A 72089-nucleotide genomic window follows, 5' to 3' on the forward strand; every position below is an offset into this window, starting at 1 on the left:
TGGTGGTTGGGGACTCTCTCCTCCGGGGGACTGAGTCATCTATCTGCCGCCCTGACAGGAAAACCGAGAAGTCTGCTGCTTGCCAGGGGCTAAGATTCGCGATGTCACGGAGAGACTGCCGAGACTCATCAAGCCCTCGGATCGCTACCCCTTCCTGCTTCTCCACGTGGGCACCAATGATACTGCCAAGAATGACCTTGAGCGGATCACTGCGGACTACGTGGCTCTGGGAAGAAGGATAAAGGAGTTTGAGGCGCAAGTGGTGTTCTCGTCCATCCTCCCCGTGGAAGGAAAAGGCCTAGATAGGGACCGTCGAATCGTGGAAGTCAACGAATGGCTACGCAGGTGGTGTCGGAGAGAAGGCTTTGGATTCTTTGACCATGGGATGGTGTTCCATGAAGGAGGAGTGCTGGGCAGAGACGGGCTCCATCTTACGAAGAGAGGGAAGAGCATCTTTGCCAGCAGGCTGGCTAACCTAGTGAGGAGGGCTTTAAACTAGGTTCACCGGGGGAAGGAGACCAAAGCCCTGAGGTAAGTGGGAAAGCGGGATACCGGGAGGAAGCACAGGCAGGAATGTCTGTGAGGGGAGGGCTCCTGCCTCATACTGGGAATGAGGGGCGATCAACAGGTTATCTCAAGTGCTTATATACAAATGCACAAAGCCTTGAAAACAAGCAGGGAGAACTGGAGGTCCTGGTGATGTCAAGGAACTATGACGTGATTGGAATAACAGAGACTTGGTGGGATAACTCACATGACTGGAGTACTGTCATGGATGGTTATAAACTGTTCAGGAAGGACAGGCACAATGAAAAGGTGGGGGAGAAAAGGTGGGGGAGTAGCACTGTATGTAAGGGAGCAGTATGACTGCTCAGAGCTCCAGTACGAAACTGTAGAAAAACCTGAGTGTCTCTGGATTAAGTTTAGAAGTGTGTGCAACAAGAGTGATGTAGTGGTGGGAGTCTGCTATAGACCACCGGACCAGGGGGATGAGGTAGATGAGGCTTTCTTCCGGCAGCTCACGGAAGCTACTAGATCGCATGCCCTGATTCTCATGGGTGACTTTAATTTTCCTGATATCTGCTGGGAGAGCAATACAGCGGTGCATAGACAATCCAGGAAGTTTTTGGAAAGCATAGGGGACAATTTCCTGGCGCAAGTGCTAGAGGAGCCAACTGGGGGGGGGGGCGCTTTTCTTGACCTGCTGCTCACAAACCGGGTAGAATTAGTGGGGGAAGCAAAAGTGGATGGGAATCTGGGAGGCAGTGACCATGAGTTGGTTGAGTTCAGGATCCTGACGCAGGGAAGAAAGGTAAGCAGCAGGATACGGACCCTGGACTTCAGGAAAGCAGACTTCGACTCCCTCAGGGAATGGATGTGTAGGATCCCCTGGGGGACTAATATGAAGGGGAAAGAAGTTCAGGAGAGCTGGCTGTATTTCAAGGAATCCCTGTTGAGGTTACAGGGACAAACTATCCCAATGAGTCGAAAGAATAGTAAATATGGCAGGTGACCAGCTTGGCTTAATGGTGAAATCCTAGCGGATCTTAAACATAAAAAAGAAGCTTACAAGAAGTGGAAGGTTGGACATATGACCAGGGAAGAGTATAAAAATATTGCTCGGGCATGTAGGAATGATATCAGGAGGGCCAAATCGCACCTGGAGCTGCAGCTAGCGAGAGATGTCAAGAGTAACAAGAAGGGTTTCTTCAGGTATGTTGGCAACAAGAAGAAAGCCAAGGAAAGTGTGGGCCCCTTACTGAATGAGGGAGGCAACCTAATGACAGAGGATGTGGAAAAAGCTAATGTACTCAATGCTTTTTTTGCCTCTGTTTTCACTAACAAGGTCAGCTCCCAGACTGCTGCGCTGGGCATCACAAAATGGGGAAGAGATGGCCAGCCCTCTGTGGAGATAGAGGTGGTTAGGGACTATTTCGAAAAGCTGGATGTGCACAAGTCCATGGGGCCGGACGAGTTGCATCCGAGAGTGCTGAAGGAATTGGCGGCTGTGATTGCAGAGCCATTGGCCATTATCTTTGAAAACTCGTGGCGAACCGGGGAAGTCCCGGATGACTGGAAAAAGGCTAATGTAGTGCCAATCTTTAAAAAAGGGAAGAAGGAGGATCCTGGGAACTACAGGCCAGTCAGCCTCACCTCAGTCCCTGGAAAAATCATGGAGCAGGTCCTCAAAGAATCAATCCTGAAGCACTTACATGAGAGGAAAGTGATCAGGAACAGCCAGCATGGATTCACCAAGGGAAGGTCATGCCTGACTAATTTAATCACCTTTTATGATGAGATTACTGGTTCTGTGGATGAAGGGAAAGCAGTGGATGTATTGTTTCTTGACTTTAGCAAAGCTTTTGACACGGTCTCCCACAGTATTCTTGTCAGCAAGTTAAGGAAGTATGGGCTGGATGAATGCACTATAAGGTGGGTAGAAAGCTGGCTAGATTGTCGGGCTCAACGGGTAGTGATCAATGGCTCCATGTCTAGTTGGCAGCCGGTATCAAGTGGAGTGCCCCAAGGATCGGTCCTGGGGCCGGTTTTGTTCAATATCTTCATAAATGATCTGGAGGATGGTGTGGATTGCACTCTCAGCAAATTTGCGGAAGATACTAAACTGGGAGGACTGGTAGATATGCTGGAGGGGAGGGATAGGATACAGAAGGACCTAGACAAATTGGAGGATTGGGCCAAAAGAAATCTGATGAGGTTCAATAAGGATAGGTGCAGGGTCCTGCACTTAGGATGGAAGAATCCAATGCACCGCTACAGACTAGGGACCGAATGGCTGGGCAGCAGTTCTGCGGAAAAGGACCTAGGGGTGACAGTGGACGAGAAGTTGGATATGAGTCAGCAGTGTGCCCTTGTTGCCAAGAAGGCCAATGGCATTTTGGGATGTATAAGTAGGGGCATAGCGAGCAGATCGAGGGACGTGATCGTTCCCCTCTATTCGACATTGGTGAGGCCTCATCTGGAGTACTGTGTCCAGTTTTGGGCCCCACACTTCAAGAAGGATGTGGATACATTGGAGAGAGTCCAGCGAAGGGCAACAAAAATGATTAGGGGACTGGAACACATGACTTATGAGGAGAGGCTGAGGGAGCTGGGATTGTTTAGCCTGCAGAAGAGAAGAATGAGGGGGGATTTGATAGCTGCTTTCAACTACCTGAAAGGGGGTTCCAAAGAGGATGGCTCTAGACTGTTCTCAATGGTAGCAGATGACAGAATGAGGAGTAATGGTCTCAAGTTGCAGTGGGGGAGGTTTAGATTGGATATTAGGAAAAACTTTTTCACTAAGAGGGTGGTGAAACACTGGAATGCGTTACCTAGGGAGGTGGTAGAATCTCCTTCCTTAGAGGTTTTTAAGGTCAGGCTTGACAAAGCCCTGGCTGGGATGATTTAACTGGGAATTGGTCCTGCTTTGAGCAGGGGGTTGGACTAGATGAGCTTCTGGGGTCCCTTCCAACCCTGATATTCTATGATTCTATGAAACTCTCCATTTACAGACAAAGAACTCTTCATTTCTGCAGGCATGTCACACTGCCCGCTTCCCAATGATGGGAACACTTTCTAGTGAAGTATGAAGTCCTCCATCCATGAGGACTTTTAACATTCAAATTTTCAGTTTCTTCTTCTCATATCATCTGTCCTGAGCCTGTAGGCATCAAGTCAATGGTAGCTGTGACAACAAAGACCTCCTGTGACTGCACAGCCCATTGCTCCTACAGAGTAGATGCCGGAGAACTCCCACACTCCCAAATTAAACTGCCAGGCCAAAATGCCTTCAGAATGTTTGCAATGGATTGCTTACTCTTTGAAGGGTAACAGCTCCTCCCCAGCACAAATGTTGGGCTCCAGACCTAGAAGGCGGCTTTGAAGCAGCTGGCCTTTATACTCTGGCCTACCATTTTTCATAAACAAACCTCAATCCATTTCTATCTTCCTCGTGGCATCACTTTCTCCCCACATATCTGCAAGTCTAGAATAACCAACACCTTCCTTTACTTCTGTCGCCTGGTGGGGAATACTATTCCTGACATCTTTGAGTATCTACCACCTGGACCCTCCCTCATCCTGGATTTTCATGTAGTGGCATACTTGGTAGCAACCATTTACTGCCTTTTTGGATGCCAGCAAACTAATGCTATTTTTCCCAATCACTAGACAGCATTCTCCAGAGCGTGGACTTCCTGCTTAAAATCATCTTGTTGCTGCTGAATGGTGGTTTAAGTCTGCCAGTCCCTACAGTTGCACTGGCATTTACCTTGTAGTGAGGCCAAAATAGGCACCAGAATGCTCTTCCAGGGATTGCCGAATACCTCAGGTGGAGAAAGTAGTAGAGAGATCACATTGTAGGGACCAAATTTTCACATGTTGACTAATTTTGGGTTATCAGTTTGAAACACAAAGAGGTTGATTTCTCTCAGGTTTTGAGCACCTGCATCCTCCACTGGAGTCAAGTGGGTTAATGGGTGCTCTTCATGTCTTAAAATGAGTCCCTTTTTACCTTGAGTGGACACTTCTGAAAATTTAGTCCTAAGCCAATGACAATATCATCAACAGAAGAATCCATGTTTCCTGATTTCTATTCTCCATCTCCAATGCCTAATCCCCCAAATTATTTTCTTAATTTCTGACATTTCTTTCAAAGTATCTTTACAGTGATTGACTTTTGGATATATGTAAGATCCTGAAATGCCTACAAATTGTGATTTGATTGGCTGAGTTTCAATAAACTAAAGAGCTTTAACTTTTAAGTGCATAAACACAAAAAGAAACAGAGCTATGATTTGTAGTTCAACCACTTTCGGCAGTTTAATTTCTCACATTTAATATTTCATTGAAATTATAGTATGAATACACTTCATTTATACGTTTAAACACATCTACTTTGTTTGCTCTATTAATTCATTTTTTAACATACTCATTCCACCATTTTTCCTACTTCTTCTTCAAATGTCTTATTTTATTTCTGAAAATTAAAAATCTAAAAAATAAAATATAAAAATTACTTATTTCAAGCCTGAAGAACATTTTAACATCAAGGCCTCACAAAGACGTCAAGGTTTGCAGAACTTGCTTTAGCAAGTTTAATATTAGTGCATATAAAATGTTTCAAATTATTTTATGTCAGGTAGAAAGAAAGGAGAACACTATTTAATTGTTAATCATAGCAAAATCAATGCCAACAAATTGAACACCACCATGTTTCACTCTGGTGAATTTAATGCCCTTCTTTGGTGTAGTAATGATAGCGCTGACATAGGTATCATACAGTCAACAATGAACACGGAACAAGCGCTAGACAATGAGTTTTGTGATTTGTAGATCAGTTTTCAATCATTTTAAAATCTGTTCAGTAATAAGGTTTGGGTTGGAGTAGAGGCATTTACCCTCTTACAGATTTGTGACTGCACTTCAGTAACACTAGGAAGCACTCTTGACTGACTGGATAGATATTGACAAATGAAGTTCAAAACAGACTCCACGTTACTGATGCCAGTTGCTCTAATGTTTCTATAGTTCACCATTATTCATTGTCTCTTGTGTACTTCATATTTTTTAATGCATACTTTTTCAATGAGACCAAAATGTACAGAATCATAGAATATCAGGGTTGGAAGGGACCTCAGGAGGTCATCTAGTCCAACCCCCTGCTCAAAGCAGGACCAATCCCCAAATAAATCCCAGCCAGGGCTTTGTCAAGCCTGACCTTAAAAACCTCTCAGGAAGGAGATTCCACCACCTCCCTTGGTAACCCATTCCAGTGTTTCACCACGCTCCTAGTGAAAAAGTTTTTCCTTATATCCAATCTAAACCTCCCCCACTGCAACTTGAGACCATTACTCCTTGTTCTGTCATCAGCTCCACTGAGAACAGTCTAGATCCATCCTCTTTGGAACCCCCTTTGAAACCCGAGTTGAAAGCAGCTATCAAATCCCCCCTCATTCTTCTCTTCTGCAGACTAAACAATCCCAGTTCCCTCAGCCTCTCCTCATAAGTCATGTGTTCCAGTCCCCTAATCATTTTTGTTGCCCTCCGCTGGACATTTTCCAATTTTTCCACATCCTTCTTGTAGTGTGGGGCCCAAAACTGTACACAGTACTCCAGATGAGGCCTCACCAATGTTGAATAGAGGGGAACGATCACATCCCTTGATCTGCTGGCAATGCCCCTACGTATACATCCCAAAATCCCATTGGCCTTCTTGGCAACAAGGGCACACTGTTGACTCTGATGTAGGGGTTTGTTTGCTTTTTATTTTGACATAGACCTTTATTTCTTTTGACAGTACAAAGGGAATCCACAGAGAGACTGGGGAAGAGTGGTGAAATGCTGCTTCCAGGTTATTTAGGGCAATGAATGATCAGTGCCAGCTTGAAATCGGCTTATTAGCAAAATGTTGCTCAACTGCCCCTCTCACACACCTAAGGGAAAACGCTTCCTTTGCCTGGTACACGGAGATATGAAACACACTGCTAATTCTTGTAGTTTTAGGTTCCTATGTGAGGGCTACAATCTCTTGAGACCAGTCGAAACCATAAGCTTCCCTCTTTCCTAACACCATATTCAGTTCCCAGCTCCAATTTCCACACAAATATAAATGGATTTGTTTTAAAAAAAGGAAACAGTGTGCCTATAAAACATTTCTAACACAGCAATTTAAGTCATCATTGTTTCAAACATTCTTTAGATAGCACAGCACATGAAGAATTTAAGAACAAAACTGACAAACTTTTTCTTTTATGTTAAACACACACACACCCCTTCATAAAAAAATATTGTCGGAAGAGAATTTTAGTGGAGTCCAGTCAAGACCAAAAGAAATGTAACACTTTACACTTTTTTAGCACCTTCCACCCACAGTCCAAAATTAACATGTTTTAAAATGAACAGTTAAAGCCAGGTGCTAACTGCCTTATAATCCACTAGCACCCTCCGTGATTTATACTGCCCACTCAACCCTAAATTTTCCTCTTAACATTTGTAAAATTATATGCTAAGAGAAAACAACAAATTACTAAAAGTCTATATCCCATTTCTCATGCAAGGGATCTAGTTTCAAAATGGGGGAGGGAGAGACGAGAGTGGCTGGAAAAAAAATCCACTTGGTTGAATTTTTTTCCAGGTGGAGAGGAAGGTTACTCATAACTTCCTGTAGCCTTTAGAAAGTCTATGAGGGGAGGGTGGAGAGGAGGAGGAGGAGAGGTCTTTATTCATTTTGGAAACTATAAGGGTTCACATTTTACTAGAAAAGAGTGAGTTGAAGGTTCAGTTTATATTTATAATCATTTATCAATAAATTTAATCCTTGCTCTAAGTACCTCTGAGTAAGCGTGTCCCGGGTTATAGGCAAGACAGAGAAAAGGAAAAAATAAATAAATAAATGGAGGTTGTTTACCTGTAACTGCAGGTTTGTCAAGATGTATGGGTGTCTATCTGTATTCCACATGTGTAATTTGTACTCAAAACATGCACCTTAGTCCATATATATATATATATATATATATATATTTACAAGCAGTGTCCTTTGGTCTGGCCATGTAACATAGTTCTCCTCATGCTCCTCACCAAGGGCGCAAGGCAGTCATCTCTCTAGTTCCTACTCTTACCACAGATCCAGATAATCTGCAGCAGAGGAGACAGAGGGCAGGTAGCGGAATACAGATAGGGACCGCACATCTTGAAGAACCTCCAATTACAGGTAAAGAAAACATTGGCGTTACTTAAATTATGGTCCCGGTGTGTATTTCACATGTGGGAGATTAACTATCAGTAGTCAAAGAGGAGATGGGTGTGAGGATGGAAAAGTAATAGCTGACTGTAATACTGCTGTCCCCACAGCTGTATCAGCTCTAGAAGATCGGACCAAAGCGTAATGTCTTGTGAAGGTATGCAAAGACTTCCAGATACATGCCAGACATATTTCTAGTATGTTATGTGTTTCAGAGATGCAGCAGAGGTTGCTTGCATTCTGGTGGAATAAGCCCTCACCCCTCCAGGGGTGGGCAATATGAGCTAGTTGGTAAAGGATAATACAACCAGAGATCCATTTTGAAAGTTTCTGGGCAGAGATAGCAAAGAGATCAAGCTACAGAAACAAACAGTTTAGGTGTCTTTCTAATGTCTTTGGTTCTCTGTAGATAAAAGGTCAGTGCTCTTCAGACATCCAGAGAATGCAGCCTCTGTTCTCCATCTGAGGCATGTGGTTTAGGAAAAAAATACTGATAAGTGGATGGTTTGACTCACATGACACTTAGAAACTACATAAGGGATACATTTTGGGTGGGGGCTGTAGATGGTGAAGGGAACACCAGAAGATCTTTGTCTTCAGCTTTGTCTTTTGTCCTTGTTGCAAATGGTACTAGAACTGGTGGATCCAAATCCTTGTGTGCCACTTTCTCTTGCTGAGAACATTTACTCAGGCTTAAGTCCTCAGTGCCCATGTGTGCAGGCTTTCCAGATTTTGCCAGGGTTGAGGAGGAATCCTCTCACTTCAGGGCAGTCTTTGACAAAGACCACTTGTCCCTGTGCCCCTTACTCTCATGGGGAGCTTTCTCTTCAGGCTTAGAAGACTTAGCCTCTATTCTTGAGATCATGCTTGGAGGGGCACTGGCTGCTTGATGAGAGCGATGTATGGGAGATGTCTCTGGTCCAGATCTGACAGGGTTCTCATTTCCTTCTCCATCAGGTATTTCTTAAGCCTCAGTACCTGACCCTGATAAGTTCTGGGGGGAGCAAGGGTCATGGTGGATTCACCATCACTGGCACTTTTTAAATCAAGATCTGATGTTTTTGACTCTAGGGGCTAGAGGAGCAGATCCCTTGAGCTCCAGAGCCAACTTCTAATATTCACTTCCATCCAGAGTCCAGGGCCTCGACCAATTTTTGCCCCTTCCCCCTGAATAAACAAACAGGATCCACAAAATCTCTGGAATGTCAGCAGCCAAAGATCTGTCTACTGAGCACTCTACAAGTAGCCAAAAAACAAGGAGAACTGAGAAGATGATGGTGCTAGTGAGGGCATTTTGTGCATGATGGCTCTGCTAGAGAAAGTTGCTGCAGAAACAGTAGATATTAAGGCCACAATGCAACTGTTACATTGATTAACTCCTCTCCACAAGTGCTGACAGGATGGGTGAATGTAGCAGAAGGGAGATTATCATGGTTGGAAGATCAAGTACAGGGGATCTTTTCTGTGATGCAGAGAAGACTCACAGACTTACCTTCTCTAAAAACTAAAGTGGCAGACCTGAAGGCATGGCCTTGCTATAATAATCTGAGAATTTTTGGAGTACCTGAGGGTGCAGAGAAAGGCAACCCCCTAGAAATAGTTAAGGACATTGAGGTCAATGGTAAATGGGACAAAATGCAACATGGTTTTACAAAAGGTGGATCGTGTCAAACCAACCTGATCTTATTTGAGAAGGTAACAGATTTTATACGCAAAGGAAATACAGTGGATCTAATTTATCTCAATTTCTGTTAGGCATCTGATACGGTTCCACATGGGGAATTATTAGCTAAATTGGAAAAGATGGGGATCAACATGAAAATTGAAAGGTGGATAAGGAACTGGTTAAAGGGGAGACTACAACAGGTCACAATGAAAGGTGAACTGTCAGGCTGGAAGGAGGTTATTAGTAGAGTTCCTCAGGGATCAGTTTTGGGACCAATCTTGTTTAATCTTTTTATTACTGACCATGGCACAAAAAGTGGGAATGTGCTAATAAAGTTTGCAGATGACACAAAGCTGGGAGGTATTGCCAATACAGAGAAGGACCGGAATAACACACAGGAAGATCTGGTTGACCTTGTAAACTGGAGTAATAGGATGAAATTTAATTGTGAAAAGTTCAAGGTCATGCATTCATGCAACAAGAATTTTTGTTATAAACTGGGGACACATTACTTGGAAGTAACAAAGGAGGAGAAGGACCTCAGAGCACTGGTTGATCACAGTATGACTATAAGCTGCCAATGTGATATGGCCGTGAAAAAAGCTAATGCGGTCAGGCGAGGTATTTCCAGTAGAGATAAGGAGGTGTTAGTACCGTTATACAAGGCACTGGTGAGACCTCACCTGGTATACTGTGTGCAGTTCTGGTCTCCCATGTTTAAGAAGGATGAATTCAAACTGGAACAGGTACAGAGAAGGGCTACTAGGATGATCCAAGGAATGGAAAACCTGTCTTATGAAAGAAAAGGAGTACTTGTGGCACCTTAGAGACTAACCAATTTATTTGAGCATAAGCTCAAATAAATTGGTTAGTCTCTAAGGTGCCACAAGTACTCCTTTTCTTTTTACGAATACAGACTAACACGGCTGCTACTCTGAAATCTGTCTTATGATAGGAGACTCAAAGAGCTTGGCTTGTTTAGCCTAACCAAAAGAAGGCTGAGGGGAGATACGGTTGCTCTCTATAAATATATTAGGGATAAATACCACGGAGGGAGAAGAATTATTTAAGCTCAGTACCAATGTGGACACAAGAACAAATGGATATAAACTGGCCATCAGGAAGTTTAGACTTGAAATTAGATAAAGGTTTCTAACCATCAGAGGAGTGAAGTTCTGGAACAGCCTTACAAGGGAAGGAGTGGGGCAAAAGACATATCTGGCTTCAAGACTAAACTTGATAAGTTTATGGAGGGGATAGTATGATAGGATAGCCTAATTTTGGCAATTAATTGATCTTTAACTTTTAGCGGTAAATATGTCCAATGGCCTGTGATGGGATGTTAGATGGGGTGGGATCTGAGTTTCTACAGAGAATTTTTTCCTGGGTGTCTGGCTGGTGAGCCTTACCCACATGCTCAGGATTTAGCTGATCGCCCTTTTTGGGGTCGGGAAGGAATTTTCTTCCAGGGCAGATTGGCAGAGGCCCTGGGGGGTTTTGCCTTCCTCCACAGCGTGGGGCACGGGTCACTTGCTGGAGGATTCTCTGCACCTTGAAGTCTTTAAACCATGATTTGAGGACTTCAATAGCTCGGACATAGGTTGGGGTTTGTTACAGGAGTGGGTGGGTGAGATTCTGTGGCCTGTGCTGTCCAGGAGGATAGACTAGACAATCATAATGGTCCCTTTTGACCTTAAAGTCTATGATTCTAACCCTACACTCAGATCCCGCAGTACACGAACATGAAGTATGAAGTTAATATGGAAGAGTCAGTTGTTCAATTGAATTGTTTGCTGTGTTCTTCAGTGCAGTAATTTACAATTTGGGGGAGCAGTTAAATCCCTCCCTTTTTAGCTATATGTTTATTTAATGTGCTGAATGAAACCCGAATGTTTGGTTGTAAACTAAAAGGATCCTGGAAAAGTAATCCCCACAACAAATGTCTTACTCCGTGACCAAGCTGTATTACCAACATTCTGGTGTTTAGTTTGGGAAACAATTACAAAGTAGGAGCTAATACACGGGTATATCCTTGACATATCAGGTTACAAAATACTTTTGTGGAGCGTGTGCTCCCTTTTTATCTCCTTACAATATAACTACTACTTTGAGGTATGGAAAAATAGAATGAATGTTAAAATAATGGATATGAGGGGAGCTCCCAGACTGGATAATATCTTTCCTTGGCACGACCCCTCTGCAACTTATGATTTAGTTTTGTTGCTATTGTAAAATGTTTTCATATAACTGTTGCCGTTTTATTGTGATCTACTATGCTTGGTTTTAAGTTAAGATGCTATATGTATGTTTTTATGTTTTAGCTTTAACTTGTCTTTTGTGCTCTTCTCTCACCCTCTCCAGAGCCCTCTCCTTCTTATTCCCTGGAAGTCTGGCATGTGGCAAGCACCTGGCAAGATAACTGAAAATCTTTGGAATAAGCGTCAGACATTTTGTTCATAGAGGAGTAGGAAGGGATGTAATAAGGCAAAATGGCACAAACAATCCATCAGCTTCATTTATAAGACTAAATATACAAAATATTTTTAATACAGCCAAATGGTTCTAAACTTTACTTCCTGAAACATAAAGGATCTTAATAATCCAATTAAAAGAAAAAAGGATACTCGTTATTAAAGAAAGGAAAGACAGCTGTAATACTTTTGCAAGAGAGACACTTGACTGCAGATGAGGCTGCAAATTAGAGTGTGACTGAGAAGAAAAGCAGTATCTTGCTGCTTCTCATACAGATCCAGAGGAAAAGCTGTTCTCTTCCACAAAGCATTGGTAGTTTACAGTCTCAAAGTCAATTTCAGACAATCAAGGCGGATTTTTAATCCTTAAAGTCAACATAAATGGACCTGAACTAATCATTACTAATATGTATGGGCCTACAGTTGATGATCCAGAAACCTTTCATAGCCCCCCCCCCACCCTTTTTTAAGAAATACACTAAATTATATGAAGAAACTCATATCTGTACTGTGATTGCTTGGGATTTTATTGAGGTGCTTAATGCTTTTGTGGACAAATCTCAGCCTCAGTGTCATAAACCAACCAAAACTAGAATGGCTCTGAAGTTGCACATTCAAGATCTGGGACTATGTGCTATCTGGCAGCTTATATATCCAGTGAGCAGGGATTATTCATACTTTTCTCCAGTACATGGGTCATATTTCCATAGAGATTTCTTTTTGGTCTCCAGGGACTTGGTTAATTCTGTAATTGACTCTTCCACTAATAAAACTGCTGTCTCTGAGCATGCTCCTATAACTCCTCAAATAGCAGCCATGTAGATGGAGATTTAATCCTTCACTTTTATTAGATCCCCATTTCAAAATCTTTATTGAAAATGAAATTGGCCTGTTCCTAGAAACAAACATACCCTAAACATCTTCTAACAGGCTATTGTGGGAGATATTCAAGGTTTATTTGAGGGGTAGAATTATAACCTGTGTGTATGCCAAAAAGAGGGAACATGTGGAAAATGATAGCCCTTAAGAAAAAAGTAGAAGTTTGATTTGTCTTATGCCGCAGTCCTATCTCCAGGTATGTTGTGATCCCTAATTAATTTTAGAGATGAACTCAATAACTTGACACAGACTGAGTTTGCCCTATTTTGACTCAAGCAGGACTGCCAGAATCTAGTGAAAAAGCTGGAAAGTTGATGGAATATTCAGTAAGACCAAAAGATCTCTGCATGTAGAATCACGGCCATAAACATGGTAAATTATCTATGTCATCTAAAGATATTAATAAAGAGTTATTTAATTTATATAAAGATCTGTACAAATTGGACCGAAACCCTTCAATTTTTAGATCAATTTTTCAAAAAAATATTACATCACTACAAATTACTACAGCTTAGCATAGAAACCCTGACATAAGCCTAATGAAGGATGAGTTAATAGAGGCAACTAAGAATATGAATGTGGAGAAAGCCCCTGAAGCCAGGTGATTTTCCAGGTAAATTCTATAGGCACTTCCTTGACCTTATGCCTGACAAGATGCTTAAATTGTTTAATGAGTCACTCCTAGAGGGAACCTTTCCTCTTATATTAAGGGAAGCCCTAATATCAGTTATTCCTAAACCAGAAAGAGATGCCACAGTACATTCCAATTATAGGCCAATTTAATTTATTGATAGTGATGTCAAAATATTAAAGTTCTGGCAATGAGGTTGGAGAAGGCTTTCGATTCTATCATGGACCCAAACCAAGCTGGTTTGTCAGATGCCATCACAATATTGATATTACAGAACTGAAATAAGATGACCCCAAACCACAAGGGATTTGGACCCATATTTATTTCCTGCATCCATCTGTTATATTCTATTTCAACCTCTCACATCAAAACCTACAATGTGACCTCAGATACCTTCAGTCTTTTCCAGGGTACTACACAAGGGTGCCCACAGCGTCCATTATCTTTGAACAATAGCTATAGGTGCATATCCAGGTATCCAAGCCGCACATCTTGGTTCCATGAAGTATTAATTGATGTTATATGCAGACGATGCCCTTTTGTATATCTCCAAACCAGAAAGCACTATTCTTGCCTTCCTACAGCTAATTCAAAAATGTGGTGCAATACCTGGTTACAAAATAAAATGGAAAATTCGGAAATCTCCTGGCTGTCATGCAGTGGGGATTTTTTCCTCAGTGCAATTTCCATAGGTTAATTAATGCAATCAAGTTCCTAGGTATAAAAGTATCAAGAAACATTAACAAATTAGTGGAGATAAATTTAGATCCTGTACTTTCTCAAATAACTAGGGATACAAAAAGGTGGCATCCTCTCTGGCTGAGCATGTGGGAATGGGTTAATCCAATAAAAATGAATATTCTGCCTAAGCCTCTCTATATTCTAAACACCCTACCTCCATCTTACTTTAAAAAAATTAACAAGATTATTAGAGCCTTTCTGAGGAGCCCTGGTCAACTCTAACAACTATCACTTAAAAACTCCAACTCCCCATGGCCAAGGGTGCGGGAGAGTCAGGCTCCCTACTTTACAAAATTGCTATTATGCTTTTAGTATGTCACAGATGTCAAATTGGTTCCAGCATGATAAACACACTTATACCCACATGGGTAGAAACTGAACAGGTATTAATGCATCCAATTGCTCCGTGGGTCTCCTCAGTTCCCTTTTTTTTTTTTGGTCCAGTGCTCCAATGAAGAAATACAAGTTGCCTACAGCAGTAGGAGTGTAAAGGGTCCGGGCTATCCTAGCTAAGAGATACAAATTTCACTCTCACTGTCATGTAAAAGCATCTACCTATCTATCTACCTACCTGTGATAATCAAATTGGGGGGAGGGAAAATCTATGAAATGGCTAAACAATGGTATCATGTGCTTTTCCCAAATGGTTAGGGATGAGGGCTGTGTCCCATTTCTAATACTAAAGCAACAATATTACCTACCACCCTCAGCGGAGTAGGAGTACTTACATCTCCTTCGCAAGCAGGCTGGTTAACCTAGTGAGGAGGGCTTTAAACTAGGTTCACTGGGGGAAGGAGACCAAAGCCCTGAGGTAAGTGGGGAAGTGGGATACCGGGAGGAGGCACGAGCAGGAGCACGTGAGACAGGAGAGCTCCTGCCTCATACTGAGAAAGAGGGAGATCAGCAGGTTACCTTAAGTGCCTATATACAAATGCACGAAGCCTGGGAAACAAGCAGGGAGAACTGGAAGTCCTGGCACAGTCAAGAAATTATGATGTGATTGGAATAACAGAGACTTGGTGGGATAACTCACATGACTGGAGTACTGTCATGGATGGATATAAGCTGTTCAGGAAGGACAGGAAGGGCAGAAAAGGTGGGGGAGTTGCACTGTATGTAAGAGAGCAGTATGACTGCTCAGAGCTCAAGTATGAAACTGCAGAAAAACCTGAGAGTCTCTGGATTAAGTTTAGAAGTGTGAGCAACAAGGGTGATGTCGTGGTGGGAGTCTACTATAGACCACCAGACCAGGGGGATGAGGTGGATGAGGCTTTCTTCTGGCAACTCGCAGAAGTTACTAGATCACAGGCCCTGGTTCTCATGGGGGACTTCAATCACCCTGATATCTGCTGGGAGAGCAATACAGCGGTGCACAGGCAATCCAGGAAGTTTTTGGAAAATGTAGGGGACAATTTCCTGGTGCAAGTGCTGGAGGAACCAACTAGGGGAAGAGCTCTTCTTGACCTGCTGCTCACAAACCGGGAAGAATTAGTAGGGGAAGCAAAAGTGGATGGGAACCTGGGAGTCAGTGACCATGAAATGGTCGAGTTCAGGATTCTGACATAGGGAAGAAAGGAGAGCAGCAGAATACAGACCCTGGACTTCAGAAAAGCAGACTTTGACAATCTCAGGGAACTGATGGGCAGGATCCCCTGGGAGAATAACATGAGGAGAAAAGGAGTCCAGGAGAGCTAGCTGTATTTTAAAGAATCCTTATTGAGGTTACAGGGACAAACCATCCCGATGTGTAGAAAGAATAGTAAATATGGCAGGCGACCAGCTTGGCTTAACAGTGAAATCCTTGCTGCTCTTAAATACAAAAAGGAAGCTTACAAGAAGTGGAAGATTGGACAAATGACCAGGGAAGAATATAAAAATATTGCTCGGGCTTGCAGGAGAGAAATCAGGAAGGCCAAATCACACCTGGAGTTGCAGCTAGCAAGAGATGTTAAGAGTAACAAGAAGGGTTTCTTCAGGTATGTTAGCAAGAAGAAGAAAGTCAAGGAAAGTGTGGGCCCCTTACTGAATGAGGGAGGCAACCTAGTGACAGAGGATGTGGAAAAAGCTAATGTACTCAATGCATTTTTTCCCTCTGTCTTCACGAACAAGGTCAGCTCCCAGACTACTGCACTGGGAAGCACAGCATGGGGAGAAGGTGACCAGCCCTCTGTGGAGAAAGAAGTGGTTCGGGACTATTTAGAAATGATGGACGAGCACAAGTCCATGGGGCCGGATGCGTTGAATCCGAGAGTGCTAAAGGATTGGCGGATGTGATTGCAGAGCCATTGGCCATTATCTTTGAAAACTCATGGCGACCAGGGGAGGTCCCAGAGGACTGGAAAAAGGCTAATGTAGTGCCCATCTTTAAAAAAAGAAAGAAGGAGGATCCTGGGAACTACAGGCCAGTCAGCCTCACCTCAGTCCCCAGAAAAATCATGGAGCAGGTCCTCAAGGAATCAATTCTGAAGCACTTAGAGGAGAGGTAAGTGATCAGGAACAGTGAGCATGGATTCAACAAGGGCAAGTCATGCCTGACTAATCTAATTGCCTTCTGTGACGAGATAACTGGCTCTGTGGATGAAGGGAAAGCAGTGGACGTCTTGTTCCTTGACTTTAGCAAAGCTTTTGACATGGTCTCCTACAGTATTCTTGCCAGCAAGTTAAAGAAGTATGGGCTGGATGAATGGATGATGAGGTGGACAGAAAGCTGGCTAGATTGTCGGGCTCAACGGGTAGTGATCAATGGCTCCATGTCTAGTTGGCAGCCGGTATCAAGTGGAGTGCCCCAGGAGTCGGTCCTGGGGCCGGTTTTGTTCAATATCTTCTTTAATGATCTGGAGGATGGTGTGGATTGCACCCTCAGCAAGTTTACAGGTGACACTAAACTGGGAGGAGTGGTAGATACGCTGGAGTGTAGGGATAGGTTACAGAGGGACCTAGACAAATTGGAGGATTGGGCCAAAAGAAATCTGATGAGGTTCAACAAGGACAAAGTGCAGAGTCCTGCACTTAGGACGGAAGAATCCCATGCACCGTTCCAGACTAGGGACCAAATGGCTCGGCAGCAGTTCTGCAGAAAAGGACCTAGGGGTTACAGTGCACGAGAAGTTGGATATGAGTCAACAGTGTGCCCTTGTTGCCAAGAAGGCCAATGGCATTTTGGGATGTATAAGTAGGGGCACTGCCAGCAGATCGAGAGACGTGATCGTTCCCTTCTATTCGACACTGGTGAGGCCTCATCTGGAGTACTGTGTCCAGTTTTGGGCCCCACACTACAAGGAGGATGTGGAAAAATTGGAAAGAGTCCAGCAGAGGGCAACAAAAATGATTAGGGGACTAGAACACATGACTTATGAGGAGAGGCTGAGGGAAATGGGTATGTTTAGTCTTCAGAAGAGAAGAGTGAGGGGGGATTTGATAGCTGCTTTCAACTACCTGAAAGGGGGTTCCAAAGAGGATGGCTCTAGACTGTTCTCAGTGGTAGCAGATGACAGAACAAGGAGTAATGGTCTCAAGTTGCAGTGGGAGAGATTTAGGTTGGATATTAGGAAAAAACTTTTTCACTAGGAGGGTGGTGAAACACTGGAATGCGTTACCTAGGGAGGTGGTGGAATCTCCTTCCTCAGAAGTTTTCAAGGTCAGGCTTGACAAAGCCCTGGCTGGGATGATTTAGTCGGGGATCAGTCCTGCTTTGAGCAGGGGGTTGAGGTCCCTTCCAATCCTAATATTCTATGATTCTAAAACACTTGCTAACATGCCAATTTGGTCTGGATTCCCTAGGCCTTCCACAGGACCCAGAGCTACTGAGAACCTTGGAAATGTTTCATACATTGCTCAAGCCCATGCCTACTATTTATGCTTTACTAATGAAGAGGAATTCCATTGGTCTACAGTTCTTTGTACAAACAATGGAGGGGAAGTTATCACAACCCTAAAAGAATCCCAGTGGCAAACCATATTACAGTATGATAAAAATGCTTCTGTGGATCTCAGGCTATGCCTGATATAGGAAAAGATTGTACTCAAAACGTATTGGATGTCACCTAGGTTGGGCAAAATGCGGGCCTTGTCCTCTGATATTTGTGTTAGCTCTGCAATAAAGAGAAAACCCATATACTATGGGACTCTGCCAATACTCAGGCAGGTGTCGACAGAGGTGGACAGAAGAGTGAAAATAGGGTTTGGCTTCAGCAACTAAACCTCAGCTGAAAATTATACCCTAGGTTATGTACCTTCTATGCTGGGTCCAACTCCACCACAAAGATTTTGATTCTTGAGGGCTGAAATGATTACCAAACAAATTATTTTACAAAAAATGGAGGAGTAGGCTTATGGATAGAATAGAGCAGTGGTATTCAGACCTGTCTGAGTTAGCAGTGAAAGAAAGAATAGCTTATCAACTGACAGAGCAATTATATGAATTTGAAGAAATTTGGGAATCCATTTCTTCATTTATCTGGCTAAAGGATGCTGTGATACCTCAAGTAATGTCAGACTTCCATTCTACCTGCCCTCTCTGCTTCCTCCTTCCCTCTTCCCACTCCCCTAGCACCTTCCTTCCTTCTTTTTTGTGTGCATTTGTATGTAGGCCCTCTCTTTTAGAGGAGCCTCTGAATTTAATTGGGCATGTTCTGTTTGGGAAGATCCTGAGTGTTGCAATTGAGCCTTAGAGACTACAATTCCCATAGTGCCTTGGAGAAGAGAGAGACTTCCACTTCCAGGAGTGAGGGAAGCCTCCTTTGAGATGCACAGGCAGCATGGGGTTGGCACTATTTTTTCTGGGCAGCTGAGATTCTGTTTTTGATACCCTGGTCAGGAGATAGGAGACTGCTATTATGGAGCTCTGTCCAAGCCTGGAACTTCTGCTATGCTGCTGCTAGAAAGCTAGACACAGCAGCTGATAAACTGCCGGGGCTTCAACCAAGCAGGGAGCCAAGGAGGCAATTGCTAAGGCTGTGACCAGAATTGACTGTGGTTGGTCTGCAGTAAAGGCAGTGAGAGTACCCACCACCCATCATTCTGCCCCTTGTTGCCTTGGTTGGACTACAGAGTGCTGTCCGTACCTTCAAGATCTTCAAGTATGCCCATGAAAGCATCTAGAATTCTGAAATTAGGAGGAGTGCATGCTCCGGGATGGGGTAAATGCTGCTAGTGTAAACATAGGTTGGTTAAGTTTTATTTACTACTGTAAACTGCATTTATTAATTTATTGAAGGGCCCCCTACTGATTTAAAGCAGTTGTAACATTTTAATCACATTTGTTTCATCATGCTTTTCTAAATTGCTAAGTAAAAATGTGCTAAATTTAATCTAAGCATATCTCATTTATGATTGGTACTTTTGGTACCTTTTCATAGATTAGCTCAGGTTTATTCCTGGAGGCTCCCAAGGCACACCAGTGAGTGTGTACAAGGCTTGGCCAGGTCACAGCACCACCAAGATTAATTTCCTTATAAGTAAAAAGACTTCAGCAGAGTGGTGTATAGAGGATTCCCACCTATCCAACAAGAAAAGGAGTACTTGTGGCACCTTAGAGACTAACCAATTTATTTGAGCATGAGCTTTCGTGAGCTACAGCTCACTTCATCGCTGTAGCTCACGAAAGCTCATGCTCAAATAAATTGGTTAGTCTCTAAGGTGCCACAAGTACTCCTTTTCTTTTTGCAAAGACAGACTAACATGGCTGTTACTCTGAAACCTATCCAACAGCAGCACTTGGGATACTCAGATCTCCTTTACTGTCATCATCATCAAGTGCATAGGAACACAGGTGAGCATTGCTTGCTATTGAGTAACCCAGGAAGGAACGGGGGCTTACCTGTGTATGTTTTTAATGTGTTTATTTTAATTGTTACCCACACCCTAACGTGTTACGACTGCATAATATTGTCCGGTTTTGTATTGTCTGGTCTTACAGCTTTGACAAGTTGTAAAGTTGTGTAATTGCATAATTTTATTGGATAGCCTGTGAAATGTACAGTATATACAAGCTGTAAGTCGTCTTATTGTATTTTTATTATTTTTTTCCTTATGAAAATTAACAAATAAAATTAATCACAAAAAGATAGGATTTTTTTTTCCCCTAAAAGCTATACTTCAGGAATAATTTTAGGGAAGTTTTATGGTCTGTGCTATATAGAAAGTCAGACTAGATGATCACAATGGTCCCTTCTGGCCTTGTAATCTATTAATCATTTTGACATTCTGTTTATAAATACACATTTAGAAAAGAAGATCTGGAATAGCCTCTTAGTGGACGTTCTCTCAACCCATATAAATTGTATGCTAAGCACTGCAGGAAAATTTCAACCCCTACAAGGACATACTGCAAGGAGGAGGAAAAATGTCTGTTCTCTTATATGATTAAATCCTCAAACCACTGCTCTGGATCTCAAAAGAGTACAGCTTTGCTGGTCAAGGGCAGTAAATCAAAGAGGAAAGTCAAAGAGCAACAATAGCTTTCACTGCATGAGTGCTGCCCAGTCACTAGAATACTAGAAGTGCTGCTTCACTAAGAACTGGAAAATGAAATGAGTAAAATGAACTTAACTGCATCCCTATGTGCCACTTACAAGAGACATATTCTTCTAAACGAAGGGGCCACAAAAAACTAGCTGTTCCCGGTCAAAGTCTATGAAGCACTTTCCATTACGCGGCTAGCAGCAAACAGTAGCAGGAATACTAGAAGAGCCTAGTAATTGCAACACAGGACTGAGAGGCACTTTCAAAAGTACCCACAATTAATGAGCACAGGTGCTTTTAATGCAAACTAGTGCTCCATTTAAAATGTTCAAAGTATAACTGATCTCCTCCAGAATCCTACTAACACCAACTGAAATGTGCAAATAGGCATTGTAAATTTACAATGCTCTTAGTTAAAACTTAGAACCCCAACTTTGTTGAAAACAGCATCATTTTAGAACTTTTAATTTCAGAAGCATTTAACGTGTCCCCCCTTTTTTTCTGCAAAGTGAGCCAATCTTGCAGGATCCTAATGTTCAGACACCATCTTTTTTTAAAATGTTGCTGTGATATATGAACATGAAAAAGTCTTGCCCTCAGTATTATATTTTAGAACAATGGCTATTCTCTCTTTTCAGCATCACACATGTACTGACAAGTCTCCAAGTCGTCCCGTCCCCCCCCACACAAATTATTCAAAATATCAATGAAATTCAGCATTAGGATTTTAATACATCAAATTAGAAAGCCAATTTTCAATCTTGAGAAGGTGCTTGACTACATTTAGGAAACGGCTACCTAGATTTATTTTAAGTTTTACCACCACAAAATAATCTGGACTTTGTCCTCATTTAACCTTTATTGTGTGATAAATTATGCATAATTTTATATAGTGTCACCCAACCCTGGGAATAGTCATTTCAAATTAACATTGAAATAGACTGGTTAAACTTCTAGTTTTGTGTAACTGTTATGATTAATTCATATAGCACTTTAAATAGATGTAACACAACTTGAGTGTACACCTTAGTTTGATAGAGGTGAACAACACTGGACAAATGAAGCAATCCAACAGCACACAGTCCTAATAATCAAATACAGGTGAATCAAAATCATTAGCCAAAAAGGGAAAAACAAACATGAGAAAAATTTGAGGCATGGACAATCTTTTTGTTGCGCACAGCACCTAGCACAATGGGGCCCTCGTCTATGCCTGGAACTCCTAGACAATATGGTAATACAAATAATAAGTAAATAATAATAGAACTCTGATTGGGGGCTGTCTCATGACCATCAATATAGATGGGTTTGAAGGTGATAGAGACAAGGGGCATCACTGCAAAGGAAGCAGACAACTCACTGGGGGAGGAAATGGTTCATACTTCTTCAGTTACCTCCTCTGGCAAAGGAGGCAAAGAGTCCTGTGGCACCTTATAGACTAACTTATAGTATTGGAGCGTAAGCTTGCGTGGGTGAATACCCACTTTGTCAGATGCATGTAGTGGAAATTTCCAGAGGCAAGTATAAATATGCAAGCCAGAATCAGGCTAGAGATAACGAGGTTAGTTCAATCAGGGAGGATGAGGCCCTCTTCTAGCAGTTGAGGTGTGAACACCAAGGGAGGAGAAATAGCTTTTGTAGTTGGCTAGCTGTTCACAGTCTTTCTTTAACCCTGAGCTGATGGTGTTAAATTTGCAAATGAACTGAAGCTCAGCAGTTTCTCTTTGAAGTCTGGTCCTGAAGTTTTTTTTGCTGCAGGATGGCTACCATTAAATCTGCTGTTGTGTGTCCAGCGAGACTGAAGTGTTCTCCTACAGGTTTTTGTATATTGCCATTCCTAATATTTGATTTGTGTCCATTGATCCTTTTATCTGTCCAGTTTGGCCGATATGTACGTAGCAGAGGGGCATTGCTGGCACATGATGGCGTATATTACATTGGTGGACGTGCAGGTGAATGAACCGGTGATGCTGTGGCTGATCTGGTTAGGTCCTGTGATGGTGTCGCTGGTGTAGATATGTGGGCAGAGTTAGCATCAAGGTTTGTTGCATGGATTGGTTCCTGAGTTAGAGTTACTATGGTGCGGTGTGTAGTTGCTGGTGAGAATATGCTTCAGATTGGCAGGCTGTCTGTGGGCAAGGACTGGCCTGCCTCCCAAGGCTTGTGAAAGTGAGGGATTGTTGTCCAGGATGGGTTGTAGATCACAGATGATGCATTGGAGAGGTTTTAGCTGAGGACTGTATGTGATGGCCAGTGGAGTTCTGTTGGTTTTTTTCTTGGGCTTGTCTGGCAGCAGGAGGCTTCTGGGTACACATCTGGCTGTATTGATCTGTTTCCTTATTTCCTTGTGTGGGTATTGTAGTTTTCAGAATGTTTGGTGAAGATCTTGTAGGTGTTGGTCTCTGCCTGAGGGGTTGGAGCAAATGCGGTTGTACCTCAGCGCTTGGCTGTAGACAATGGATGGTGTGGCGTGTCTGGGATGAAAGCTGGAGGCATGAAGGTAGACATAGCGGTCGGTGGATTTTCGGTATAGGGTGGTGTTAATGTGACCGTCACTTATTTGCACCGAGGTGTCTAGGAAGTGGACCTCCCGTGTAGATTCATCCGGGCTGAGGTTGATAGTGGGGTGGAAGCTATTGAAATCGTGGTGGAATTCTTCTAGGGTTTCCTTCCCATGGGTCCAGATGATGAAGAGGTTATCAGTGTAGCGTAGGTAGAGAAGGGGGGTGAGTGGACGAGAGCTGAGGAAGCGTTGTTCCAGGTGAGCCATAAAAATGTTGACATATTGAGGGGCCATGAGGGTGCCCATAGTGGTGCCACTGGTCTAGAGGTATATATTGTCACCAAATTTGAAATAATTGTGCATGAGGATAAAGTCATAGAGTTCAGCAACCAGTTGTGCTGTGGCATCATCAGGGGTACTGTTCCTGACAAGTTGTATTCCATCTGTGTGTGGGATGTTTGTGTAGAGAGCCTCTACATCCATGGTGGCTAGGATGGTGTTTTCTGGAAGATCACCAATGCATTGTAATTTTCTCGGGAAATCAGTTGTGCCACGGAGATAGCTGGGAGTGCTGGTGGCATAGGGTCTGAGTAGAGAGTCCACATATCTGGACAGTCCTTCAGTGAGAGTGCCATTGCCCAAGATGATGAGGCATCCAGGATTTCCGGGTTTGTAAATCTTGGGTAGTAGATAGAGCCCCGACTGGGATTATTCTAAGGGTATGTTGATTTGTTCCTGTGTTAGTGTAGGGAGTGCCCTGAGTCGATGGTGCAGTCTCTTAGTGTATTCCTCAGTGGGATCTGAGGAAAGTGGCCTGTAGAATTTGGTATTGGAGAGTTGTCTGGCAGCCTCCTTTTGGTAGTGAGACCTGTTCATGACACCACCACCTCCTTTATCAGCCTCTTTGATTATAATGTCTGGCAGATTCAGGAATGGCCTCATTAGGCTCTAACATCAAGTGTGTCCAGGAGTGATGGGCCAGCTTTCTGTAATATCTTTAGGTTGAGAAACAAGAATGTAACACAACCCTGTCTCCAAAACTGAAGAGTAATGGAAGTCCATACAAAAGTACTCACAATTCAGGGCCAGGGCAGGGGGAAAGAGTGCCAGCTAGGGCTGTCAGCTTAGAAGCTCCACAGGGGGGGAAAATCAGATTCTTATTGCAGGCCAAAGACAGGTAACAACATCGCCAATGGCTATAATAAAATGTGGCTGCAAGTCGTCCTTTGGCTCAACTACACATTAAAAAAGATTGGTCGGAAATACCAGAGTGATGGGAAATGGCCAGATAGTTTCTATCTGTAAAGGCCATTCAAATGTTGTTAGTTTGAAATTCACCCACATCTTTCCTTGCACTAGTACTCCAACATAGTGTCCATACCAACACCACCTTTCATCATCACGAGTGGATCCAAGAGTTCAGAACCACTCTGGATTTTCCTGTCATTCTGGATACTTTAAATAAAACAACAACAACAAAGCTATTGATTCTTCTGCCAAAGGCAGTATATATAGGCACTTATACTCACTTGCATAAGTAAGAAGATATGACACACTTTATGCCAAAGCCTTATCTCATTTAAATTATTAGGGATTTTTCCATTGACTTTAACAAGACCAGGATTAATCGGATTTTATCCTATTTTAAAACTGATGGGAGATTTGCCACTGGTCTGGACAGGATTGGGCTCTTAGCTCTTAAAGTAAAATTATTTGCTCAGCTGCACCCAAGTAAATTTATAGTAATAAAAAGAGGTTACTTATCTGTAACTTGAGATTATTTCAGATGCGTGGTCCCAATTTGGATTCCAAATATGGATGCAGATGCACGCCATTTGCTGGAGTAAGAACAATTCTTTAGCAGTGTCCGTTGACCTGCATATGTATCATCCTCATGTCTGCAGCTGAGGTATAAGAGACTGTGAGGCTTAAATGCTGCTTCAGTATCCCTCTTACTTCTAAAGCAACATAGTCCATAGCAGAGGGAATGGAGGATGGGTATTGGAATCCAAATAGGGACCACACATCTAGAAGACCCTCCAGTTACATGTAAACCTCCTCATCTTCTTTGAGTGATGGTCCCTATATGGATTCCGAATGTGGGTAAGTAGTGAGAAGTAATCAACATGGAGGTGGGTGTGATGACTCGTGAGAAGACAGTGCAGCCACTGATCGCATCGGCCACCAGTGCTGGGATGATGATGTAGTGAGAGGTAAAGATATGGACACAGCTCCATGTGGTTGTTTGGCAAATGTCCTGCCATAGCAAGTCCACAAGGTAGGCCAATGTGTCGGTGCGTGCCTGCATAGAACGAGCTGTGACTCCAGGAGGTGGAGGTACCTTGGAGAGATTGTAGTATTTGTAAAGAGATCCATTTTAGAGCTGTGCTGTAAGGAGAGGGCTTGTCCTTTGTAATGTTCATCAATGGCAATGAAGAGCCTGGGTGCATTGGAGGTAGGCCAGTGCATGGCAGATATAGAGAGAGTGCAATGTTTTGGTTGTGTGGGAGGCGTAGGGTTTGGAATAGAAGGCCAGGAGATGGATGCACTGGTTGAGGTGAAGCATGGACACCACCTTCAGGATGAATTCGAGGTGCAAGCATAAGGAGATCTGGTCCTTGTGGAAGATGGGGAGTCAGCCACTATGGCTGCCAATTTGCTAACATGTCACACCGATGTGATGGCCACCAAGAAAGGTTACCATAATTGAGAGGAGGGAGAGAGAGCATGTCATGAGGAGTTCATAGGGTGGCTTGGTGAGGAGAGAGAGAGAGCAATATTAAGGTCCCAGCAAGGGGTAGATTTGTGCACTGATGGAAAGGCATTGAGGAAATGAACGGTGGTCAGGTGAGTGAACACAGAGGAACCATCCACCAGAGGGAGGAATCCACCGCTACGTGGATCCATATGGAGTTGTGGGCAAGACCCGACAGTCTGAGTTGGAGAAAGTAGTCAAGGAGAATAGGAATGGATACAGAGCAGAGCAGGTAATGGTGGTGAATTGTTTCCATTTCACTTCATAGTAAGCTCTGGCAAATGGCCTTCTGCTATGCGTGATGACCTCATGCACCAGGATGGAGCATGCCTGGTCTACTCAAAGCTCCATCCAAACACCAAGTCGTGAGGTGGAGTGGGCTCGGGTTGGGGTGCCGGAGTCAACCCTGCACCTGAGTGAGGAGATCTGGGTGCGTGGGGAGGAGGATCAGGGGGTGAGTGGAGAGGCCGAGGAGTTCTGTGAACCAATATTGGTGAGCCAAAAAGTGGGCTACTCTTATGACCACCAGTTTGTCCCGGCGAATCTTGCTCAGGACTTGCAGGAATAGGGGAATGGGTGGAAAGGCATAGCGAAGGTCGCTGGTCCAGGGGAGGAGAAGCAGATTACCCCATCAATCCGCTCCCACAACCCCCCTGGAGCATTAAAGGGAGAGACTGTTTCTCTCACTGGTTGCGAAGAAGAGGTACCATCATGGGATGCCCCATCTCTGGGCAGAAGTCCCAGAAAATGGAGTGTAAGATAGGGTCATGCAGTTCCCACTCCTGGGTCACAGAGAAGGACTGGCTGAACGTGTCCACAAGGGAGTTGTGGCCACCCGGGAGGTATGGGCCTGGAGCATGACACAGTGCTTGACGCACCAGTTCCATAGGTGGACAGCCTCTGCACAGAGGGAGGGAGACTTGGTGCCACCTGCTTCTTGATATAGACTACTTCTGCCTTGTTGTTAGAGAGCAATAGAATGTGATGGGATCATATGAGGTGGAGGAATGCCTGACCCGCAAGATATGTGGCTCAGTTCCAGGATACTGATATGCATCCTGGCTTCTTGTGGTGTCCAGAGACCCTGGCTGTGTGACCACTCAGGTGTTCACCCCAACTGGTGAGGGAGGCATCCTTAGTGAAAGCAGCATAGGGGGTGTAAGGTGTAAAGGGGGTAATGATCAGTACCTTGAGTGGGTTGGTACACCATGTGAGGGAGGCCAGGATGATCCAGGGAAGGGTTTGTCCAAGCAGTCTGTCTGCGGTTTGTAGATAGACAGGAACAACATCTGAAGACAGTGCATGTGCAAGAGGGCATGGGTTGTTATGGAGATAAAGGTCACCATGTGGCCAAGGAGGGAAAGACGTGGGAGAATGGAGGTGCATGGGTAGTGGTGCAAGGTGGCAACAATAGACGTGAGGAGTACCCGCAGATCCAAAATAGGGCAGAGGCCCCCTCTCTTCTTCAGAATGAGGAAATATGGGGAACAACACTGCAACCCTTGTAATGGAGCAGGATTGGCTTTATGGTGCCCTTTCAGAGAAAGGTGTCTGCTTCCTGTCAGAAGAAATCTTGATGGGAGGGATCCCCAGGGCCACCGTGGGGTGGATGACGAGGAGAGAACAAGAGAAATTCTATGGAATACTCCTGATGGATAATGTCCAGTACCCAACAGTCCATGGTGATCTTGTCCCAGTTGTGGGCGAACAGGCAAGATGGCCAGCAAAGATGACATGGGGCACCAGGGAAGGGACAGGAGAAAGTTTGCAGACTTAGGAACTTACAGAGATGAAGTTCCCTGGTTTCCCACATTGGGGGCGGGGGGAGAGAAATGGCAAATGGTGCATCAAGTGACGACATGGGGTTTCACAGAGGCAGTAAAGGCATCATTGGTGCATGTCGCTCACAGAGAAGGAGCACAGGCACTAAGCACAGTTTTTCAAGCAGACTTACCAGGGCATAATTCCCAGAAGTCCAAAAAGCAAACTTCACTGACTACAAACTAATCATTACAACAATAAAAAAAATACAATCTACAACTTTATACAAGAACAAAGGACAGACAATCAACTCTCTTAGCTAGGCTAAGAGAACGGAAGAACTGGGGTTCCAGCTGTGGCAGTCAGGGGGAACTGAAGTGGCATCGATCCTCACATTCTCTTATAGCCTTGGCTGCGGACACAAAGATGTTGCACGACACACATGTGAGGGGTCAATGGATACTGCTACAGAATTGTTCTGGCTCTGGGGCATGGCACGCATGCGTGCCCACATGTGAAATCCATATAGGGACCATTACTTGAAGAAGAACACAGCTATTACAAATGACAAAAGTAGGCATGAAATGGTCATGCCACACATCTAAGGATAAAAATTAATTTAAATAATTCAGCACCATATGTAAATTACGTAAAAAATACTGGGGCCCTCATTCTCCACTGACTCGCACTTTGTTTACACATTTGCATTTATACATAGTGAGTGTGAGATGAATATAAACCACCACCAAATCGGAATGGAAAGCAAGATACAAGGAAGAGCAGAACTAGACTATAAGATGTTTAATTCACCACTCTTTGTCATCACACTGTGGCACTCCAGGGGTCTTCATCTCCAGCACCCCAACCTTGACCACTTCATTGTCCCTGTGATGGCCCATCTTTGCCTACATCTTCCATGGCCAGCTCATCTTTCAGTTCAATCCCCTTCCAAGGTAACAAAATCCAATTAAATTGCCCAAAAAATGAACAAACCTTGCTTCTTCCCCTCTTAGGCTATTCTTCAGCCTGCCTTCTGGGCTCAGCTCTTGCCCCCTTCTGCAATACCTTTAAGTCCTTCTGACTCTGTTGCAGAAAGCTAACTCTCAGACTGGCTTCCCCGGAGACCCTCTCATAGCCTATGATTCACTGAAGTTCCCTATTCTTTGCCCATATTCCAATGAAACTGCTGAATTCTTCTTTGCTCCTTTTAACTGAGCATTGAGTCCCCCAGTCTATGCTCTGGAGACTCTTTTCCTCCCGACAGGTTTCCCAGTGACTCCCCTCCCAAGACACTCCAGCAGCTTCTCACAGGACATATCTCAGGGCCTCCCACAGGACCCTAACTTGTTTTCTGTAGGGTCTCTCTTGTTTTCTGTAGGGTCCAACAGGAGCCTCCTACCTCTGATTGAGTTCTCACTGGCTATGAAGTTCTCAGACTCTTTCAGTGCTGGGATCACTAGTCGTAATTAGGTCACCAGATGAAGATCAGCTGAGGGATAACTTAGTTCACAGTCGGGGCTGGGTCTGATGCCTCTTAAAGCACCAGCCAGACAGCCTATGACACAGATCCAGCATGTCTCTGTTTTCAAGTGAACTTTCACATGGTATGTTAGATAGACTGGCTGGAAAATGCCTGACAGAAGGTGTCTGAGAATGCCAATTTGGCAAAATCAAAACCTTTCGCGGAGACCAGTTTTGACAAAGTTGCAACAGAACCCAGGCAGGGTTTTGACAGAAACCTGCCTGGTTTCCTGCCAGCTCACCCACCCAGCTTGCAGCTGGGGGGACTGGACTTCCCAGATCCTGTCTCTTAGCCCTGGTCTACAGTACAGGGTTAGGACAAATTTAGCCGCGTTAGGTCGATTTTAAAGTGAATGTGTCTACACAAACAATCCCATTCCGTCGACCTAAAGGGCTCTTAAAATCGACTTCTGTACTCCTGAGGGGAGTAGCGCTAAAATCGACCTTGTAGTACGGTCTCAAATTGACATTATTGGCTGTGCAATTCGATGGTATTGGCCTCCGGGATCTATACCAGAGTGCTCCAATGTGACTGCCGTGGAGAGCACTTTCAATTCTGATGCACTAGCCAGGTACACAAGAAAAGCCCCGGAACTTCTGAATTTTATTTCATGTTTGGTCAGCGTGTCGAGCTCAGCAGGACAGGTGAGCTCGCAGTCCCCCGAGAATTACAAATGAGCTCCAGCATGGAGCAAACGGGAGACCCTGGATCTGATTGCTGTATGGGGAGAAGAATCCGTGCAGGCAGAACTCTGATCAAAAAGAAGAAATGCTAATATATATACACACACACACACACACACATATACACACACACACACACCAAAAGCGCACAGGGCATGATGAACAGAAGCTACAACAGGGACACACAGCAGTGTCGAGTGAAAGTCAAGGAGCTCAGGCAAGCCTACCAAAAGACAAAGGAGGCAAACGGTCACTCTGGGTCAGAGCCCCAGACATGCTGCTTCTATGATCAGCTGCATGGCATTCTAGGGGGGGACCCTACCACTACCCCACCACTGTCCATGGACACCAGCAAGGGGGGAGTCTCACACAAAATGGAAGAGGATTTTGTGGATGAGGAGGAGGAGAAGAATGTGCAGCAGTCAAGCGGTGAATCTGTTCTCCCAGGCAGCCAGGACCTTTTCATCACCCTGGAGCCAATACCCTCCCAAGACGGGATCCCCGACCCTGAAGGCAGAGAAGGCACCTCTGGTGAGTGCACATTTGTAACTACAGTACGGGGTTTAAAAGCAATAGTGTTTAATGTTTGATTTGCCCTGAAGACTTGGGATGCATCTGTGGCCAGTACAGCTACTGAAAAAGTCTGTTTATGTGTCTGGGGATGGAGCAGGAATCCTCCAGGGACATCTCCATGAAGCTCTCCTGAAGGTACTCTGAAAGCCTTTGCAGAAGGTTTCTGGGAAGGGCTGCCTTATTTCGTCCTCCACGGTAGGACATTTTACCATGCCAAGTCAGTAGCACATAGTCTGGAATCATTGCAGCACAAAGCATGGCAGCGAATGGTCCTGGGTTTTGGTTGCATTCAAGCAACATTCAGTCTTTATCTTTCTGTGTTAGCCTCAGGAGAGTGATACCATTAATGGTCACCTGGTTGAAATAGAGGAATTTTTGTAAGAGAACAGTAAAAGGACCCTGTTCATGCTGGGCTGTTTGCGTTTAGCTAAAAGGGATCATCCCATAGCCATGCGGCGGGGTGGAGGGAGGTGTGTGTTACACATCCACCCAAAATCCACAGCCCCTCTTTTAAAATGGCAAACCAACTGGCCTTGCTTGCTATGGGAAAGGAGGATGCTGCAGTGTGAAAACATTCCCACATGTTATGAAGGCATTGAAGCCAAACCCGCATACCCTTTGGCTTACCATGGCTGCCTGGAAACTGAATTCTGTTGCCCAACCATGTCACCATACTGGCAGGTGCTCAACCTAAAGCAGATGTGCTGTCTGCTGTCAATTGCTTGATTCACTGTGAAAGAGATTCCCTTTTGTTCTCAGAAATGTATAATCTTAAATTTTACTCTCCCTTTTTATCCCCCTGAAGGTTCAAATGTTTTTACGCTCCCCCTATCATCTCCATCCCTGAGGTTATCTCAGATTAGAAGGCAAAAAAAACGCACTCGCAATGACATGTTTCCCAAGCTCATGCAGTCCTCCTGCACTGAGAGGGCACAGCTGAATTCATGGAGGCATTCAGTGGCAGAATCCAGGAAAACATTAACCGAGCATGATGAGAAGAGGCAGGATGCAATCCTGAGGCCAATGGGGGAGCAAACAGACATGCTCAGGGGTCTGGTGGAGCTACAGGAAAGCCAACAAGAGCACAGACCACCGCTGCATCCACTGTACAACTGCCTGCCCTCCTCCCCAAGTTCCATATCCTCCTCACCCAAGAACGTGGGGGGGGAGCAGGTGGAGAGAGACTCCGGGCACCCAGCCACTCCACTCCAGAGGATGGGCCAAGCAACAGAACTGTCATTCACACAGTTTTGATTTGTAGTGTGGCTACAATAAGCAATGTGCTCTTGTCCTTCCCTCCTCCCCCATCCCACCCGGCATTTCAACATCCCCAACAGTAACTTTCTGGTCTGGGAAGTAAGTCCCTTTTTGCAGCTGCTCAAATAGCCCGGAGTTCCTAAAGATGCGAGTGTCATGCACTTTTCCCAGCCATCCCACGTTGATGTTCGTGAAACGTCACTTGTGATACACCAGTACTTGCAGCACCATTGAGAAGTACCCCTTGAGGTTTATGTATTGGTTGGCAAGGTGGTCAAGTGCCAAATATGCGTTACATCTATCACCCCACCACAGTTAGGGAATCCCATTGCAGCAAAGCCATCCACTATCACCTGCACATTTCCCAGAGTCACTACCCTTGATTGGAGAACATCAGTGATTGCATTGGCTACTTGAAATCACAGCAGTCCCCACAGTAGATTTGTCCACTCCAAATTGATTCCCGACAGACCGGTAGCAGTCAGGTGTCGCAAGCTTCCACAGGGCTATCGCCACTTGCTTCTCAACTGTCAGGACAGCTCTCATCTTGGTATTCCTGCGCTTCCGGGCAAGCAACTCAGATAGTTCCAGGAAAGTGGTCTTACGCATGTGAAAGTTTTGCAGTCACTGGGAATCATCCCATACCTGCAAGACTCTGTGGTCCCATCAGTCTGTGCTTGTTTGCTGGGCCCAGAATCGGCGTTCCACTGTATCAACCAGCCCCACTGCCGCCATGATGTCCCAATTGCCACATCCTGTGCTTTCAGGAACATCTGTGCCCATGTCCTTGTCACAATCGTCCACATGCTGCCATCTCTTAGCCAGGTTCTGCACATATTGCAGTATAATGTGTGAGGTGTTTAGAATGCTCGCAACAGCAGCGGTGAGCTGAGCGGGCTCCATGCTTGCCATGCTATGGCATCTGCATGGGTAACTCAGGAAAAAAGGCCAAAATGATTGTCTGCAGTTGCTTTCATGGACGGAGGGATGAGAGACTGACGACATGTACCCAAAACAACCTGCGACAATGTTTTTGCCCCATCAGGCACTGGGAGACTGCAAGAATTGTGGGATAGCTTCCCACAGTGCACCACTCCATTAATCGATGCTAGCCATGGTAGTGAGGATGCATTCTGCCGACTTAATGCACTTAATGGGGACATACACAATGGACTGTATAAAATCGATTTCTAAAATCGACTTCTATAAAATTGACCTAATTTTGTAGTGTAGACATACCCGTTAGGCAGTTCACCTAGGGGAAAGCAGTGGATGTGTTCCTTGACTTTAGCAAAGCTTTTGACACAGTCTCCCACAGTATTCTTTCCAGTAAGTTAAAGAAGTATGGGCTAGATGTATGGATGATAAGGTGGATAGAAAGCTGACTAGATTGTCGGGTTCAACAGGTAGTGATCAATGGCTCCATGTCTAGTTGGCAGCCTGTATCAAGTGGAGTTCCCCAAAGGTCGGTCCCGGGGCCAGTTTTATTCAATATCTTCATAAATGATCTGGAGGATGGTGTGGATTGCACCCTCAGCAAGTTTGCAGATGACACTAAACTGGGAGGAGTGGTAGATATGCTGGAGGGTAGGGATAGGATACAGAGGGCTCTAGACAAATTAGAGGATTGGGCCAAAAGAAATCTGATGAGGCTCAACAAGGACAAGTGCAGAGTCCTGCACTTAGGACGGAAGAATCCCATGCACCGTTCCAGACTAGGGACCGAATGGCTAGGCAGCAGTTCTGCAGAAAAGGACCTAGGGGTTACAGTGGACGAGAAGCTGGATATGAGTCAACAGTGTGTCACTGTTGCCAAGAAGGCCAATGGCATTTTGGGATGTATAAGTAGGGGCATTGCCAGCAGATCGAGAGACATGATCGTTCCCCTCTATTCGACACTGGTGAGGCCTCATCTGGAGTACTGTGTCCAGTTTTGGGCCCCACACTACAACAAGGATGTGGAAAAATTGGAAAGAGTCCAGCGGAGGGCAACAAAAATGATTAGGGGACTGAAACACATGACTTATGAGGAGCAGCTGAGGGAACTGGGATTGTTTAGTCTGCAGAAGAGAAGAATGAGGGAGGATTTGATAGCTGCTTTCAACTACCTGAAAGGGAGTTCCAAAGAGGATGGATCAGACTGTTCTCAGTGGTAGCAGATGACAGAACGAGGAGTAATGGTCTCAAGTTGCAGTGGGGGAGGTTTAGGTTGGATATTAGGAAAATCTTTTTCACTAGGAGGGTGGTGAAACAGGAATGCGTTACCAGGGAGGTGGTGGAATCTCCTTCCTCAGAAGTTTTTAAGGTCAGGCGTGGCAAAGCCCTGGCTGGGATGATTTAGTTGGGGATTGGTCCTGCTTTGAGCAGGGGGTTGGACTAGATGTCTTCCTGAGGTCCCTTCCAACCCTGATATTCTATGATTCTATGATTAGTGGGGAGCTGGGAGCCATGGCTCCTAAACTGAAAGGCTTGCAGCTCCCTTCAGCCCACCAGGCCAGATATAAGGGAGCCAAGGACCTGGAAGCCCTCTCTCTCTCAAGCTCCAGGATAATGGCTCCTCAGCAGCCTAAGCTTCCAGGGGCCACAGCTCTGTTCCCTTTCATAGAGAAATTCAAAATTTTTGGTTTTCATTTGAAAGCTGAAAATAAAACAAATTTTGAAATATTGAAAAGCTTCACAACATGGAATTACCTTTCTCCACAGAGCTCTAGTGTTTAACACTTTGGTCACCAGCACACTAATTTAACTATCAGCAGCATTACAAAACATTCTCTAGAGCTGTAATTATTAATCCTAAATTACCCTGCTCAAATCTTTGAGATGAGGGTAAGGAAGCAGAATTACCTAACTTACTTTTGCAAGGTGAATTAGGATTAAAAGACTAGTACCTGACTCCCTGAGAACAGTCTCAAGAAACTGCAAAAGTAGATACAACTTGCATTAAAAGCCCGATCACACACAAAATAAGGTTTAGGTGCTTCTTCCTTTTTAACTTGTCCTTTTCATTGATACTTTCTGGCAATAGGTACTATAAGGAAGACAGCCCTGCAAAAAGCATAATCAGTGTGATTATTTCTGAAAGTGTGGGAAATGAGTTTGGTCTAATAGGAATAAGTGTAGGCACTGTAATATGCGAGAGAGAAAAAAGTGTAGTCCAAGCTCCAAAAGTGAAATATATATAGCTCATTTTAAAAGTGTGTGTACCAAGAAAATTTCTGGTTGAACATGTTTGAACCAGAACACTCTAAAACAAACAACAACAAAATAAACCATTTCTCCTCTGTTAGTCAACAACTTAGCATGTTGCTCATTAAGCTTATTTATTTATATGTGTGTGTGAGAGAGAGAGAGAGAAAGTGTGTGTGTGTGAGAGAGAGAGAACGAACGTCGGGTGGTTTTGCCCCTCTTTTATAGTCAAGTCATTCTTTGAAATGCATTTTCATGAAGTATACCCCTAGATAAAATTCATTCCAGCTGTGAGGAAGGAGACATGAAGTCTTGTGTTGAAATAGGTTCCATGTGGTTATTAGCTAAAATGCAGATCCATCTGTTCCTGCCCAAAGAATGGCCACTTGACAGGTGACTCCCAATCAGCTTTGATGACCTCTGGCTAGAGGTATCAGCTTGCCCTTGGTCTTTGAGAAACAGGTTTGGTAAACATATTTTACTCATAATTTCATCTTATATTCATAACTCTTAATATGCATTTTGTATATACATTACACAAAGTATTATTATCAGTGTGTTCATTTTTAAATGATACTCACAAGGCATAGTTTGCACAAAGATTATTACAATAATGTGTAGGGTATGAATACAGAGGAGGTTTCAGTCACAGTCATATTAGGCAGGGAGATGGAAATAACCTTCAGAAAGTCATTATGGAAGGAACGTGGAGAGTCATTGTAGAAGGGTGATGACCAGTGAGTAGATGGATGGATGGTGTGTTGCAGATCACTAGAAGGTCACCTACTGAGTGATGAAATTTAGTGACGGATTGTGTAGGTATCTCAAAATTCTGCTATGTTGTCAATATTCAAACATGAATAAAAGGGTTTTACTTACTGGTTTAACCAACCTAATAACTTTACTTCTGATGTGGATTATGCAAAAGACCTGTTGAAAGCAATCACCATCTTTTATTTTGAAGGTTAGCCTTTTTCCTCACAGAATGGACTACAGCACAACCTCTCTTTATATAAAACTGGCTTAAACAAATGGAGAATATGCTACAAGCAATAAGTCCTGCATTGAGAGAGGAACAAACCAGATAACCCAGTATAGATGGTCTATTTCCCCCTCTCTCATTTTTATAGTTAACTCATAATTGGGGTGTTTTGGAGTAATACAACTTTACTCTATATGACAATATAGTTAAAAAAATATGCTTCATACTGGCACTTTGTCACCAATATTAAACGATCCTGGCCCATCCTACACTAGGTCCCTTTTGCACTACTCCAGCTGCACAAAGAGGTCTAAAGCTAACTTAAACTGAGAAAATATTATTTAGATTGTAAGATGTTCAGCATAGGGACTCTCCATATTCTATGTTTGTATGATGCCTAGCAAAATGATCTTTTGGGGGGCCATTATATGGTCCAGCAGTACAAATAAATAAAAATAGTAAACGTGTATACAGCACTTGACAGATGGGGTTTGGAAAAGACTATCTATGATTCCCTCTTTAGAGCCTCTTGGCCCCAACCCCTCCCTTTTGTGACCTGGCTGACCTCCCCATTCTCCTTGCTGGTGACTCTTGTCCCTCAAGACTCCTGCCTAGCTGCTGACCCTACTCCATTTCTTTAGTGAGTTTTTCCTCTTTCATCCCCACCCACAGTTGGAGCTGTTGCCACTACCCCAGTTTTCTCCCTCTGTCCTCTCCTAATGCCATCCAGTGGGACAGAAAGGGAATTGCTGTGCTGCAAGTCCAGAACAGGATCCTTCAATTGGTCTCTGGTTACTACGGTTTTCTGTTTATTTCAAATGGAGAACTATAATTCAATAGATCCAGTTTTTAAATTCCAAAATCTGTTTGCCAAATGGAGTCAGCTGGAACATTTCTCATGAAATTTCCACTAGGTTAGTAGACAGAAAACAAAAATCTCCTGGTAAGCCACAGTAGCTCTAATTGCTTTTTACAGCCCTAAATTAGATATTTTTTTTTCAGGATGTATTCTTCTGAAGATGTAACTAAACAAAAAAAATCAGTAGCTCTCGCTCAGAAATTCAAAGTAATATGTACAATAATTCTAACTATGGAAAGGAAGGATGCTGCACGATGGCTCTCTTAGGTGCAACAGAGCAGCTAACTGGCAAAAATAAAACCTGAACAGTTGTCCATTATCAAAATGATACCTGAACACCAATACAGAGAGCAAAATATTGCCCAGCTGTAATGGGAATGGGATGGTATTTATGTGGTTCTTCAGAAAAAAGTAATGTGATCATGAATCATTAGGTATTCTCATTCTGAAATTGTCAACCTAGATAGAATGATTACTTCCAAACTTTAAAAATTATATAATGCCAGACCATGCACCATCTACTACATGAAAAATTGATTGTCCTGTTAATCTTTAGAACAAGATATATGAACATACTACGATCAGTATATGTACTATATTATAGATTTCAGTGTTTTAAGATTATTTTCTTCAGAATTGATAGTATACTGCTAGCCTTTGAACAAAAATTCATTCATTGTCAACATTTAACTATTTCCGAGTGCTGTGTATATTAGCATAAAAAATCAGTATATCATTACAAAAAGCAATGCAATAGATTACTAGCAGGTTTCATCCATAGATATCTTAAAGATTTTATCAGTACAGTGAACGTATATTTCAATTAATATAGTTTCTAGAATTCTTGCTTTAAATAGTAGTTTCTAACTAAGAGACAAATGCAATTAGTTTAAAGCCTTTAAGAGCTCTCTGTGGAATTCAGGCTTTTGAAGAGTCTTTATGAATGCTCTGTAATTTAATTTTTAGTATTCATATCATATGAAGTACTATACTTTCTGTACTATGATATCAGGAAAATAATTTCTGATGCATTTGGTGCAGTCAATGTGAAGCATTCAAGCTAACATTTTTTAAAAAATCCATTTAAGCTAAATCTTCAAATTCACTACTAGACCCACGCCACATTATTCAGGGATTGTACACAATGCTTTTGTTTTGGATCTATAATTATCAATGCTGACTCAATAGTACTATTTCCAGAGCTTTATTTGTCATTTTTACCAAATAGAATTTGACATTGAGCTTACAATATGAAATAGTATAAAATATCTTTAAAATTTTTTTTTATTATTGTGAGGGTTCCCTCCCGACCCTGAACTCTAGGGTACAGATGTGGGGACCTGTATGAGAGACCCCTAAGCTTATTTCTACCAGCTTAGGTTAAAAAATTCTCCAAGGCACAAATCCTCCCTTGTACCTTGGATTAGGTAATGTTGCCACCACCAAGTGATTTAGACAAACTCAGGGAAAGGACCACTTGGAGTTCCCACTCCCCCCTAATATCCCCACAAGCCCCCACACCCCCTTTCCGGGGGAGGCTTGAGAATAAACAAGATGAGGACAGACCAACCTTGGGGGTTTTTAGGACACTAAAAAAAACCCAATTGGATTCTAAAAGAAAACACAACTTTATTAGAAAGAAAAAAGGTAAAAGAACCACCTCTGTAAAATTAGAATGGAAGATAATCTGAGCCCTGGTCTACACTAGGACTTTAGGTTGAATTTAGCAGCGTTAAATCGATGTAAACCTGCACCCGTCCACACGATGAAGTCCTTTATTTCAACTTAAAGGGCTCTTAAAATCGATTTCCTTACTCCACCCCTGACAAGGGGATTAGCACTTAAATCGGCCTTGCTGGCTCGAATTTGGGGTACTGTGGACACAATTCGACGGTATTGGCCTCCGGGAGCTATCCCAGAGTGCTCCATTGTGACCGCTCTGGACAGCACTCTCAACTCAGATGCACTGGCCAGGTAGACAGGAAAAGAACCGCGAACTTTTTAATCTCATTTCCTGTTTGGCCAGCATGGCAAGCTGCAGGTGACCATGCAGAGCTCATCAGCAGAGGTGACCATGATGGAGTCCCAGAATCGCAAAAGAGCTCCAGCATGGACCGAACGGGAGGTACGGGATCTGATCGCTGTTTGGGGAGAGGAATCCGTGCTATCAGAACTCCATTCCAGTTTTCGAAATGCCAAAACCTTTGTCAAAATCTCCCAGGGCATGAAGGACAGAGGCCATAACAGGGACCCGAAGCAGTGCCGCGTGAAACTGAAGGAGCTGAGGCAAGCCTACCAGAAAACCAGAGAGGCGAACGGCCGCTCCAGGTCGGAGCCCCAAACATGCCGCTTCTATGATGAGCTGCATGCCATTTTAGGGGGTTCAGCCACCACTACCCCAGCCGTGTTGTTTGACTCCTTCAATGGAGATGGAGGCAACATGGATGCAGGTTTTGGGGACGAGGAAGAAGAAGATTATGAGGTTGTAGATAGCTCACAGCAAGCAAGCGGAGAAACCGGTTTTCCCGACAGCCAGGAACTGTTTCTCACCCTGGACCTGGAGCCAGTACCCCCTGAACCCACCCAAGGCTGCCTCCTGGACCCGACAGGCAGAGAAGGGACCTCCGGTGAGTGTACCTTTTAAAATACTATACATGGTTTAAAAGCAAGCATGTGAAAGGATTACTTTGCCCTGGCATTCGCGATTCTCCTGGATCCCAAAGCTTTTGCAAAAGGTTTCTGGGGAGGGCAGCCTTATTGCGTCCTTCATGGTAGGACACTTTACCACTCCAGGCCAGTAACACGTACTCGGGAATTATTGTACAACAAAGCATTGCACTGTATGTTTGCTGGCGTTCAAACAACATCCGTTCTTTATCTCTCTGTGTTATCCTCAGGAGAGTGAGATATAATTCATGGTCACCTGGTTGAAATAGAGTGCTTTTCTTCAGGGGACACTCAGAGGAACCCGTTTCTGCTGGGCTGTTTGCCTGTGGCTAAACAGAAATGTTCCCCGCTGTTATCCACGGGGAGGGTTGAGGGGGTAGCCACGCGGTGGGAGGAGCCAAAATGCGACCTTGTAATGAAAGCACATGTGCTATGTATGTAATGTTAACAGCAAGGTTTACCCTGAAAGAGTGTAGCCACTGTTTTATAAAATGTGTCTTTTTAAATACCGCTGTCCCTTTATTTTTCCCTCCACCAGCTGCATGTGTTTCAATGATCACAGGATCTTATCCTTCCCAGAGGCTACTGAAGATTAAAAAGAAAAAAAAAAACACACTCGAGATGAAATGTTCTCCAAGCTCATGCTGTCCTCCCGCACTGACAGAGCACAGACGAATGCATGGAGGCAAATAATGTCAGAGTGCAGGAAAGCACAAAATAACAGGGAAGAGAGGTGGCGGGCTGAAGAGAGTAAGTGGCGGGCTGAAGACAGGGCTGAAGCTCAAATGTGGCGGCAGCGTGATGAGAGGAGGCAGGATTCAATGCTGAGGCTGCTGGAGGACCAAACCAGTATGCTCCAGTGTATGGTTGAGCTGCAGCAAAGGCAGCTGGAGCACAGACTGCCACTACAGCCCCTGTGTAACCAACAGCCCTCCTCCCCAAGTTCCATAGCCTCCACACCCAGATGCCCAAGAACACGGTGGGGGGGGCCACCGGCCAACAAGCCACTCCGCCACAGAGGATTGCCCCAAAAAAAGAAGGCTGGCATTCAATAAATTTTAAAGTTGTAAACTTTTAAAGTGCTGTGTGGCATTTTCCTTCCCTCCTCCACCACCCCTCCTGGGCTACCTTGGTAGTCTCCCCCTATTTGTGTGATGAATGAATAAAGAATGCATGAATGTGAAGCAACAATGAATTTATTGCCTCTGCAAGCGGTGATCGAAGGGAGGAGGAGAGGGTGGTTAGCTTACAAGGAAGTAGAGTGAACCAAGGGGCGGGGGGTTTCCATCAAGGAGAAACAAACAGAACTTTCACACCGTAGCCTGTCCAGTCATGAAACTGATTTTCAAAGCTTCTCTGATGCGTACCGCGCCCTCCTGTACTCTTCTAACCGTCCTGGTGTCTGCCTGCGCATAACCAGCAGCCAGGCGATTTGCCTCAACCTCCCACCCCGCCATAAACGTCTCCCCCTTACTCTCACAGATATTGTGGAGCACACAGCAAGCAGTAATAACAGTGGGAATATTGGTTTCGCTAAGGTCTAAGCGAGTCAGTAAACTGCGCCAGCGTGCCTTTAAATGTCCAAATGCACATTCTACCACCATTCTGCACTTGCTCAGCCTGTAGTTGAACAGCTCCTGACTACTGTCCAGGCTGTCTGTGCACGGCTTCATGATCCATGGCATTAAGGGGTAGGCTGGGTCCCCAAGGATACATATAGGCATTTCAACATCCCCAACAGTTATTTTCTGGTCTGGGAATAAAGTCCCTTCCTGCAGCTTTTGAAACAGACCAGAGTTCCTGAAGATGCGAGCGTCATGTACCTTTCCCGGCCATCCCACGTTGATGTTGGTGAAACGTCCCTTGTGATCCACCAGAGCTTGCAGCACTATTGAAAAGTACCCCTTGCGGTTTATGTACTCGGCGGCTTGGTGCTCCGGTGCCAAGATAGGGATATGGGTTCCGTCTATGGCCCCACCACAGTTAGGGAATCCCATTGCAGCAAAGCCATCCACTATGACCTGCACATTTCCCAGGGTCACTACCCTTGATATCAGCAGATCTTTGATTGCGTGGGCTACTTGCATCACAGCAGCCCCAACAGTAGATTTGCCCACTCCAAATTGATTCCCAACTGACCGGTAGCTGTCTGGCGTTGCAAGCTTCCACAGGGCTATCGCCACTTGCTTCTCAACTGTGAGGGCTGCTCTCATCTTGGTATTCATGCGCTTCAGGGCAGGGGAAAGCAAGTCACAAAGTTCCATGAAAGTGCCCCTATGCATGCGAAAGTTTCGCAACCACTGGGAATCGTCCCAGACCTGCAACACTACGCAGTCCCACCAGTCTGTGCTTGTTTCCCGAGCCCAGAATCGGCGTTCCACAGCATGAACCTGCCCCATTAGCACCATGATGCATGCACTGGCAGGGCCCATGCTTTCAGAGAAATCTGTGTCCATGTCCTGATCACTCACGGGACCGCGCTGACGTCGCCTCCTCGCCCGGTATCGCGTTGCCATGTTCTGGTGCTGCATATACTGCTGGATAATGCGTGTGGTGGTTAATGTGCTCCTAATTGCCAAAGTGAGCTGAGCGGCCTCCATGCTTGCCTTGGTATGGCGTCCGCACAGAAAAAAGGCGCGGAACGATTGTCTGCCGTTGCTCTGACAGAGGGAGGGGCGACTGACAACACGGCTTACAGGGTTGGCTTCAGGGAGCTAAAATCAACAAAGGGTGTGCCTGTACATCAAGGAGTATTTCAGGCAGGACTGCACGGAGGGTTCCAATAAGAAATGGTGCACCTAAGTTATCGTTGTTATTGGAACAAGGAGGTTAGCCTGGCCTCTGATTGATACATGGCTAGATTTACCTCGCTGCACCTTCTCTGTGAGTGACTGCAGTGTGACCTAGAGGAATGAGTCCCCTAGACAGGGGAGGAGGCAAATGAGTACAAAACAAATCTGGTCTCTTTCTTGTTTTGATCCACTCCATCTATCTTTTACATCTTTGGCTGGCAGCAGAAGGTGCAGAAGGACTGCATGCCATCCACATCTCATGGCTGCTCGGCAGAAGATGGTACAATACGACTGCTAGCAATCCAGATCACCTGCCTGCTCACCATAAGACGGTTCAGTAGGACTGACTGCAGGACTAAAGAGAATGACCTGGTCAAGTCACTCCAAATTTAGTCCCTGCACCCATGTCTGCCCAGGCGCTCCCAGCCGACGTGGCCAGGAGCACCTCGGACATGACGATGACGGCTACCAGTCATATTGCACCGTCTGCTGCCAGAAGGCAATAGGTTGCTGCTACTGTGTAGCAAAGCCGTACCGCGTCTGCCAGCGCCCAGGAGACATACGGTGACAGTTACCTGAGCGGGCTCTATGCTTGCCATGGTATGGCGTCTGCACAGGTAACTCAGGAAAAAAGGCGCAAAACGATTGTCTGCCCTTGCTTTCACGGAGGGAGGGAGGGAACAGGGGCCTGACGATATGTACCCAGAACCCCCCGCAACAATGTTTTAGCCCCATCAGGCATTGGGATCTCAACCCAGAATTCCGATGGGCAGCGGAGACTGCGGGAACTGTGGGATAGCTACCCACAGTGCAACGCTCCGGAAGTCGACTCTAGCCTCGGTACTGTGGAAGCACTCCGCCGAGTTAATGCACTTAGAGCATTTTCTGTGGGGACACACACACTCGAATATATAAAACCGATTTCTAAAAAAAGACTTCTATAAATTCGACCTTATTCCGTAGTGTAGACATACCCTTACAGGGCAATCAGATTCAAAGACACAGAGGATTTCCCTCTGGGCCAAACTTTAAAGTTACAAAAAGAAAACCAGGAATACACCTTCCTCTCAGCACAGAGAAAATCACAAGCCAAAACAAAAATAAGCTAATGCATTCCCTTGCTAGTACTTACTGATTCTAATGGAGATGGATTGCTTGCTTCCTTGATCTGTGTCTGGCAAGCACACAGAACAGACAGACCAAAGCCTTCCCCCTTCCTCTCCCCCCAGATTTGAAAGTATTTTGTCCCCTTATTGGTCCTTTTGGTCAGGTACCAGCCAGGTTACCTGAGCTTCTTAACCCTTTACAGGTAAAAGGATTTTGTGCCTCTGGCCAGGAGGGATTTTATAGTACTGTATACAGGAAGGTTGTTACCCTTCCCTTTATATTTATGACAATGATCCTCTGTACAAGTGTGACACTGCATGAATATCTTTTCATTGGCGTAAGGAAACACTACTTACTGACATGGCTTGAACCTGTGCCCCATCTACTTGGCAGAGACCCAGCTGTGTAAATTGATCTTAGAGATGCTTAGTGCAAGGCTGAGATCTATCTGCTGCATTCAAAACACATCATGTGTCATATAAACTTGTCACTTCTGGTAACCATTTCATTTTATTTCTGGTTTGTAGAACATAGGGCATATGGTAAAGAGGAGACATTTTCCTTACCTAAATTTATTTGAACATAAAAATACATCAACATTAAGAACGTGGTGAGTATCACCAGTCATCCTCACAGGTGAAAGTAGTTGGGCTGAAGATGTTTGTGCTAATCCATTCCCCGAGGATAGAGGGCTGGATCCTCAAATTGTGTACATCAGCATACCCTCACAGACGTCAATGGGGCTATGCCCATCCACCCTAGCTAGGGATCTGATCCACTGGAATTGTCAAAGAAAATGAAGTTGTCTAAAGCCATAGGCTGAACAATTATTAAAGAAAGGAAGCTAATAATAGACATGTAACAGTAGGTCCATGGCCAGTCACACAAAAGCAGGGAGACCATGGGCGCATCCAGGATTGCTCTCAGACAAACTCTGAAATACAGAGTAAATACTTTTAATATGCTAGAAATAAGAACAAGATTTTAGGGGAAATGGGATCCCTAGCTTCCAATGGAAAATTAGGTTCCATGTAAGGTATACTGTCAATTTAAATATCACAAGGCTTTTTTTAAAAAAATCTGTTTTCACAAACAGCACCTGAGATTTATAGTAACCCAAAAAGATTACAGAACAATTATTTTTCAGACTGTTTACTTTGTAGATTAGACCACATTTTGTGTATAGTCCATTTCAGTCTCCCTTTACAGAGAATTTAGGACCCATTCATGCAAACACTTATGTACATGAGTAGTTCTATTAACTTCAATGGGACTACAGCTTACTCACATGAGTGACTTTACATTAAATGTTTGCAAAAATCAGACCCTTAGTTAGTTTTTTCCAGGTTATGCATGTTTTTCTTGTAACTAGTAATCAGAACCAATAAAACATTTTATTACGGCACTTCTGTCTGAAATATGTAATTTCCCTTTCTACAAAGAGAGACTATAGATCAACTTTTGTGAGCTACCAGAAGTTTAGGAAGAATAAATGAAAGAAAATAGCTCGGTTCAAATGAAGCCAATGATTGGTCACTCTGGCCAATGAGTCCAAGCAGAGGGAAAGCGATTGTCCCAGGCTGTTAAATAAATAGGAGCAGAAAGTGCATTCCCCTCCCCACATCCATACATCCTTACTACTCAAAAAAGGTCAAACCATTTCTGTTACTCTTTTAAAGACACTTTCACCTTGGTGCAGACATCAAGTTAGAAAAAATTCAACATGAAACTGAATATTTCAGAAAGTGACTAAAAACAAAAGGTTGGAATGGAATCACTTCCTTCAAAAATTTACAAAAAGAAAAGGAGTACTAGTGGCACCTTAGAGACTAACCAGTTTATTTGAGCATGAGCTTTCGTGAGCATGAGCTCACTTCATCAAACTGGTTAGTCTCTAAGGAGCCACTAGTACTCCTTTTCTTTTTGCGAACACAGACTAACACGGCTGCTACTCTGAAACCTTTCAAAAAATTAATTACAGTAATCACTGCCACTAGCTATGATCAGCAAGTGTTCTTTTTATAGACAAGCTTTATTCAAAACAGAATTTACTGAAACATTAATAATACATATGCCATGAATGACATAAAAGGTACTGAATGCTACTTAAATGGACCTTACTTGAGATTGTTTTATTACTTTTCATATTTGCTGTACGGTACACAAATATTCTTATATAACTATTGCCTCTTACAACAATGAAGTCTTAACAATGAAGTAGCATTTTCAAACCCCATCACCACATTTCTCCCAAAGAATACTAACTTCTCTGAAACTTCACATGTTGTGGGCACTATAAACTGGGTAGGGAGATAGTGAGTGGTGAAGTATGCCAGTTGGTTGCTGGCAGGATCTTTTATTTCAGAGGTTTTCAGATTAGGAAAGGGAGATCCATCTTCCATCTTAGGGGTGCACTAAGGACTATTTTTGCCGTGGAGGGAAGACAAGAATTATTATATCAGGTAGCTTTTGCCAGCCTGCACTGAGGTCAGGGAGAAAATGCCACCTCCACCCTGAATCACCTCAGTGGGCCAACCGACCTGTGGGTCAGGGTCACCATCCAGTGCGGCTGTGCCGATTCCCATTTTTGGCTGCCTCCATGCCCAGTGCTAGCTCCGTCCCCAGAGACCATTGCACACACCTTCCCCCACCCTGAAAACCTGAAGTGGGCAGGACAGAAGGGCAGGTATTGGCTCTGCGCCCTAGCAGTGCAGCATGGCTGCAAGGTAGAGGCAGCACACTGATGAGGAAAGCTTGGCTGTGTCATTGGCAAGTATCTGTGTATTTGAAACTTGCAGGTGTAGGTAATTTAATTCAAGTTGTGTTATGATCTCTGTTAGGTTTATGAGCAGGCTATCAAGCATACTTTTGCATGTGTCTATATTAGTCTGGGTTGGGGTGGGCGCAACCAAAAATAGTAACTCAATGCAGGGCCTCAGCTCAAAAAGTTTGCAGACCGCTGCTTGAATTGTTCATTTTCAGACTGACAATTGTGGGTTTTGTTTTGAAAAGATATACATTTTGTAAAGACAATGTAAGTGCTTGGAAAGTGACAGCTGGCCTCCATTAAAATAACTAGAACATCAACCTCTTCAACTGAGGCCCCATCCTGGAATTGTATGTGGGAAGCTGTCCAGGCAGAGCCCCACCAGACTCAAGGGTCTACCTGGCTGGAACAACTGCATAATTGGGGCCTACGCTTTTGTTTGTGACTAAGTGCATCTTCATTTCTTATTCTATATTTTAATTTAAATTATTCTGGCATTAATTATTAAAGTATAATTAGAGGGCACTTTAACGCATACTTATGTGCTGTTCTTCAAATACACAAAACTGCTTCTGATTTTTCTCACTCAAAGTTGCATGATTACTTCCTGTGCTAGCCACAGTCATGGCACTTCATTCAGAGTTATGAGGAGGTGCACTATTGACATTAAAAGCATAGTAGGTAAATTCTATATTTGCACATGGGACAGGGAGGTTTCAGAGAACAGTTTGCTACTAATCAGTAACTGAATTATGTTAATTTTTGACATGGAAAATTAAAGTCTGGAAGAAGGAGAGCTGAAGTTCAGAACTCATTCAGGGAAGCTAGGTTAACTATGAAAGCCCTTACTAAATGCTATTTATGTATACATTTGAATGATTTAAGGTGTCTCAGCCTTACAGTTTGTGGCTGATGAGAGATGAGCTAGAAGACGGAGATGTACTGAATGAGTTAGTTTTTTATATATTGTCTCTTAGGTCATAAAGACTTCCTGGGCTATTTTAAAGTAGTAATTTTTATTAGAATGTCTTCAAATAGAAATAATACATAAAAGAATATAAGCCATAAACAAGATATAAACTAAAAGTATTGCACATATTTTCTAAATGCATTATAAAAAATAGAAATAAATTTGACAGCCTGGCTTCTCTGACCATGTAAGAATGGGTCAAGGTTTAAAAACGATTGGGTGTTATTCCACCAAATCTAACACTGGTGTCCTGATTCTGATCTCATTAATACTAGTGTGAATCAGGAGCCACTCTATTAAAGTACAGGCAGCTACAACCCTGTAGAACTGGTGTCAGTGGAAAATGAGTCCCAAGTTTGGGGAAAAACATGACCAACCAATAAAGTAACAGGCACAAAGAAAATAATAAACTATGTAATTTTTATTCCTGAAATAAGAATGAAGATACTGGACATATACTTTTATAAAGGATATAAGATTCATGTTGAGTGGAGAGAAGCTGCATTTGAAACCAAGAGAGCAAGGTTCAAAATGCGGCAGGAGCAAATTCCTCAAACTAAAGGCATTTATCAGATTAAAGGTACTGTGCAAGGTGTGCAATCCCATCAGTTTAACACAATTGATACTGGTAATATGTGTTTGAAAAGGACTGTGGTGCTGTTAACCTTTTAGCACTATTTCAGTCGGGGCTTCCCTCAGACCAGTAGAGGAACTTGAACGCAGCCAGGCAGGATCTTAAATAGCTGTGCATGTTACTTTTAAGTTACTATACTACGTTTAGGTGAGGAGACACCCAAGTCACAAGTTATAAATAAATTCCCCAGTATAGATAACTAGTACATACTTCCTAAAGCAAACACATGACCAGCTAGAATAGAGATAGTCATAAAGTGGGTAGGAGGCATCTGAACACACGATTGACATCATAATGCTAATGGTGAGAGTTTGACAGCAGCTGATGAAGTGCAAAACTTGCATTTAACAAGACAACTCAGGATAAAGTGTTTCATGTGATGATATATTCTTAAGGGATCAATTTGATTTGACTAATTCTGTAATGGTTAAAATACTATGTCAGTTCAGCATTCCTTCTACCTAGAAACAACATATCCCAGAAGAAAGCTGAACAGCTCAGACACAATAGATTGTGTATTTGCATAATTGATATTTATGCAAGAGTAAAAGCAAATCCCATTTGAAATAAAAGTAGAAGGCCCTTACTGAACACAATGCTTGAAATATGGATGTGTTAGATTCCAATAGTCTTGAGAAACAAAACAGGGGTAACCTCAAGAAAATGACAAATATTTTGCTACTTGGTCTATTAATCATAATAAGGGTTATACACAATTCACATCATGGCAACTACCAGTTCTGGAATCTCCATATCTGCCTACTACTTTTCACCATTTAAAAAAAAAACAAACAAACAAAAAACAAAACAAAACAAAAACAATCCATGTGTGTGGAACAGGCAGAGTAGGATGAAGGAGCAACTGTAAGCAGCATGTTCCCCTGAGAAAATGATTCACAGTGAAGTATGTGGAAAAGAACAGTTACTTATCCTATGGTAACTGAGATTCTTGAAGATATTATATTCGCTATGGGTCCCACTGTAGGTGTGCAGGTGCCTCATGCATATGAACAACCCCCCCCCCTTTTTTTAAAAAACTAGCAGTATCTATTGGTGCAGCACAACCAACCTGTGCCTTGTCATGCTCACACATAAAAGGGTGGAATGGGTGTGACCCTCCCTCAGTTCACTCACTCTTTAAAGCCTGTGTTGTTGAGGACTCCAAATGCAGGGAACGGAGAGCAGGTCATGGGATAGCCACTGACTAGAAGATCTGGAACAACTACAGTTACTGTCGGGTAAGTAACCATTCATTCTTCTTTGAGTATGTCTCAGCGTGGATTCCACTCTAGGTGGCTGGGAAGCAGTACCCTCTCTGGAGGGTGGGAATGAAGAGTTTCATCAGCTGAGTTAGTCAAATAACTAAGCATTGCTCTCTTGAAATTGGCATCATACCTGGCTGACATATCAAGGGCGTGATGTTTGTCAAAGATGAGTGGATTGCACCACATTGCTGCCTGGTAGATATCAGATATTGGCATGTTTTTGAAGCAGGATGGCTATGCTATCTGTACCCTGTTGGAATATGCCTTGCCATTCTGAGGGAGAGGCTCGCCTTCTCTATAACAACAGGTGGAAATATACTGTAATCTGTTTAAGAGATTCTCTGTGACAAAAAATGGCTTGGCCTTTTTATAGGCTGGATACGGTACCAGCATCAAGGAGACAGTCTCTGGGTATTTCTACACAGCAAAGAAAAACCTATGCCAGGTGACTTGGGTTCAGGCTGTGGGACTGTTTCTTTCCTGTGTAGACTTCTGGGCTCCAGGACACTATGGGGACTGTAGACATACTCCAAAAGGCTTTATCCTGTTAAACTAATAGAGCAAGGCTCTGGAAATGTCCAACATTCAAAGCTTCTTCTTTTCTGAGGGTGGCTTCGGGCACAAGACTGGTAGATTAATCAATTTAGGTTAAATTTCAACACCACCTTAGAGATGACCTTAGGATCTTGCCTCAGCACAACCTTATCCCTGTGAAAGGTTGTGGAGGTCAGTCAATGAGGACTTGGAGCTCACTGACCACCCACACTAAACTAATAAATTCCAAAGAAGAAAAAAGCCCATATATCTTGAGGTTAAGATGATTTACTGAGAAAATGACAGTGGCTGAAAAGGAAGCTCCATGAACTTTAGAAAAACAATATGTAGGTCCCAAACTTGAGTGATGTCTTTAGCAGGTGAACAAGTATGCAGGAGGCTGTTGAGGAACTCTGACACCACCTGGTGTGAAAAGACCCAGGTCACCTATGCTGCCTGCCAGCCAATACTACTACTAGGTGGATCTTGAGAGAACTAAATGCCAGTCCAACATGTTTCAAGTGCAGCATGTGGGTCTGTTGGTATTGGGACCTCTACTTATTCCAGATTTTACTGAACTACCCATATGGGGAACTTTTTACATTTTGTGGAGTATGTCTTCATAGCAGATGGCTTTCTGCTCCATATGAGAATGTCTTGAATTTCTTGGGAGCAGTTTCTTCTGCCAGTAATGCTCATCCAGGCAATATCCATAACTTTAAGTGTAATAACCTTGGGTGTGGGTGCAACATCTGACCATGGTTCTGAGTTATGTACAGGAAGACCTGGAGATGGATCTGAGGTTGACTGGATATTTGCAATAAAGTCCAATGGCCAGAATTGCCTCAGCCAATAAGGAACTATCAGGATAAGCATGATCTTGTCTGTCTGAAGTTTGGGCATTTAGTGTTGTCCTCTGTGCTGAGCAGATCTATAGAGGTAGTTCCCAGTTGATGGAATATTGGGTTGATGATGGACTGGCACAGTTCAACCACTCACAGTTGGTTACTGCATGTCTACTTAAGAAGACTGCCAGGTTGTTGCTGGCTCCTGGGAGGTTCAGAGCCAGAGGAGTTACCCCATGTAGATGAGTCCATATCCTGATGGCTTCCTGGCAAAGAGGATTGTTTATGTAACTCATTGTGGATGTGTTGTCTTTCAAGATCTGCACAGTGGAATTTCACAGATCAGGTAGGAATGCTAGGGCATCAGATGGGCCTGCATGAGCTCCAGCACATCAATATAGGTATTAAGTCATCCTTGGCCCAGGTCCCCTGCATCTACAGGTGGTTCACATGGGCTGGCCTGCCCCTTAGGCATCCATGATCCAATGTCATTGTCAGGGAGGAGGCGAAGAACAGAAACTCTTTTTTGCACATTCTCTGGATCCAGTTGCCACCTGAGTTGACAGGATTTGGAGCTGGGCTGTTATTCCTGCTCTTGTGATGCTAGGGTGAAGAGTACACAGACCTTATCCATAGATACAGGGGCTATGGGTGAAGTCTGGTAAGTGGCATCACATATGTAAATGTGACCAAGTAGCCCCAAACAAGTACATACTGTCATTATTTGGCTCCCGTCAGCTCTATCACTTGTGATGAGGTAAGGTGACAACTTAGTTTACAAGGAATCCTAATTGGGAAAGGACACACTCGATAGCTGTTGCATTCACAACTACCAATACCAAACAGGTGAAGTTGCTTTTGATCCTTATCTGTTGGACTGCTCCTTTTGGACTTGGATTTCTCCTTCTCCACTGAGATGACCAAGAAACACAAGTTGGGATGGGTACAGAATTACTAGAATTATTTTTTTAAATAAGGGTTTTGGTACCATTTCTCTGCTATTTTACCAATGGAGAATATCATAGCAGGTGCTTGCAACAGGGTCTTAGCAAAGTCAGGTAGTCCATTTACTGGAAGGATGATTCTGGCTAGGCTTGAAGTTGTCAATATGTTGAACAACTTACGAGATTCTTCTTGCATGAGAGACCTCTCTCTGTTTCTAGTCTGCAATTCTCACAAATAGTTCTCAAAATGACTTCAAGACATCTAGTGCCAGCACTGGTTGTCAAAGTTTCTGAGGTAACTGTACCTCTGATCTTTCATTGACTCCATGAGGGCAGCCTACTTAGGTGTCAGGCCTTTAGCCGTCAACATTTTCAGGGCAAGATCCCAAGATCCTCTCCCTCCAGAATCGGAATTTAGGCTGCAGACTTCTGCAATCTACTGCGATGACGTCAGCAGATCTGACTTTAGTTCAGCACTTGCAGTCCCATTTTCTCAGGGCCAATGATAGAATTAACCAGTGACTAGCCAACCTTTCAAAGCAAAGTACTATTTACTCAGAACTAAAGCAGAGATCATTTGAAAACAGCAAATAGATGATCTGCATGACTAGCTTACCAGGTATCACCCATTTCACAGAGACTGTGATCAGAATAAAGCATTTCAGGACCTTTCCATAAGCAATGTCTCTTGGCCACGGTTTCTTTATCATTTCTTGGATTGAGTGTGAAAGTGACCTCTCTTCCTGTGTCTGGGTGGTCATTTTATACAGTTTTCATTTCTGTGTTTGCCAGGCTTTTTAAAGCAGGTCAAACCAGTGCTTGCAATTTTCCCAGTGATTAAACTTCTTCAGACTTATTACTTGCCTTAGGGATTTGCATTAATTAAGCCCTAGAAATTATAGTTCCTGCAGGAAACCATTTAGATATCCCACTGAGTCAGGAGTATTATCCCATAAAGATGCATATAACATCTATAAAGTTGGTACAATATTATTTGAATATGCTATGGACACATGGAATGTCACACCAGTGTCACCATTTCATCAGGTAACCAAGATGAAAAGGTGGCAAGGTAGGACAGTCTTGTTGCTCCTCTGAACCCATATCTGGCAGTTCTAGGCATTTTCCCCATCTGGTGTTGGTGGGCTGGACAGGGATGCCATGGGGGAGTGCAACCTCTTCTGCTCCCTGGAATGGGCTGGAGATCAGCTCCTGGAACTGTGTGAAGACAGACCCCAGATAACCCAACTGGCATACGATAACGATACAGCCATCTTGTCTGATATTGGCCTGTTCAATATCATTTCCTGGTGCTGTTGTGACTGAGCCTTTTATGGATAGCCCCTGCTCTTTCTAGTCTCACCCATATATCTCAGGGGAGAGGGTTCTCTGCTCAAAGGAGACAAGAATGTGTAATGAGGTGATGGACAAGATCAGTAAATATCCTCTAAGGCACTGGTTCTCAAATTAGGGCCGCCGCTTGTTCAGGGAAAGCCCCTGGCGGGCCTGGCCGGTTTGTTTACCTGCCACGTCTGCAGGTTCAGCCGATCGCTGCTCTCACTGGCTGCAGTTCGTGGCTTCAGGCCAATGGGGGCTGCAGGAAGGGCGGCCAGCACATCCCTCGACCCTCGCTGCTTCCCGCAGCCCCCATTGGCCTGGAACGGCGAACCGCAGCCAGTGGGAGCAGCGATCGGCTGAACCTGCAGACGTGGCAGGTAAACAAACCGGCCCGGCCCGCCAGGGGCTTTCCCTGCACAAGCGGCGGCCCTAGTGTGAGAACCACTGCTCTAAGGGTAACAAGGGTACCATAACTGTTTTAGTACCAAACTGTCTAAATTCCTCTAGGGACACATCCTGTGGTATCAGACACTGCACTGAAAGCATCAATGAGATGATGGTAATAAATATGGGTACGGGTGGAGAAGTCTCTCACAGGAAGCAGCTTCATGTCATTCGCCCTCAATTCCATTTGGAGCTCAGTGGCTCTCTCCTTAGAGGCCTTGTATGTCTTTTCTGATGGGTAGACACTAAGCTCTGTTGTAAGCCTCTTTCTTTATCCTCTAGACAGCATCTGTTGGTGCCAGACTTTGGTACTGGAGATGCTGGCTGCAGTGCCAATGGCGTCTGCTTTGGCACCGGGCCTTTGTTCAGTACTGGAGTCTTTTCCACACTGATGTTGATCATTGCTTGTCTATTGGATGGAGCACTCAGATATTCTTGTGCCTGGTACCTTCTGGGCACTGGTGCCTGTCTCATTTAGGTCTGAAGAGATCTTCATTGATTTTTCTAGCAAGTGAAGCTTCAGTCAGGAGTCCCACAACTTCCAAGTCCACAAAGAGAATGATGAGCATACAGAGCATCTATCTGGTACGACATTTCCCTAAGCAAAAGAGGCATCTCTGATGCCTGTCATTAAGGGATTACCCCATAGTCTTCCATGATAAACTACCTGTACTGGGGTGATATACAGATGCATCATCAGAAATCAGTCCAGAAAGGTCAAGGTCAATCACTGCAGATTTCCCAAAGGTGAAGAAGAAGAGTTTTGAAGTACTCTGGAAATGTTTAGCTAAAGCTAAAGACTAGCAAGTCAGACACTCGCTAGGTTCTACCTTACTGCCAATGAGCAGTAAGAGCTCATGACTCTTGTGACTCTAATGCCTTTGTATGGAAAAATAAGTATACACAGGGCACATACATGGCCCTGAATGATGCTGCTATTCAAAAGACTTCAATCTTGTGTGCATGCAGGACACACACACCTACAGTGGGATTCTCCAGGCTGATACATACTTGAAGACATTAATATTGATATTAGTCCTAACTCCCAATGTATTCTGCCTGTTTCACTATGTAGGAATCACAGAATGCAAATAGAGCTTCACAGGCAACAGGAGCTAAGACTACTAGCTTGGCTATATTGCCAGGGGTAAGGATGAAGGGGTTGGAGATGAGTGCAGAAATAGAGTAGCACTATGCATTTGTCCAGGGATCCACAGATCTGCGGATCAAGATTTCCAGGGAACTCTGGCCAACTATTCATTTTCTGGGCTTGTCCCCTTGAACTAAGGAGGGGGAAAAACTTTATGGAATCTGCACTAATTGATGTGCACCTTTTAGAACATTTTTGTGAAGAGCGCCGATGAATCATGTGGCTAAAAAACTGTCAGTTGACACAAAACCTTGCACAATCATGCTGTATATGTGGAAGCACGAAAATAATCGCAATGTGGAAGTTGAATTAGATAAGGTAGGACTCAGTCCTACAGACAGGAAAACTGGTTTCACCCGAGTTTTGAACTTATTTGAGAACAGTGAGTTTGGATAGTTCAATTTAAACATTATTGGGTTTCTGTTCTGCTTCATTAGTCACTATGACAAAAATGTTTATCTATATTTATAAGGTGCCTTTCACCTGGATATCTATGCAGCTATGCCTTCATATTTAAATGCCAAGAGGGAGAGAAAAAATGGGGTAAAATGTAGCAGATGGTGGAAAATGATCCTCTGAAGAAAAATAGACAGTATACTTGTTATGAGCCAGCCTGGCTGGTGGGGAAGACTGCCTTTACCTAGAATAAAAAATAAACTGACTTACCGAATGGGAGGGTGAGGGAAATATAGGTTTAAAATACAGAAAAGAATAAGATTGCAGTCATGAACTAGTTTTGCACCCCAAAGCAGAAGTACTCAAACTACATAAGAGTCCCTTATCCTCCTTCAATAAAAAGAGGAATTGCATCTTATAAGTAGGACTCTACCAAATTCACGGTCATATTTAGTCAATTTCACAGTCATAGAATTTTAAAAATAATAAATTTCACAGTTTCAGATACTTAAATTTGAAATTTCATGGTGTTGTAACCATGGGGGTCCCAGGCCAAAAAGAGGTCCGGGAGTGGGGGTCACAAGGCCATTCTAGGGGGATTGTTGTATTGCCATCCTTACTTCTGAGCTGTTACTGGTGGTCTCACTGTCTTCCGAGCTGGGTGGCTGGAGAACAGAGGCTGTTGGCCGGGTGCCCAGCTCTGAAGGCAGCACTGCCATCATCATCAGCACAGAAGAGAGGTGGAATGGTATGGGAAGGTCCTCACTTTTTTTTTTTTTTTGGGGGGGGGGGGAAGGCAGGGCCAGCCTTACAGATAGATGACCACCCTGGACACCATAGTTGGGGGATGGGGAGGGAGTTTCCGTGGTCACACACTCCCCTCCACCTCTCCCTCCCCCCCCCAGCAATCCCAAGACCCTTTAACCTCCAAGCCCCCAGCCTGGAGTTGGGGAGAAGCAGGGCTGGGGCACCCTGGCTGAGGGCTCCTACCATACACCAGGCTCCAGCTACTGGTCCTGGCTGGGTTGGTGAGAGAAGGGACTTCCTCTTCCCCTGCTGGGTTAGACCCACCTCCTGGAATGCCCCCCCTGGCTGCAGGAAGCTCTGTGGCTGCTGGCTGGGACCTCAGCTCTGAAGCAGTGCCACTTCCAGCAGCAGTGCAGAAATAAGGGTGTCATTGTATGGTATTGCCATTTTTACTTCTGTGCTGCTGCTGGCTGCAGCACTGCCTTCAGAGATGGGTGGCTGACCAGCATCCACCACTCTCCAGCTGCCCAGCTCTGAAGGCAGCTCAGAAGTAAAGGTGGCAATACCATGACCTCCCCTTCCCCCTACAATAGATTTGACACCCTTTTGGATGTCTTGGGACTGTGAACTCTGGTCTCCCCCCTGAAATCTGTATAGCATAGGATAAAAGTACACAAAAGACCAGATTTCAGGGGTAGGGGGAGACCAGATTTCACAGTCTGTGATGCACTTTTCATGGCCGTGAATTTGGCAAGGCCCTACTTATAAGGCTAATGTTTTAAAGAAATTATCTGCAGTTTCCATTATCCACTACAACAACACATTTCTCCCTATTAAATCCATATCACCTAACATTCCATCTAAAATGAAGCATTCAGAAATGACTGTCACAGCCACAGACAAAGTGACAAAATAATTTCAGAGTAGCATTATCCCTTTTTTCCTTAAAAACATTTTATATACTCGTCTCAGTCTACCGATTACTTGCTCTTTTCCCTAACTGTGTTATGGAATCATTCCAGGAGCAATACGTAGTAAAGAAAAAATAGCAGCAAACGTATTAGATAGAAAAACATTAATGTCTCATGAATAAATGTTAATATTCATTGAAGACCAATATCACTTTTAATATAACTCCAAAGAAACAGATATACGCACCCTTAGGAATTTAAATGTCTGTTATTGGAAGTATTATTTGGTCTGTTGATTAATTTATTATTAGTTTACCACAAGCATTATGCATAAATTTGGATTTCCCTAGTGTCACCACTGTGAATATTACGAGTTTAATATAGCCCTTTGTGGGTTGCCTGTGACACAGAGGTAAATCTCTCTTTTATAGATTTATTTAAATACTATTGGCATTCTGCTCAGAGTGTAACAAAACAGTTGCGTTACTGAAATATTGTGCTGCCATTTCAGGCTCAGGTCTTCCTTTGTAAGGGTTTTTTTTTTTTTAATTCCACATTTAGTAACACACCAAAGACTTACCCCCTTTAATAAAACTTAGGGGTTAATGCATACTTCTAAATAAGGCATACAAATCAAAGTCTAACTACTACACAAAGGCCAGGTTCTACCTCTGATCAAACCTCCTACAGACAGAGGTAAATCAATTGTCAAGTGAGGGGAGAATGTGGTCTTAAATTTATACCTCAGCCATGGACAATAATTAAAAGTGGAATTCAGCCCCTTCCATAGAATGAGTTTGGCAGCATTGATCCAAGGTATTTCAAGAGTATTGGTCACCACAGTATCTAATCCATTGCGCTGTAAAATGATTGCCACATTTCACAAAAGAAGCGGCAAGAAATGACAGTGGTGGAAAAAAATGACTACTGTGGATCATTTGTGTTTAAGACTGTGGAGTTTGTAAAAGGATCTCAAAGCACTTGAGATATAAGGCACTGTATATTGGTACACATAAAATAGTTTATGTAGCATTCTAGGCACCTGGGTGTCATGAAGTGGCACAAACAGATTTTAAATAAAATATAAAATATTATAATTAGATCCAGTTTTCCACCATTTAGTATATGAAAAACAATTAGTAGGTAGTCCCAGAAATTCTTGTTAAATAACCCTTAGCATTGTCATTTATTCGTGGACATAAATCCATTATTCATGTTATCAATCTGGCCTCTGCATTTTATACAGAAATTGCCTCCTCCAAACACACTAGGCACCCTGGAAACCACTTTGTCAGTATATTCCCATGAGAATATGAAACATTTAGCACTTAGTTAAATGCAACTATTTTCTCGGTAGATCACCACAAAGTTATTTACCACAGGTTTTTCCTCAGTTCTAACACAATGGGAAATTCACAATATAGAGTCATCTCATCTTACCTTTCCCCTTTTCCAATAGTGTGCCAAGCTTTATTTCTTTATCTGATTGATTGCATTTCACCTATAACAAAAGCAAAGTCAGAAAGAATAACTCAGCCACAGGAAGATAGGATAGTATTCAAAATAGCCTATTAGAAAAATGTTAGGAGTTAAATGGTCAGGTTAAATAAGACAAAATTGGAGTCCTGACTTAACAATTCAAAGCTACCATGATTTGTGAGCCAGAGGATTTAAATTCAACTAATAAATATGAAGCAGAAACATTTATCCACGAAGCTATTCAGTCTTTAGATAACATCTATGGAAAAATTGCATGTGGTAAATCTGATCAAAGGACTCCCTTGTTGTCCCATGATTGCATTAGAGAAATATCGAAATTTTCAAGTAAACAATAAAATACTTAAATAGAATGAAACTCTTAGGAATTTCCTCCCCCCAGACACTTTAACTATTAGTGAACGTTCAACACAGCCAGAATTGCAATGTTCACACTATATGATACATTGAAACCTAACTCAGAGTGGTTTAACTAAAACTATCAGTTGTTCTCTGTAAGTATCTAGACTGATAGCCGCAATCTGGGACTTTCAATCTACTTCACTATAAACTATTTTAATATAAGCAAGACAAATTGTAAAAGGGCCAAAGACGATAGAATAAAAGGTTTTGTTCTTATCAAGACCTACATGCATGCAAAGTAACAAGAAAATGTGATGAAATACTAGGTTTTTAATTTTGTTTTTTAGAAAAGCTGTTCCAAGACAGAATCATTAAAAGCACTAGCCAGAGCCTGAATTCAGGTAGCATCTGCTGATGCTCTTTCAGGGGGGTGCTCTTTCCCTTGCTGCTGACATAGGTCTTAATTATGTAGACACAAAGCATGTAGTTAACTTTATGCCCACATATGTAAAGATAAGCATGCACAGGTTTTCAGGATTGGGCCATAATATGGATCTCCCAGTTGAAGGTAGGGTTTCTACCAATAAAGAGCAAATAATTAGTCTGTTGCTACAACCTTCCCTTTTTATAAATTTGAGGTTGAAGATAACACTTTAAGAACATTTGCAACCCCTTTTCTGGGAAAATCTTCTAGCTGGAAAAGTCCCTCTGTGTTGCAATTAACAGTCACCTTGATTTTGCACAAAAATGCGAGGGTTCTTAAATATTAGGTGGATTATTGCCATCAACAGGTTTCTATTTCATGTCTTCCAACCCGCCCTCTCATAATCCTGGCATCTTCTCAGTTTATCAGAGAATGAAAAACATTATAGTCACTGAAAAAAGTTTATTAAAATTTGGTAGGCATTAATAGATGAGTTTGCTATTAATTTCTAACTTACTATGCATTTTTATAGTAAGCACAGTACACAGCACTGCATAAATCCAATAATAAACTATTCTCTCTTCTGGACAAGAATCTGTAAGCAGAACCTGGGTTCAGAATCTCTCTCTCACACACACACACAAATTTAGAAGAATATTTAACAAAACAAGGCATCTACTTGCCTATACACACATTTTTCAAACAGAAAACTAAGGGGAGGATAAGCGAGGACATTCAACAACAAAGCAGCTCTGATTACTGTAACAAAATGGTAACACATGGATCCCTGCAACAAAGCAGACAAAGCACAGTAAAATGAAGATATTAATGACTACAAAAAGACACTAATTTTAAAATGCTTAGATTCAAGCCACATGTAGGGTACGTCTACATAGCACATTTCTTTTGTACTCTTTTGGTAGAGTACAAACCTATGCAGCCGCACTAGCATGGCTACAGATAGCAATATGGCCAGGGAGGCACAGCTTAGGAGAGTAAAGACATGCCTGAAGGTCATGGACAGTGGATCTCATAGGCCGGCGGAGACTGAGCCTCCCCAGACAGACTGGCATGGCCCCCCCAAGCTCCACTCCCAGACCAACTCCTGCAGTTCCCACCGCTCTTCTGTGGCAGGAGAGCATGTTACCAGGGCACTCTGGGGCCACACCCCTTGCCTGGCACTCCAGGGCTCCAAAGCTGGGGGTGCTGAAGCAGCCCAGGACTGGGGGGCTGGCAGCTGCCATGGGGGTGCTCTGGGCTCTGCGGTGGAGGGGAGGAGTAGAAGGGGAGGGGACAGGGCCTAACCTCCCCCAGTGGCTGGTTCACCCACCACCCATGCTGAGTGTTGTGTTATATACACAAGTGCATACCCAACGCACACTCTATTCGCCCAAGCTGTGCCTCCTTTCCACACTGCTATGTTTAGCAATGTGGTGCCCCATTGCTAGAGCCTTTCCCCTCCACAGGAAAAGACCCCCCCTAGCAGAGAAGGGTTCTGGCAGGAAGGAAGCAGCAGGGAAAGGTTTGGGCAGCTCCCCACTGCTGGAGCCCTTCCCTGCATGTGAAAAGCTCTGCCAGCTCCGAGTGGTTGGAACCCTTCCCCTCTGTTGGGAGAGAGGGCAGAGAAAGGCTCCCACAGCCTTTCCTTGCTGTAGGGAAAAACTTGAGCAGTAGGGAGCTACTGAAGTTTTTGCCTGCTGTCTCCCCACTGCCAGAGCCTGACACAGGTAGCTACACACCACAGCGCAGACACAGCAGGCTTTTCACCACAACATGTAACTACACATACACTGCACGCTGCTGCCAGTGACATGTTGTGTAGATGTAGCCTTTGCTTGATTACAGCCACTCAATAGATGAGACTGAAACTTACTTTCTATTCCAAGCCCAATTTTAGAGTCCCTTTCTGAACATACTCTCCGCTTCCATTTTTTGGCTTGTGGGGCCTGTATCCTTCAGAAAACATTTTGCCTAAATGTTAGGTCATCGAGACCATCCTTTTTTCAGGTGTGTGTCCGACAGTGGGACATGGGCATAATAATGCTCTGATTCGAGCAAGAGCCAGGCCTGTGGTTAGAGCAGGAATCAGAAGCCAGGAACAGCAGCCCAGTGCCTGAGCTGGAGTCAGAAATCAGGAATTGGAAACGTGGGTCAGAACTGGAGTCAGAAGCCAGAGCCAAGGGTCAGAGCAGGGTTACCTGGAGTGAGGCAAGTTTAGGGCCATGGCGGGAACAATGCTGTGAGAAGTAGCCACAGGAGCTATCACAGACATGAGCAAATGCTTTAACTCTGAGCAGCTGCAGAACTGCTGCTGGGCTGAAGAGTCTGCTAGCTCTCCCCACCTGCCAGGTAGTATAGCCAATCAGGCAGTCTACTGCAGGCCAGCTGTGCTCATTAGGTTGCCTGGAGACTGGCTCTGCTGCAGGCCCTGCTTCAAAAAAACAGTATGAGACTCAGGGAACAAAAAATTGTATGTGGCTGTAAAGATGGCAGGGGTAGTCACGATCCCGGTACAATTAAGCCCAATGCAGTCAGATGTTTGTTGTTATTTTAATAATCTTCAGTGGTTCTCAGAAAACAATAAGGTGTCTCAGTTAATTTCTTTTTCACCGGTGTGAGTAGAGCTGCTCTTTTTGTTACTGGCTGGAAAACTGGAGCTATACTATCTGTTTGAGCTTACAGTTTATGTATGTGTTCTCTCCCCCCCCCCCTTTTTTTTACAAGCATCCTAAACTCTGTGCACTTTACACAAAGCAAATCCAGCATTTCATACAAGAACATTAAGATATTTAACAGATTATAATATTAATAAACAAACACCACAATGTTCATTTATGAAGAGCCCTGACATATTTCATCCCTTACCCCACCACACACACACACCCACCCAAGAAAGGGGAGATTTGCAATGTACACAAAATGTAAAAAGAAAAGGAGTACTTGTGGCACCTTAGAGACTAACCAATTTATTTGAGCATAAGCTTTCGTGAGCTACAGCTCACTTCATCGGATGCATGCAGTGGAAAATACAGTGGGGAGATTTTATATACACAGAGAACATGAAACAATGGGTGGTGGGCTCCCAGGACTCCCCTTTCAGCAGGGGCCAGAGCAGCGGCAGGCCCCCTGGAGTTCCTCCCCCACAGCACCCCCCTCCCCCGATTCAATCATGACTATTTTTAGTAAAAGTTCTGGACAGGTCACGGGTGGCAATTTTGGGGTTTTTGCTCATGAACTGTCCACGACTTTTACTATAAATACTCAAGATTAAATTGTAGCCTGAATTATGATGGACCTGACAGGGGGAAGGCAATATCTTATTGCAAATAATTTATAAATTCTTCACCTCCAACAAGAAACATATTGACAGCCAGTGGAGATTCCTGACCCCCAGTGTAATATATTGTCTGTGTAATGCACTGGTTAATAAGCAGGCAGCTACACAGTGCATTAACTGTGTTTGCCAAGTGGTTTAGAAGTGTAGTCCCATGTAAAGGATATAATGGTAATCTCATCTCAAGGCAGCAAAGACATGGCTAACTCTTGTAATCAGAGTGGGTCAAAACACTTTAAAATTATAATTTTTTCAAAGAAAAAGGAGAGGTTTTTTGAAAATGTTCCCCTCATTTTTCAACCTGTTGCAAGGATTATGTCTGCAACAGAAGCTGGAAAGGTCTCTCTGTTGCCACGCTATTTGTGGATAGGAAAAAAAAAATCTTGGCCACAGCTATTTCTAGGAGACGTACACAAGGAGGCTGTGAATTAATGTTGCAATCAGAGTTGCCAATATAATCCTCTTCGGGGCACTTTCCCCCAAGCTAACACCACTCTATTTTGTCTTCAACCACCTCGCCTGCATTCAGCTGCCAATCTCATACAGACAGTGGGTAATCATTTATACTACACCAGCCAGATGAGATGAGATGGATATATAGAGCTGTGCCTCTGAATGCTGACTACACTGCAGTGTCCCTGCCACTAACATTCTCAGAAAACTTAGAAACACACTGAGAAGAAAGAGTGATGAACAGGGTCCTACTAAATTCATGGTCCGTTTTGGTCAACTTCACAGTCATAGAATTTTAAAAATTGTAAATTTCATGATTTCAGCCATTTACGTCTGAAATTTCAGTATGTTATAATTGTAGGGATCCCGAACCTAAAAGGAGTTGGGGGGGGGGGGCACAAGGTTATTGTAGGGGGAGTTGCGGTGCTGCTACCCTTACTTCTGCGCTGCTGCTGGCAGCAGTGCTGCCTTCAGAGCTGGGCAGCTGCAGAGCAGGAGCTGCTGGCCAGGAGCCCAGCTCTGAAGGCAGAGCCGCCACCAGCAGCAGCACAGAAGTAAGGATGGCACGGTATGGGCGGCCAGTGAAGCCGCTGCCAGCAGCCTCCGGCAGAGGTCCCTGTGTGGGAGGCTGGAGTAGCCGCTTCCCCAGGCGGCCCCCAGCAGCTGGTGCCACAGCTGGTCCTGCCCAACAGCAGCCATCGGGTGCGACCGCTTCCCAGCAGCAGCCACCCACCTTCCCTCCCATCAGTGGCCCCTCCAGATGCCCCACCCTCAGCAGCGGCCTCTCCAGACGCGTCACCTCTCCCCCAGCAGTGACCCCCTTAAAATTTAGTCACCTGTCCATGACTTTTACTAAAAATGCCAGAGACTAAATTGTAGCCTTAGCTATAGTTGCTCTACTAGCCACTAGATGTCACTAAAGAATAACAGTCTTAACGAAAGCTTTGTTTTGCATTTAACTTTGTTTTAAAATATATACTTTATATTTTATAAATGATACAATAAATATATATAAAACTTATATGTTTTAAGCTAATTTATTTAGTGCCTGAATACAAGTGTAAAGGAAGCTGCAGAAGTCTGCTGCTGTAAAGGAAAAATAGCAAAAGGCTCAAACAAAAGTATGTAATCACAATTCACAAACCGTGTTGGAAACATCACTCTCAAGATAAAATATATAAGCAAGACTTATGAAAGATCACCTAATATGTTTGGAAAATATTATAGAATAAATCAGAAATCCTGTATGTTTGGATAAGAAATAAAGCCACAAGCTTCTTACATATACTGGGAAAGTTTCCTCCTTTTCCTCAGGAAAATTTCTCCTTTCCCCCAATTTCTAGGAGCATGTCATTTTGCATAATAAAAAGCCTAATGTGTTTCAGTTCTGTTGGAGGTTTGCAGACACACATCAGGCATTTAGCATGTGTTAATCTAACATTTCCAACCTCCACAATCCCTGGACTCCTCAATCCCTTCTGTAATTATTAGTGTCTTGTTTAAGCACAGGAGACTGATAATTTGTTACTCTCTGTTTCCTTCCTTCCCTTCCCTCTTAAGCCTCTTATCTTAAACCCAGGGGGCAGAGGAGAGGAGAAAGTGATATTCTTTTTTCTATTCCTACTTCTATTTCTACTTTTTTCTACTCTACTCTGAAAGCAGAGGAGTGGCCAGGTGAGATGTCCTCTACCCTGAGAGGGGGAAACTAGAAAGCATTTCCTTCCTTACCTTTCCCACAAGAGGAGCAGTCCTTTCACACATTTCCAATGTGAAAAGGCCATAAAGTAGTATTTATTTTGTTGCCTTCATATCCAAGGCTAGAGGGAGTCCAGTGGGATAGTTCTCCATAACCATTCCCTTAGGCAGAAGACAGAACAACTACTTTTTAACCTAAAGTACAGCCAGATCAGGGGATGAAGACACATTAGAACACCACTAAACCAGGCTGAGCAAATTCAGTGGATATGCACATTCTCTGTTGCTGAAATGGTCCTATGCAGATTATTGCAATAAACTCTTTGGGTGGGAAGGGCAAGGTCCCTTGTAGAGGCACATAATTTATATCACCTGTGCGTATATGTTACATCACACAATCTGCCAAGGTGAAATCCTCTCAAAGTAAGCAAACTCACCCATCCTGCAAATTTTCAGGCAGCCACTTTTCTCCACTCCATATTTGCTGATAACAAAGCCTCCTGAGACACTGCTAGTTGTTTAAGGCATATTTTTAAGAAAGAGTCCTTATAAATAAGGAATAAAGACAGGTCCGGGCCAGGTTGTATTTCTAATTGCTGAGATGATACTCAAGTACATAATCAAGGCCCAAATCATGTTCTCCCTGTATGCAGCTTCCCCACTGCCTGGATCAGGGATAATCTCCCCCACAGCACTGCTACAGGCCATGGAGAGAGCAGTCTGAAGGGTTAAAGAATCCATGTGTGCAGGAGGAGGGCACTGAGTGTAGAGGGTAGAGCAGGAGGCTGCGGGGAGGACGATTAACATTCTCCTCTACCAACTTCATACTGAGGAGTTAATGCTGCTTTGAGGCTCAGACTCATACTGCCAAGAAGATGGAGAGCAGGCAGGGGTCCCTGGACGTGGTGCAGAGGCAAAGAGGGTCCATTTCAAGAAGATTTGGCTTCCAATAGATCTCTCAAAATTCAAAGGTTCTGGTAATAATCTGTGATGTTTCCTCTCCCTTTTGCCCCCCTCCAGCCATTCTTTATACGGAGAAGGGGGTGATCTGGCCCTATGAGCTGTATGGCTCACATTGCACTCGCTTACTGAAATCTCAGAGTCGGGTCACAGCATGCACTGACCTGACTGTAAAATCTGGCATGAATTCTTTGGTGTCAGTCTCCACTTCGGTTGTTCCAAAAATCCTGGTCTGAAGATTAAGAGGAATATCCCTAGGGCTTGATTTTCAGTGGTGATGAGAATCCACAAGTCCAGCTGAAGTTAATACAAGCTGCAACTACTCAGCAGCCCTAAAAATCAGGCTATTAAAGTCACAAAGCTCAGATCTGGGTATGAGTCCTGATTTAGAAAAAAAAAACCATCAACATTTGAGGTGCTCAGATTATTGTTTCTGGTTTGGACTAGTCTGTAGCAAGGAATAACCTATCCTATTTGTTGCTGGTCAACTTGGAGCATCTAATCATTTTGAATTTATAGCATTTTTATGGCCAGTTGTAACTTTACAGCAGACACCATGTGCAGCAATGAGCCAGCTACAACAGAATTCTGTGCCTCCTCCAAAATGAATAATATCACCTTGGTAATGCACCACAGGTTAACATCACAGCTGTTTCTAAAAGACACTGGATACAAGTTACATACAAATTACCCAAATGAGATTTTTATTTAAAATGCTGAACTACATTAAGTATTTTTTGTTTATAGAACATAAAAACCATCACGATTTCTAACCAGATTCCAATGAATAGCTGAATCACACAAAAGCTGACTGAAAAACTAGAAAACAAAAATTGACTGAATTTGAAAAATCTTTCTAGAGCTAACTAGGACTGGCTGCAGCTGTGCAATAACTTTTTTAAAAAGGCAAATCTTGCTTCCTAAGCAAATTGGGAAAAAGTGAATCCCAGGTTTCTTCCCTTCATTAACTCTTTTTACTCAGTTGTAGCATCTCTTGCCTGAAGTAAATGATTCATTTTGTGAGGAATGTCTTTGATATCCTTTTCAGCACTGCTGAAATAGTGATCTTAATGTGCAAGGCTTAGTGTTGTTAGTCACTTCAATGGTATTTAAATACAGTCAAGCAGAACAGCAATGTCACAGCCTATATGCAGATATGACAGAAAAGATCCAGTCCACCTAAAACTACAGCTGCAGCTTCTTCCACTTAACTTTTAAGGGTACGTCTACACGACGAAATTACGTCTATTTTATAGAAGTAGATTTTTAGAAATCGATTTTATACAGTCGATTGCGTATGTCCCCATTAAGCACATTAAGTCTGCGGAGTGCGTCCTCACTACCATGGCCAGCATCAACTTACAGAGCGGTGCACTGTGGGTAGCTATCCCACAGTTCCCGCAGTCTCCACTGTCCATTGGAATTCTGGGTTAAGCGGCCAATGCTAATGGGGCAAAAACATTGTCGCAGGTGGTTTCGGGTACATGTCGTCAGTCACCCCTCCCTCCGTGGAAAAAAAATGACAGACAATTGTTTTGGCCTTTTTTCCTGGGTTATCTGTGCAGAAGCCATATCCTGGCAAGCATGGATCCCTCTCAGCTCACCGTCACCACTGCTGTTGTGAGCATTGTAAACACCTCGCACATTATCCTGGACTATATGCAGAACCAGGCTAAGAGACGCCAGCACAACGAGGATTTTGATGAGGACATGGACACAGACATTGCTGAAAGCACGGGCTGTGGCAACTGGGACATCATGGCGGCAGTGGGGCTAATTGATACAGTGAAACACTGATTCTGGGCCAGGCAAACAAGCACAGACTGATGGGACCACGTAGTTTTGCAGGTATGGGATGATTTCCAGTGGCTGCGAAACTTTCGCATGCATAAAGCCACTTTCCGGGAACTCTCTGAGTTGCTTGCCCCCACGCTGAAGCACAGGAATACCAAGATGAGAGCTGCCTTGACAGTTGAGAAGCGAGTGGCGATAGCCTGTGGAAGCTTGCAACGCCTGACTGCTACTGGTCAGTCGGGAATCAATTTGGAGTGGGCAAATCTACTGTGGAGGCTGCTGTGATCCAAGTAGACAATGCAATCAGTGACGTTATGGTATCAAGGTTAGTGACTCTGGGAAATGTGTAGGTCATACTGGATGGCTTTGCTGCAATGGGGTTCCCTAACTGTGGTGGAGCCATAGATGGAATGCATATCCCCATCTTGTACTGGACCACCTTGCCAACCAGTACATAAACCGCAAGGGGTACTTCTCAATGGTGCTGCAAGCACTGGTGGATCACAAGGGATGGTTCACCGACATCAACATGGGATGACCAGGAAAGGTGCATGATGCTGGCATCTTTAGGAATTCCAGGCTGTTTGAGCAGCTGCAAGAAGGGACTTACTTCCCAGACCAGAAAATTACCGTTGGGGATGTTGAAATACCAATAGTTATCCTTGAGGACCCAGCCTACTCCTTGCTCCCATAGCTCATGAAGCCATACACAGGCAGCCTGGACAGTAGTAAAGAGCAGTTCAACTATAGGCTGAGCAAGTGCAGAATGGTGGGAGAATGTGCTTTTGGGCATTTAAAAGGGTGCTGGTGCAGTTTGTTGAGTAGGTTAGACCTCAATGAAAGCAATATTCCTATTGTTATTGCTGCTTGCTGTGCGCGCCATAATATCTATGAGAGTAAGGGGGAGACATTTATGGTGGGGTGGGAAGTTGAAGCAAATCGCCTGGTGTCCGATTTTGAACAGCCAGACACCAGGGCAATTAGAAGAGCACAGCTAGGCACGCTGTGCATCAGAGAGGCTTTGAAAACCAGTTTCATGACTGGCCTGGCTACAGTGTGACAGTTGTGTGTGTTTCTCCTTGAGCCCCCTTTGTTGATTTTAATTCCCTGCAAGCCAACTACACTCCCCCCTTCAAAATAAAGTAACTATTGTTTTGAAACCATGCATTCTTTCTTTATTATTTTTTTTTTTAAAATGAGATAACGGACAAGGTAGCCCAGGTGGGGTCGGGGAGGAGGGAAGGACAAGGCCACATTGTTTATTATAGTCACACTGACAATCAAACTGTTTGAATGACAGCCTTCTGTTGCTTGGGCTAGCCTCTGGAGTGGAGTGGCTGGGTGCCTGGAACCTCCATCCCGCATTCTTGGGCGTCTGGGTGAGGAGGATATGGAACTTGGGGAGGAGGGCAGGCAGTTGTACAGTGGATGCAGTGGGGGGGTCTGTGCTCTTGTTGGCTTTCCTGCAGCTCCAAAAGATGCTTCATCATGTCCGTTTGCTCCCCTATTAGCCTCAGCATCGTGTCCTGCCTCCACTCTTCGTGCTCACTTAATTCTTTCCTGGCTTCTGCCACTGACTGCCTCCATTCATTAAGCTGCGCCCTATTGGTGTGGGAGGACTGAATGAGCTTGGAAAACATGTCATCGCAAGTGCATTTTTTTTGGCCTTCTAGTATGCGATAACCTCAGGGATGGAGATGATAGCGGGAGCGTAGAAACATTTGCAGCTGGGGGGAGATAAAAAGGGAGAGTAAAATTTAAGATGATACATTTCTGAGAACAAAAGGGAGACTCTTTCACAGTGAATCTAGCAATTCACAGCAGACAGCACATGTGCTTTGGGTACAAGGTTGCATTTTGCCTTTTATATTGATGGAGAGATCAATGTAGTGGGTACATCCAAAGTGCAACTTATCTTTCAACAGACTGGACCCAGGTTTTGGAAGATCAGTGCTTTCATTTAGCTTTCCACCCTCACCCTCCAGCTAGCCTGAGTAAGAACCCCAAATTTAATAATTCCTTAGGGATGACAAGTTCCTTGCTAAAGATGTGGCATTGGAAACAAGATGTCTGACAAGTGGACCCCAATCTTGAACCAGAATTCTGGGATGCCAAAGCCGAATTACTGTGATCAGGGGCTCTCCCAAGAACATGTATCTCAGATTCTAATTACAGAAGTTCCACCCTGAGACTAGAGTCCTAAGGGGGCTGAATAGGAAGCTTGTTCAGATCTGAGATTTCCCTCAGGTAAATTATCCATAATGTTCTATGAAGTAGTCATCCTGAAGGATCATTTTCTCCCAATCAAGGGAATTTGCAGTCTGGAGAAAAGAACCACTGTCCCCCAGTTTAGTGGAAGCCGGAGCTAAGCATGGAGGGTCACTGTTGTGTTTGTTTATGCTATCCTGACAACAATGGAACCTGATGGTATTTGTGTTACCCTGCCAAAGGAGAATCCCTTCCTTGCCAAATGAAAGGACAAGAACTGCTCTTACAGAATTCTACTATAAAAGGAACTGGACCACCAGGAATTACATGTCCTTTGTGTGGAATGGAGCTTAACTGCTCTTTGTGAAGTTCTATGCAGCAACATACCAGAGGTGAAGGGAAAGGGCATAGAAAGGCTAAAGTTGTAGGATCCCTCACACTGTGTAGATCTTCCCCTTCTCTCCCCTTATGCAGGGATGTGGCATAACAGACCATGGAAGCTACTTCAAGCCCTGGGGGGTGGGGCAGAAGGGAGAGAATCCTTCCACTCCTGAACCTGCCATGGGCCTAGACTGTCTCCTTGTGAAGAGCTTAGGGGGGAAATTCTAAGGTATGATTTCTGATGAAAAACTTTTGACAGCTCTTGCCATTTATGTTTGCAAATAAGTGAACAAGCAGAGTGGATTTATGTTTCAAAATGTTCTTTATGCTAAAGCATAGATGGCACAGAAAATCAAGCTTTATAAATTCATTCTCTTGTCTGTTGTTTTATTGTCTTTCTATAAATCACTGGAATATTTAAGATTTGCTACCTGTGATGTCTCAGTTCAACTTTAAGTGACGAAGGTTTGAAAAAGCAGTTTACCCCTCCTCCCCCAAATATGCCATCAACTATAAGGAATCAGGCCAAAGACACTATTTAATTAAATAATAAAAGACTGATTTTATAGTTATATACAATTGCTGGATTCCACAAAGAGCTGTAAAGCATTGCATCATCCACAGCAATTAGTTTCATCAAGCAATAAACCTTTCACCAGCAATATGGTGTACAGTAAATTACGCTGGAAATGTAGCTTTTGAATGTGGCAGGTTGACAGATGTAGTGTGAAAATGAAACCCATTAATGTTTTAAGTGTGGTAGGGGGGAAGCATTTACTTCAACTTTATACACTTTGTTCTTATTATTTTTTTTTTATATATGAGGTAGTATTATGTATGTACAATTAATATAACTTGACATAGCAATTTGGAACAGGAAAAGATAAGAGGTATTATATACAGCTGTTTTTCTCCACTATATAATGTAACAGTGCCTGGGCAGTTAGAGTGGCTGCCTGAATACTACACAAATACAACATTTAAAAAAAAAGGTTACCATTGGCCCAAATTTTGCTCTCAGTTTCTCTGGATTTCCTCCAGTGTTACTCCATGAACATTAATGGAGGTACTCTAGTGTAACCAAGAGCAGAAATTCCCAAATTCCCAATGAAATTTACAAAGTAAAGAAGTACAGTACACCATATAATGAAACTGTAGACTAATGAATTCTTATGAATTCTGCAACAGCTCATATGCATCCCACTTTTATTTTGTTTTATGATAGGTCTGGCACTCAGTTTCATAGTTAAGGTTGCATAACCAGTGTCCATCCAACCCCCCTATTTTCAGTCACTACCTTTTTGAAACTGTTATATATAGGTCTGAATATCTTCTAAGTGTGGTATCTGCCTAGAAGTGAGCTTTTCTTTAGAATGAGTGCAAAGTGGGTGATAAAAAGAAATATACATTCACTTTACAAAAGGAATTCTTGTGAATTTTTATTTCAATTCATCTTAAATGGCTACACTAGAGAGTGTAGTCTGTGTGTGTGTGTATATCTAAACCATTTCAGATTATGGTATTTGCACATGCTACTGTCAAATTGTTTGAAGCCTTCAGAGCTTTGAAGTGCTACCAAGAAAAGTTCCTTTTTAAAGGGGATGGAGGGTTCCTTGCCCCATTTTTTCTTCAAAAGATTAGGAAATGCCATACAAACACTATGTTAAGAGATCATAAGGATTGCACAGTTCAGCACTCAAAAGTTAGGAAATATCACAGTTAAAGGTGACTTACAATGGGGGAAAGGGCTATGTCCTTGTTTTTCTATAAACAGTAAAAAAAGAATTGGTTCTGAGATAAAAGATGAGAGTGATCAGTCATGAGGAGATTGCTGTAGGTGAAAAGATGGGACTGTCTCATTGGGAGAGGAGATGAATAAGAAGGACTATGATAGAGGGATATAAATAACATAGGACATAGAAAAGGTAAATCAGGTACTTCTATTTTTTTCCATAATAAAAGAATAAGGAGATAGTGAAAAAGGCACCACATTTAAAACTGGTAAAAAAATATTATATACTCAAGTTATAATTTACCTGTGAAACCATTTGCCATAAAATAGTAGGATTCAAAAAAGAATTAAACAGTTACATGATTAATGAGAACATTCATAATTACAATAGATAGGGTAATTTTTTTTTTAAAGAGGGGATATAAACTCATTCTTCAAAAGCTGTCTACTCATTGATAGTGGTTAGAAAGAAACTACACCTATGACCAAATTATTCGGTAATTGTGTAATATAGTCTTCTTGAACTTGCCTCTGAAATAACTGGTATTGATCAATGTCAAAGACAGGGCACTGGACTAGACTTTTTTCATTGGTCTAATCAATGTTTCACATGTCCCCATTGTGTATAAAGAAGACCTGAATATATATATTTAAAATGCAAGCAAAATTATTATATATATCATTTTGCTTGCATTTTAAATTAGAAATTAGGGTTCATCTACCCTGAAATATCTATTACAACTAGGAAACGTGTGAAAGCATGACATCAAAAGACAAGAAACTGAAATGCAAGTAAAATAACTAAGGCCCTGAAAATTATGAGTTATTAATAGCTCAGAATTGCCTAGGCATCAATAATATTTTAGAAAAGGTATGACAGAAGTCTAAGAGAATAAAAATTTAAAGTCTAATGGCTAGATTTCTTCAACAGTCTGAGGAAACTCAGAGATGATGCAGCTTTTCACAAGCCTTTCACCACTGGTACAACTAAAGAGATTTCCCCCTTTTCTCTGAATGAATGAATGAATTAAAAACATATTGAATTAATATCAAACATTGATATTGTATGATGTGCCAGATACAGTA

Source organism: Caretta caretta, chromosome 2 (assembly GCF_965140235.1).
Source record: "Caretta caretta isolate rCarCar2 chromosome 2, rCarCar1.hap1, whole genome shotgun sequence".
NCBI lineage: Eukaryota > Metazoa > Chordata > Testudines > Cheloniidae > Caretta > Caretta caretta.